The sequence below is a fragment of the Nansenia antarctica genome, assembly GCF_963989245.1.
Source record: "Nansenia antarctica genome assembly, chromosome: 2".
NCBI lineage: Eukaryota > Metazoa > Chordata > Actinopteri > Argentiniformes > Microstomatidae > Nansenia > Nansenia antarctica.
Window position 1 is genome coordinate 36,132,200 of NC_137675.1, and position 60,948 is coordinate 36,193,147.

A 60,948-nucleotide genomic window follows, 5' to 3' on the forward strand; every position below is an offset into this window, starting at 1 on the left:
GTCAGGCTGGCCAGGGCCGCTCCCACTGACTGGCGCTGCTCCTTCATTCTTTGTAGCATCAGGTAGGTGCTGTTCCACCTTGTGTCCACCTCCTGGATCAGCTTATGCTGGGGGACCCCCAACTGGCCCTGAAAGGCGGACAGTCTCTCCTTCCCTGTGGTACTAGACTTAAAGAAGGCTACAATCCTTTTGGCTCTCAAGCATATGACTTTCAGCTCAGGTGTGAGGTCCAGGCTATTCTTCACAACCAGGTTGAGGCTGTGAGCGAAACACGGCACACGGCGTACTCCCAGCAGCTTTGCACACAAAATCATGTTGGAGGCGTTGTCAGTGATGAGGCAGTGAACCTTGTCCTTCAGGCCCCATTCTCCCAGCAGAACACTCTTGGCCTCCTTGATATGCTCAGCTGTGTGCGTCTGAGGGAATTTGGCCACCCCCAGTAGCACGATGGAGAGCTTGCAGTCATCACCAGCGATAAAGTGGCAGGTGACGGCAAGATATGCGTCCATATTCATGGATGTCCACATGTCTGACGTTAAGCTTACTATCTGGGCACGGGACACCTCAGCCTTGGCCTTGGCCTCCTCATATCTGGAGGCCAGCTTCATTTTCAGTGCCTGTCTTGTGGGGAGGATGTAGGTAGGGTCGAGTTTCTGGACAAACCCTATAAATCCAGCATCCTCCACCACTGAAAATGGCTGGGAGTCCTTAATGATCATGTCCAGTAGGCACTCATCCAGCTCTGCTTGCCGACCTTTAAAATAAAACCACATAAATACAGGTAGTTATGTTATTGCAGATCTTAAATACATTATTATGTTTCAATGTACCTCCATTCCAAGCTCTATGAGTCATTCCGGCACACGTATAGCCTACATTTCACATACCTTGCCTTGCACCAGCATCAGCACCAGCCATGTTGGGTGCATCAGGTGTGGTCTCTGGGTGCTTTGCTCTGAGGTGGCGCAGCATGGAGGACGTGTTGGTGCTATATGCCAACTCCTGAGCACAGATCCTGCACTTGACCTTGCTGGGAGTTAGCAAGTCAAAGTGCTCCCACACATATGATCTGGCTCTTTTTCGTCCTGCCTCCATTCTCCCTTACTCCCTCTCTCTCTCTAGCTCTCACTCACCCTCACTCTCTATCACTCGCTCAAACTCTCCCTCACTCTGCACAAGTTCACTCAATCTCTGACACTCTCTCAATATCACTCACACATTCACTCACACAATATCACTCACATTGTCTATGTATGTCTATATGTATGTATATGTGGGCCTGGTGTATGTATGTGTGTATTTTTATTTTTATTTTTTTATGTATGTATGTGTATCTATCTGGTTAGCCTATGTGTTGCAATTATGAATCTACGACTATCTTTGTATGTTCTATATCTATCCAAAGACATATTACTGAACTGGCCTACCGGGCCCAGGCCCAGGGGCCCCAGAGATCAGTTGGCCCTTTGCATTTCTTGTCGCAGGGATGCCGGTAGAAAATGTCCTACTGTAACTGGGACAAATGAGATTCCTTATATGAACGTAAAAAAACTATTTTGAATATACTTTTGAATATACTATTTTGAACAATTTTATAGGGGCCCACGTCTTGCAAAAAAAAGAGAAGCTTGTGTGGGCTACATAGTTTCTATAGCCTACTCAGATTCTAATGCGAATACAGGCTACATTCCCATTAGATTAATGAGTAGGCTATAGAAACTAGACACTAGAGGGCGCCGTTAAAGTTTGTGTACTGGGGACAGGTCACGAGGTCACACTGGTGCAGGTCTTTTACAGATCTTTTATTAAGGCTGAAGATGATAAAAGCCCACAAGGACTACTCCGCGTAATTATCGATTGTGGCCTGCAATCTATGTTTCCAAATGTCTATGTTGCGCTGCGGCTATTTTTGACTCTGCCTGTAACCAATTGCGAATGGGAGCGGTCATTCTCTGTGCTGTCCAGGATTAAAAACGAATTGCGGACTAAAATGACGCAACACCGTCTCAAGGCTCTTTCTCTCATGGCAATTGAGAGCGAACTGACCAAATCACTGGACTTTAATGATATTATCGTGGATGATTTTGCATGAAGCAGAGCCAGGAAAAAATGCATTGCATAAGGTAAGACTATTTTATGATTAATTTAGTCTTATAAAGCCATCCTGTGGTTGCTATATATGACACCATAGTGTTGCCAATTGTTTTTGATGTACTGTTGTTGGCTTCAATTGAGTGTGGCATGCCTGTGTTGTAAATCCTGTGTCGTTGAAATACAGGTGAATTTTTTCTAGTTATTGTGCTGTTGGCTTTGAGTGCTCCTCCGCTGTAAAACCTGTTGAGATGCAGGTAAACGTAGGCTATGTCTTATATGCTGTTGGCATTGTGTTTACTTGCGCTCTAAAAAAAAAAAGTGTTTGCGCTGGGGAGGGGGGGGGGGGGGGGGGCCTTTCTACACGTCCAGGCCCAGGCGCCCATTTTTTCATGATCCGTCTATGTATCTATCTATCAATATCTACCAATCTCCTGTCTATTTCTATCTCTGTCTCTCTGTCTCTGTCAATAAATTCTGTCTAGCTTCCGTATGTCTCCACTCTGTCTACAACCCTCGAATATGAGTGAGTTTCACGTCATTTTATGCAGTACCAAACTTGGAACACTGCCACGTTTGCGGAACGATTGACACACGCGTCAGAGGTGCTCGTGTGACGTACGAAGCTTTGTTCGAGTAGTCACGTGGTTTTTGCCAATTTGACACAAGCATCGATACATTTGTATCTACGCACATTGCGTCGGAAGATCGACGCCGTGTCGTGACTACTGCGTCGAGCGTAACATCCCTAGTATTTAGACATTTCTTTATTATTACCCACTAGCAACTAACTGAAACCACATTGTTCAGTCTGCAAGCCGAGCCACCTTTGTTTGTTAGCATGCTAGCATTGTTGTAGCTCGGTAGTCTGTCTACGTTGTAAGTACGGTTAGTATGTCTACGTTGTAAAAGTTGTGTGTAAGACTCATGTTCAGTGTGTAATACTGGAATACTGTAACATATCAAGTGTAATAGATAACAGAAATGTTAAAAGTTTTAAAACATGTGTTGCTTCCTTTGTTATGAACGAGCTAGCCGCTAGTTGGCTAACGCCAAACACACTACTCTGATGATTTTCAATACATCTAATATTTTTCTTCTCTTCCTCTTTTTTCTATTAATACCTTCTCCCTTCGGTCCACTTCCCCACTGACCATCATCTACTACCTGGACCTGGAGGAACTACGGAGTTGGATAAACATACTTAGTTACCAGCACTTTAGGTAATTATCATTGTCATGTATTAGGCTAGCTATTTTATGAACATGGTATGGTATTATTTTATGAATATGGAGTGCCAGTAACTGTAGGCAATATTTTAATGTACTTTCTTCCTTCTGTTGCAGCTTTGATGCCCCCCACCCCACCAGACACAGCAGCTCAAGAACTCAGAGCCGAGTGCTCATTGAAGTACACCACACACTCTGGCAATATGTTGTTGAATAACAAGAACAGTTGGGCATAGATACAGAATTTTTAACTGTGTCATGATTTATTAGCTACTGATAGTCAATTCACAGACCTTGCATGCTTACCTGTGTATAGTCTGTTGTATGTTCTCAGTTGTTGCCCTCAGTTCCAACTATACTTGTACTTGTTGCATGGCAAATACAACTTGAAACTGAACTATAAGGCTGGACATTGACTACTGAGCACTACACTATTTCCAGCACAAGACATCAGCATATTACTCTTAGTTATTCTTATTCTGATTGATGATTTGTTTGGATCATTAAAAGAATAACAGTTACAACTACCTTAATGCCTCCATAATAATAAGCTGGCTAATTAGCTACAGTAATAACATTGCTAGGTGATAATGTTAGCAATAGCTAGCTATGTACTGTAAAGTTATCTTTGAAAAGTCTATCTGACCCAGTGACTAACACTAATGTTTGCACACTGATTGTACTTTGCACAGCTTGTCGCACTATTGTTCTGCTGTAGTGCGACTACCATCACTTATACACTTTATTACTTATCATTACTTACTTTACTTATTTACTTATTATTGTGACTATGTACCTTGTTGAAGAACCAAAGCGAAAGATTTTTATTCTTGTGTACTGTAAAATAAATTCTGATTCTGATTGAAGACTTTTTTGTATCATTAAAAGACAGTTACAATAACAGTTACAACAATCATAAATAATAATAATAAGCTGGGTAATTAGCTTAGGTAATACCTAGGGGTGTAACGAGACGTCATTATCTGTATCTGTATGTGTTTAATCCCAAAAATATGTGACAGGGTTTCATTAAAAGGTCCCCATCTCGGCAATTGTAAAAGCTTGCCATCGAGCCAAACAAGTCTTGTTGTGAAAAAATGTGTTTTCCGTTTTTTGACATAGGACGAAAATTGAAGCAATGAAGAACCCACTCAATATCATATCCAACAGTTTTACATTCACTAAATACCTACAGTTAGTTATCAAAGTCGGGTGGGGGATATTAGTGTGGCAGTGTGTGTAGCCACATGCCCACCCCAGCTGTATGTTAAGGAGCCATGTGTGTGGAGCTGTTTGTTGACAAGTTTACAAGATGGATGCTGAAGGCTCGCTAATGCTATCAACAGAATTTCATATCGACAGTAGGCAATTAATGAACTCCTTAATATTGGACTATACATAATGAAAACTCCGAACGGGAACTCCGAATCTGACGATGACGAAGAAGACAACGGAATTTCAGACTGATCTCCACATCAGTTCATGGAGCAGTCGTCTGCAGACAGACCTTCTGCTGTGTTCTTGGGTAAGTTTTAGTGAGTTACATGTGTTGTTTACTAGGATTTTGTGTTGTTTACTTAGGATAGCCAAACAGTTATTTGTTGTTTTGTGAGTAAGGTAGATTTACGCATTTGTTAGCATCAGTTATCAAACCACTGAAACTGTGCTCACCACAATCATACCACCCCTCTCCAAAACTAATGAGATGGTGGGAGGAAGAAATTCGTTGTCAAAGATAAAACATAATGAATAAATACATTTGTTGCAGACCGACTAAACATGCAACATACTGTAATATGTTTCATGCACCATTTTAGTGTGTTTGTGTGTACCAGCTAGCCAAACAAGTGTTAGCTTGTTAGCTAGCTAGGTAGCTTTGTCAGAGATATAATAGATTATAGAAAAAGTAAATGCTTTTGTAATGACATTTAGTAATGTTGTGTGGAATCAAAAATAATGATTAATTCATTGATATCTAGATTTGCTGTAGAATAATACTGTGAATTGAAATGATTTCACTAGCCTACTTCTTACAATACAAGTACAGTACACTGAGAGTCTATGGAAAACCTACACTAGAGAAGTGTCCACACTTCTGACCTGACATTTGTGTTACAGAATGACGAGGTGAGAGGTTCTGAGAGATGACACCTTGATGTGAGTCACCAGCACTTCAGGTATTTGTCAATGTCATTGTATAAGCAATTCTATTTTATGAAGATAGTAGTAGGCTATTTCGTAAAAGTGGTGTTGGTAACAGTGGACAATCATGTTAAATGTACTTCTTTTTGTCTTCTTTTTTTATTACAGCTTTGATGCCCAGATGGGATGGGAAGGAACTACACCGAAGTCCCACTATGAATGAATGAATGAATGGTCTTTATTGTCATTGCTACAGTACAGGTACCAAACAACGACATTTAGGAGGGGTGGCTCCCCTGGTGTTAGGAAAGGAAAAAAAAAAAAAAACACTTTAAAAAAAAAATCACAAGAAGGGAAGGAGCTGGTTTACATAAATAAAGGCTATGTACACTATCCACTATACTATACTAGATGCTTTATGGACTATAATGATAAATACATACACACGGACACAACATTATTATTTTTTACCATTCTATTATTGTATTGCTCAATTGTATCTTGCCTAATTTTTTACATTGCCATGAATTGTACTCTTGTACTTGTAATGGGATGTAATCAACTTTTGGCACACATGGCAATAAAAAAATCATGAATCTTTAATTATGATTATTAGTATTAGTATTTTGCAAGTTAAACATGTCAACATGTTTGTTACCTGAGGGTTAACTGACAACCCCACTGACAGATGACAGGTAGATAATGACAGGTAGTGTAATGGGGGAGTGGTTGTCTTGAGGGTGTGGTTATCTTGAGGGAGTGATTAGGGTGGAGTTAGCCAGCTATTGTTCCCACCCATTACTTCTCCCCCACCGCCCTACCCGTACCCTCCGATCCTCATCCATTGTTCCCCTCACTGTCCCACCCTCAAAACTCAAAGGCTTCGGTCACCGTGCCTTTTCACGAGCTGCACCCCGCCTCTGGAACTCTCTCCCTCAACCACTCAGAGACTCACCCTCACTCCTCACTTTTAAATCCCACCTCAAAACCTACCTGTTCTCCCATGCCTACAGCCTCCCCTACCCCTAGCCATCTCCCCCATCCCGGCCACCCCCCCCCCCTGGACACGCATACAACCTCCCCTACCCCTACCCATTTCCCCTAACCCTGCCACCCCCCTGATATGCATACAGCCTCCCCTACCCCTAACCACCCCCCCCCCTCCCCGTTCGCTGATTCTGTGTTCCATGTGTCCATGTTGCTTGTTGTTTTTGTGTTTTTCCGTATCTCCTGTATTGTCAGCGTCTTTGAGCCTCGGAAAAGCGCTATATAAATGTAATGAATTATTATTATTATTATTATTATTATTACCTCTGTGAAAAACGTCTCTGAAGACTTTGAGGCTGGATATGTCAGTACGGTGGTTCAGGGGGTATCAACTAGGGCTGCAACGATTCGTCGACTAGTCACGACTAATCGACTATGAAAATTCGTCGACGTGAAATGCTGTTGTCGACTAATCGCATACAAAAATTACATTAAAAAAACGGGATTTTTTTTTTTTTTTAAACGGGAGCCATGCAAGAATCAGCTGGGTAAGTTTTAGCTAACGTTGTTAGCCAACTGGCTAACGTTATATTGTTTATAGGGTCGTAATGTTTATGTTAGCTTTACTGTTACATGTTGGAAAACAACGTCTCATGGACAGGGCTGTACATGCTATGAGCGTTTGTGCTATTAATTTATTTGCCCTGTGGCACGCATGTGACAGACAGAGGCGCTTGTATGTAACGTTACGTAGCAGGGGTTTTCCATGTTGAAGCCAGGAGAACGCGAGATGAAATGAAGTGAGGGGTGGTCGCTATTAAAATACCAGGTAGTCATGGTGGATGATCATGAATGATGCTTGATAAGTGAATGCTATTTCAATTATGTTGAGTCCACCAGCGAGCTGTCTGTAAGATAAACAGCGCCAAGCGTAGCCTACTAACGTGAGCTGTCTGTAGTCTAGCCAGCAATGCTAGCTAGCCAGTCAACTAGCTCTGTGAGCAGCTGTAGCTTGGCGTAACGTTAGGTTAGATAGCTAGTTAAGCCGGATTTATGCTTCTGCGTCGCCATTTACGCGCAGCGAAAAGCCACACGACTGTGATATTCTGACGTGTAGCAAGAATATAATGTATAAATGATGAGACACACACTGGATATCAATTGGACTCTTTAGTTATTCGATGTGCACGCATTACAGCATATGCATTGACTGCTTCCGGACTGCGCATGACCGGGTCTTGACTCTTGACAGTGTATCGAGTCTACCACCGGGTGGCAGTAGGTGGTCTAAACATTACATCACTCCTTTTTTTTTAATAAATAATAAAGTGCATAACATTCAAACAGTCCATTAACTTGGAACATTGTTAACTCGGAAGAACATGTTAACAGTCCTTTGGTACTCCTGCTCTTTAATCGAAGTCACGCAGGTATGCGGGAGGTTGTCTGTTCTCCCTAACTGGATACCTCGGCGGAGGTGCGGGTGGAGGCGTAGCTGGGCCTACTTCCTCACTGACCTCTGAACTTAAGTCCATTAGAGTATTTGGGTTGTCTCGGACAATCTTCTTAAAGAATGAACTGTTCCTAGTGGTGGTGTAACCACTTCTTCCAGCTGTTATCATGGAACCTTTGACATCGATTACTGTGAGCGGCTCTGCGTTGTAAGGCGTAGTAAGCTTGTTCTGTTTTGGTTGACGACACAGGACGGTGTCTCCTGGCTTGATGTCAGAAGGCGTAGCGTGTCGTCGAGCATCTGAGAGAGCTTTCATCTTTGCCTTGGCCTCTCTGTCGATTCTGCGTATCTCTTCGTCAGCAGGGATGGTGATTGTGTCTGCTGAGGGTAGCTTGGTGGTCATCTTCCGTTGGAATAGTAACTCGGCAGGTGACGTGTTCGTCGTGCTGTGGGGAGTGGACCTGTACTCACGCAGGAAGACGTGCAGCTGTTGTTTCCATGGCATCCTCTGCATCTGGGCGATTCTGAGTACTTTCCCGACGGTGCGCATGAATCTCTCAGCTGTGGCATTAGCTTGTGGCCATAGAGGTGTTATCTTCCTGTGCTTGAACCCTAGGTAGTTGGCAAACTCAGCGAACTGGTTGCTGTTGAAAGGAGGTCCGTTGTCAGTCTTAACAGTTCTTGGGATTCCAAACATGGAGAAGACTTTGTCCATGACTGGTATGACTGTGTTTGCTGAGGTAGATCGAATTGGCTCAACAATTGGGTATCGTGTGTAGTCATCGACTATAACTAACAGATATTCTCCCGATGGGAGTGGGCCATAAAAGTCAGCACTAACACTGTGCCATGGTGCGTCTGGCAGCTCAGACATTTTGAGTGGTTCGGTCCGGGTAACTGGAGTGTTCACTTGACATGGGAGGCAGGTCTTGGTGATGGTCTCTACCTGTTGGTCTATGGTAGGGAACCATACCTTTTCTCTGAGTAGGGCCTTTGTCTTAGCTACGCCCTGGTGGCTTTCATGAGCAATCTGCAGCGCCCTCTGCTGTAGAGCTGCAGGTATGACAATCCTGGTGCCTCGCAGTATGATGTCGTTACCTGTGGACACTGTGAGTTCATCACTGACGAGCTTGTATGGTTTCAGTGCAGCAGCACCTGGTGAGCGGTCTGTGATTAAACGCCATGAGTTATTTCTGATGTGTGCACTGACCTGTTGCAGGAGTGTGTCTTTCAATGTCTCTCGCTGTATCTCTTGTAGTGTCATCGCCTTGGGTGTTGCTTGAAGTGCTACGAAGTTAACGTACTCCTCTGCAACCTTGGATGCTCTTGTGTTCTGTGACGACTGTACCGGGAGAGGGTGTCTAGACATGTAGTCAGCTGGATTGTCAGCTCCTTTTCTATATTCCACTCTGAAGTTGTACGGCTGTAGTCTGAGGCCCCATCTCTCGATCCGTGCAGGTTGTTTTGATCTCGGGTTATTCCATATCATCTCCAATGGTTTGTGGTCGGTTACCATGGTGAATGGATGTCCATACAGATACAGGTGAAAATGTTCGCAGCTCCAGATGATGGCTAGGGCCTCACGTTCTGTTTGCGAGTATCTCGTTTCTACATCACTGAGTGCGCGGCTGGCGTAGGCTATGATGCGCTTCTCTCCCCCTCCTCCTTTCTGACAGAGGATGGCGCCTAGCCCCACCGGACTTCCATCAACAATGAGCTCCGTCTCCTTCCTGGGATCGAAATATGACATTGTTGTGTCGCTCGTCAGGCTGTCCTTGAGCGTCTGGAGTGCCGTAGCTTGATCACTGCCCCACTGCCACGGAGCGTCCTTCTTCGTGAGCCCACGGAGCGGTGCAGTGATGGTTGAGTAGTCCTTTATGAACCTGGCGCAGTAGTTGGCCATGCCCAGAAGACTTCTGATCTCACCTGGATCTTTGGGGTCGCTGGCGTCGTGAATGGCTGACACCTTCTTTGGATCTGCAGAAATCCCGTCGGCAGAAAAAATGAACCCAAAAAATTCAAGGCGCTGCTTGTTGAATTCGCATTTGTTGCGATTGAGTGTCAAACCACTGTCTTTCAGTCTTTTAAACACTGCTCTCAGAGTGTCGTCGTGTGCTTCCTGAGAGACGCCATAGATGATGATGTCATCGCTGAGGTTCTTCACGCCCGGTATACCTTGCAGCGTCTGGCAGATGGCGTTCTGGAACACTTCAGCGGCGGATGATATACCGAAGTTCAGGCGTTTGTATCTTCTTAGCCCGAGGTGTGTTGTGAACGTTGTGATGTAACGACTCTCTGGATGCAGCTCGAGCTGGTGGTAGCCTGCTGTGAGGTCCAACTTCGAGAATACCTTGGCACCGTTCAGCTCGTGTATTACATCGTCCATTGTTGGGGTGATATGTCGTTCTCGCTGAATTGCTGTGTTCGCCTGACGCATATCAACGCAGATTCGGACTTTATCAGGGTCTTTTGGCTTCGGTGGTGTGACGATCGGGGAAACCCAGGGTGTTGGTCCAGATATAGTTTCAATGATACCGTCGTTCTCCAGCTTCTGAAGCTCCGCCTCGACCTTCTGACGGACATGGAAAGGGACCCGTCTGTGCGGCTGGCACGTCGGTTGGATGTCGGGGTCTATATGCAGTTTCACCTGGAAGTCTTTCAGCTTTCCGATTCCGGTGAAAAGCTCTGGGTAGCTCTGCACGAGCTCATCTGCGACAGTACGCCCACTGGGTGGCATCACTGGCGGCGTGTTCACCATATTGATGATCTGGATCAGCCCTAGTTCACTGGCAGTTGCGTAGCTGAGCAGAGATTGTCCGGCGTCGCCTCTGAGAACGTAGAACACACTCTCTGTCCGCTTGTTAGTAGCCTGTACTTTGCATGCAAATTTACCAATGATAGGTAGAGCGTTGTTGGACCCATATGGAAATATTTTGATCATGGCTGTGCTGAGCATGGGCTTTGGGTCAAGTGTGTTTAACACATCTTCATTAATTATGTTGACAGCTGCTCCTGAATCAATCAGTATTTTAACACTGACACCATTCAGCTTGATGTTGGTCTGGGGTTGCTGTATACTTGTGCTGTTGATTACATACACATACCTTTCGTCTCCACTTGATGAGTCTCTTGATTTGGTCTCGGAGCATGCTGTCACCTGGTTCACTTTCTTAGTGCTCCGCTGCTTGTAGTGAGCTGTGTCTTCCTCTTGGCTTTGATGTGCAAATTTCTGACCACGGCAGTGTTTGGCATAGTGGTTAGGCTTTCCACAGGCCCTGCAGTCCTTCCCTCTGGCTGGACAGTCACCCTCGTGTGGATAATTTCCTCCACAGTTTCTACATTTCAAGCTCTTCTCTTTGTGCCTGTATGCTGCATGTTGCTGTTTGGCGCCCTTGAGATGCAGTGCATTGATTGCGGTGACAGCCTTCTCTTCTATGCTTTCTGCCTGTTGTTCAGAGATCTCTAACATTCTTCCTAGGTCTAACATATTAGTCAAAGTCATGTTTGGCTCTCTGAGCGCTCTCCTGCGCAGCCGTGATGAGGTACAGCTCTGTATTATTTGCGCGACTATTTCTCTGTCTGCATCTGCAAATTCACAATCTTTAGCTAGCATCCTCAGTCTGGTATGAAATGTGTCTAAAGACTCACCGGGAAGCTGTATGGCTTGTCTGAACTTGTACACAAGGTAGTGTGTGTTCTTTTTCGGTGAGAAATATCCGTGGAGCTTCGTCTTTGTGTTTTCATAGTCATCACTGTCGTCAGCCAGCGTGTCGTAGATATCATGGACTCTCTCTCCAGCTAAGTGAAGCAGCAGTGCCCTTTTCCTTATTTCTTGAGTAATGTTTGTGGCTACGGTGTAATTTTCAAATCGGTTGATCCATTTGTTCCATCGCGTTCCAAGCGAACTGGGATCGGTTTCTGTGTCGAATGGCTGTATGGCCATGTGGCCCGAAAATGCAGACTGCATGATACTAGCGTTAGCCTGGGTAGCTTAGCTTAGCTTCTTGCTAGCTAACTACTCACTTCGACTTTTCCGGACGGATTCTTCTTCTTCCTCCTTCAAAAATCGACACTGGTGGCGTTTCCACTTTGAATCCTCGTCGCCATTGTGATATTCTGACGTGTAGCAAGAATATAATGTATAAATGATGAGACACACACTGGATATCAATTGGACTCTTTAGTTATTCGATGTGCACGCATTACAGCATATGCATTGACTGCTTCCGGACTGCGCATGACCGGGTCTTGACCCTTGACAGTGTATCGAGTCTACCACCGGGTGGCAGTAGGTGGTCTAAACATTACAACGACTAATCGCGACTAATCGAAAAAATAATCGACAGATTAGTCGACTACCAAAATAATCGTTAGTTGCAGCCCTAGTATCAACATTCAAATATCCATGACTGCTTCAACTTGTTTCAGATTTCAATGTATGACACATCATTTTAAAGCTTACAATCTACCCTTTCATAATCTGGAAAAAACAGAAAAATTATTTTGCCCTACTTGCGGACTTTTTAACCATGCCCTGTCACATATCTGTTTAATATCTGTATTCGGATAGACCGGAAGTGGGTGTGGTTTATACCGGAAATGGGCGTGACATGTCGTAACATTTCGTATTTTCGCATCTAATAATTCATGGCAATGCAATGTTTGTGTCTTCATAGCTTCAAATTGATTTCATATTGACATATAATTATTAAATATATTTCCACATCCTCATACTGTACTTTTCATCTCTCTATATCTTTTAAATTTACATTTATTATATAACTTAACTAAGTTTTAACAACTGTCTGAACCTCATCACTACCCTTACTGGGGTTAACAATCAGAATCATTTTTTTTTTAAATAAATCAAGGGAGTAGGTTTGGTCTCAACATTGGTAGGGACCAGAGCTTCATTTCTTGCATTTTGGTGAATTGATATGCACCAATTTGGGCCCTTAATGCATCACTTTATGGTGGAAATGTTATTATTTATGTAAAGGAAAACACAATATTCAGGCACCAGATGACCATTCAAAATATAATGTAATATAATGCAATATACAGGGCTTAAAGTGAGAAAAATCCTGTGCCTGAAACTTTTTCTTGGGGAGGGGGTCACAGTTTGAGATATTGGGAGAGCGGGTACAGAAGACAGCTTCTTGTCTCAATGTTAAAATGCATTAATACTTTAAATGAATGTGCAACAATACTATGTGCAATATGACAACCCTTGTGTACATAAGGTTCAGATATAGGAAAAGTTAGGATATTTATAGCATAGCATAGAGTACAGCACAGTGTTTTATTGTATAGTATAGTAGTATACAGTAGTAGATAGTGTACATAGCCTTTATTTATGTAAACCAGCTCTTTTCCCTTTTTTATTTTACCCTCGGCCCTCGTGTTTTTAGTCTTGTTCCAAGCACCAGGGGAGCCCCCCATGCTAAATTTCGTTGTATGGTACCTGTACTGTATTAATGACAATAAAGACCATTCATTCATTCATTCATAATACTGTTTTATACTCAATACAAAATAAAATAATATATTTAGATGTCTTTAAAAGGCCAAACTGATTGCATCACTTATTAAGCCACTATCACTATAACAATACAGAATAAAATATATACATGTCTTTAAAAGAACAAACTGATTACTTATTAAGCCACTATCACTTATATTCTCCTTCTTGGCACCACGTCCCATAAGGCTTCCCGTCACTACTCAGGGTTTTTCCTGGCTCAAAATGAGGCGGAGGTGGTACCAGTGGTGTTTGACATCGGGGGGGACCCATGAAGCAGGGCTGTCTGGGGGTCCTTAAACGAGCATCAAACACTTAATTTCTTGCATTCTGGTGAACTGATTTGCACCAATTTGTGCCCTTTCTCCATCAATTTATGGTGGAAATGTCATTATACAGGTGCTGGTCATATAATTAGAATATCATCAAAAAGTTGATTTATTTCAGTAATTCCATTCAAAAAGTGAAACTTGTATAATGTATACATTCATTCCACACAGACTGATATATTTCAAGTGTTTATTGCTTTTAATTTTGATGATTATTACTGACAACTAATGAAAACCCCAAATTCAGTATCTCAGAAAATTAGAATATTACTTAAGACCAATACAAAACAAGTTTTTTTTTAAATGTTGGCCAACTGAAAAGTATGAACATGGAAAGTATAAGCATGTACAGCACTCAATACTTAGTTGGGGCTCCTTATGCCTGAATTACTGCAGCAATGCGGCGTGGCATGGAGTCCATCAGTCTGTGGCACTGCTCAGGTGTTATGAGAGCCCATGGTTGCTCTGATAGTGGCCTTCAGCTCTTCTGCATTGTTGGGTCTGGCGCATCTTCCTCTTCACAATACCCCATAGATTTTCTATGGGGCTAAGGTCAGGCGAGTTTGCTGGCCAATTAAGAACAGGGATACCATGGTCCTTAAACCAGGTACTGGTATCTTTGGCACTGTGTGCAGGTGCCAAGTCCTGTTGGAAAATGAAATCTGCATCTCCATAAAGTTGGTCAGCAGCAGGAAGCATGAAGTGCTCTAAAACTTCCTGGTAGACGGATGCGTTGACCCTGGACCTCAGAAAACACAGTGGACCAACACCAGCAGATGACATGGCACCCCAAACCATCACTGGAAACTTTACACTGGATTTCAAGCAACGTGGATTCTGTGCCTCTCCTCTCTTCCTCCAGACTCTGGGACCTTGATTTCCAAAGGAAATGCAAAATGTACTTTCATCAGAGAACATAACTTTGGACCACTCAGCAGCAGTCCAGTCCTTTTTGTCTTTAGCCCAGGCGAGACGCTTCTGACGCTGTCTCTTGTTCAAGAGTGGCTTGACACAAGGAATGCGACAGCTGAAACCCATGTCTTGCATACGGCTGTGTGTGGTGGTTCTTGAAGCACTGACTCCAGCTGCAGTCCACTCTTTGTGAATCTCGACCCACATTTTTGAATCGGCTTTGTTTCACAATCCTCTCCAGGGTGCGGTTATCCCTATTGCTTGTACACTGTTTTCTACCACATCTTTTCCTTCCCTTCGCCTCTATTAATTTGCTTGGACACTGTCGTGTTTCGTAATATAAACGCGTGAGACAACTGTTAACTAAATATATCTCGTACTTTATTAACCATACAGTTCCAGCATTCAATCCAATCTGCCGCTTTCCCACTGCGCATGCTCTCCCCTCTATCCCCAACTCATTCCCATTGGTCTACAGCATAAGCGTCACACCATATATTTATTATCATTATGTTCTAACTAACATAATACCACATCTCCCCTTTCTAGAGACAAAGGGTAGACTGCCTTTGCCTCGTCAGACCTTAGAGGATTATTCTGCCTCTTTTGTTGTAAAGGTCTGTCCCTGTGTAAATCCTGTACTACAAACTATAGCGGTTTGTGATCCATAAATCTCAAAACTAACAGGGCTACTAAAAGTGCTCAAACTAGACCCCATCCAACGTAACATGGAATAACTTTTCTTTAAATACAACAGTAACATTACCCATATACTCTTTTTTTTTTTTTTTGGGGTAAACACCTTATAAAAACACTTGTCCACATTTCTCAGTTACATGTCAAACACCCTAGGTTTAACCACTGCTCTCCCCCCCTTGTTCTGAGCGTGGGAGTCTCTGCAGGTGGGGCCTGTGTTCCGACTGCAGGTGACATGGGAGCCTGCCCAGGGGTCGGGTCTGGGGCCGGCTCCGGGGCTTGTTGCTGCGGCGGGGAGCCCCTGTCTTGTGTAGGTGTGTGTAGGGGTATCAGATGCTGTCGGTTGCGTCTCACCACCCCCTGGGGCAGGCCCACCAGGTAGGACCTCGGAGTAGAGTGGTTTCGGAGCACAGTTCCCGACGTCTTAGCATCCGTGACTCATACCTGCTCTCCCGATGACAGGTCACAGAGGGGTCTTGCACGGTGTCGCCGGTTGTAGTTTACCGCATCCGACCTCCCTTTCACCTCCTCTTTCTGCGCGAACGGGTCGCTGTCCGGCAGTGTAGGGACCAGTCGAGAGGGCAGCACTGGCACCGTGGTGCGCAGACGTCGGCCCATGAGGAGCTGGGCTGGGCTGTACCCACTCTGAAGGGGTGTGGCTCGGTAGGCGAGTAGAGCCAGGTAGGGGTCGCTCGCTTTTTTCAGGAGGTTCTTCATAGTCTGGACTGCCCTTTCTGCTTCACCATTACTCTGTGGAAACCTTGGGCTGCTGGTGATGTGTCTGAACCTGTACGCAGCAGCAAAGGAGGTGAAGGCTTGACCAGAAAACTGAGGCCCATTATCCGACCTCCGGGATGCCATGGCGGGCAAACATGGACTTCAGATGTACAATAATGTCTGTGGACCTGGTGTGAGACAATTGGGCAATCTCAACATACCTGGAGAAGTAATCGACGACGAGTAGGTATGTGTCTTTTCCCAGGACGAACAGGTCGGCCCCCAACTTCTGCCATGGTCTTTCAGGGCACTCTGACGGCATGAGAGGTTCTCGGGGATTCTGTCGCTCCTGAATGCATGCCCTGCAATTGAGCACCATTTCATTTACCTGTTGGCTGAGTCCAGGCCACCACACAGACTGGCGGGCGCGCTCCTTGCACTTCACAACACCTTGGTGTCCTTCGTGTAGTCTGGCCAGCACGTCGTTCCTCATTACTGAAGGTATCACCAGTCGTGTGCCTTTCAGCAGTAGACCGTCTTCCACTGTGAGCGTAGCTTGCTCTCGCCAGTAGCTCTTCAGCACAGGTTCCTGGCTTGCGTGGTCAGGCCATCCCTCTGTGCACAGCATCATAACACGTGAGCAGACACTGTCAGCATTTAGCTCCTTCCTCAGGTTTTCCATATATGAGGCACCAACGGGTAGATTGTCCATTACACAGTCCACATATATATATATTGGTGCTCTCCATTAGCTCCTCTTCTGATGTAGACCTGGATCTTGTCACTGGGGAGCGCGACAGCGTGTCTGCTGTCCAGAGTGATTTTCCTGGCACATGCACGATAGAGTATGAGTAGCGCATCAACCGCATCCTGAAACGCTGGATTCTTGGCGGCAGAAGATCCAGGGCTTGGCCTCCCAGTAAGCTGAGAAGGGGTTTATGGTCGGTCTCCAGGCAGAAGTGTTTTCCTATGAGGAAATCCTGGAACCGTTCACAGGCCCATGTGAGGCCCAGGGCCTCCTTCTCGATCTGTGCGTATCGTTGTTCTGTGGGAGTGAGGGACCGAGACGCGTAAGCCACAGGCTTCCATTCAACCCCCCACCTCTGGAGCAGAACACCTCCCAAGCCGAACGAGGACGCGTCGGCTGACACTTTGGTGTCTCTCTTTTGATCATAGACCGCCAGCACTGGAGGAGAGGACAGGGCTTCCTTCAGTGTTCTGAATGCTGTCACCTGGGCCACGTCCCAGGCCCAGCTGTTTCTTTTCGAGAGAAGGTCACGGAGCGGCTTGTCTTTTTCTGCTAACTGGGGAATGAATTTTCCCAGTTGATTGACCATTCCAAGAAAGCTTCGCAGCTCGCTGACGTTTGCGGGCTCCTTCATCTCCATGATGGCCTCCGTCTTCCTCGGGTCTGGGCGGACCCCTGTAGCCGTGACGATCTGGCCCAGGAAGACCACCTCACTCTTTGAGAGTTCACATTTGTCCATATTCAGGGTGATGTGGGCCCTTTCCACCCTTTGCAGTACTGCGTGGAGTCGAGCATCGTGCTCTTCCTGATCCCGCCCCCACACCAGCAGGTCATCGATGTGGCATATCACACCTTCCAGCCCCTCGGTTACCTCCGCCATCATGCACTGAAAATGTTCAGGTGCTGAGGCAATTCCGAAAGGAAGGCGGTTGAAATGAAACCTTCCGAATGGGGTGATAAACGTAGTGTACTTGGCTGATTCTGCTGCAAGTGGAACCTGCCAAAACCCCATGTTTGCGTCCAGTTTACTGAACACCTTTGCTCCGGCAAGCATCCCGAGGCTCTGCTCTATCGACGGCAGAATGTACTTCTCCCTGCATACAAACTTGTTCAAGCCGGTCAGATCCACACATAGACGCACTGATTTACCGTCCTTTTTGGGGACGACCACCATGGCGGCGCACCAGTCGGTTGGCTCTTCCACGCGGCTGATGACACCCAGGTTCTCCATGCGCTGGAGCTCATCTCTGACTTTCCCCATCATAGGCAGCGGAATCCTCCTGGGGGTTTTCAAGGAAAATGGCACAGCACCCGGTTTGAGTTTTATGGTGTATGCTTGTTGTACCTCACCCAGGCCACTGCACAGCTTGGGGTAGGTCGTCTTGAGGGTCTCCATGTCGACGCTGTTGACACGGAGGAGTAAGCCCAGGGCTACGATGGCTGGCCTCCCAAGCAAAGGCGTGCTCAGGTTATTCACCACATAGACCTTCTCCGTGGTCTGCTTGCCTCCTCTCCCCAGCTGCAGCTTGGTGAACCCTGCCACGTCCAGCGGCATTCGTCCTGGACCAAACAAAGGTTTCTCTGCTTTGTGGAGAATGGGTGGCTGTGTGTTAGAAAACATGTTAGCAAAAACAGCCTGTGACGCAACAGTGACATCGGCTCCAGTATCGAGCTTGAAGGTGACCTGTTTTCCCATCACTTCTATTTCTACGATCCATGGATCAGCCTCTGACGTCACAGAACCAAGGAACCAGCCCTCCTCCTCTTCTTCAATACCGTGCACAGCTTTACCTGCAAGGCACACACGCTTGTAGTGACCCATTTTTCCACAGGAATGACACTTCACCTCGTTGGCAGGACACTCCAGCTTGGGGTGTGGCGCGCCACCACATTTGTAGCACTGGGAGCTGCTCTGGCTGCTGTGTGCCTTTGCTCCAAAGCTCTTATACATGTTAGGTTTGGGCTTTTCCTTTGGCCTCCCTTTAACCACTCTGTCTACAGAGCTGACGTCCATCTGCACTGCACTACTGCTGCTGTCACTCCTCAGTGTGCTTTGCTGCTTTTTGATCTCCTCTGATTGTCTCGCCATGTTGATAGCTTTTTCTAAGTCCAAGTCTTTTTCCATTTGCATGCGTTCTGAGAGCCGCAAGTCTGCCAGCCCTACCACTAACCTATCCCTGATCAGTTCATCATGCAATTGTCCATAATTGCAGTGCTCTGCCAATGCATACAAGGCAGTGACAAATGCATCCACGGTCTCATTTGCTTCCTGTTTGCGCATGTTAAATCGCGCACGTTCATACACAATGTTCTTTTTCACTACAAAGAAAGATTGAAAGCCATCCCTCACTTTACTGTACAGATGCAGGTCTTCCTCGCTGAGTTTCAAACCCCTCAAAACATCGTCGGCCTCATCTCCCATACAATAAATCAAAGTGTTCACCTGATTATCATCAGAGCTGGCGGCAAGATTGCTTACCTGTCGGAACCTCTCAAATCTCCGTATCCACTTTGTCCACTCGAGCGGCTTAGAACAATCAAAAGGCTCCGGCGGCTGAATCAGGGTTTCCGTTAACCGGTAATTACCGGTCTTTGTCCGGTAAAATTTGTTGAAGTCCGACAAATTTAAACCTCTTCGGTCATAATGTACGGTGAAAATAATTCCCTCTAAGCACAATTTGAATACAATTCGCTAAAGTTCACATTCTGATTCCTTCTATATTAAAAAAGACGAATATATAGGCTATATATTTCTTTTATTATGATATGATTTGACGCCGGCATGATGATGACTGCTAATGTGTAGGCTAGCCTATGCGAAACAGCGGCAGGGTTGCCAGATGGGATTGACAATACAGCCAAACTAACCAGTCTATTACAGCTAAACCCAGTAGCCCATTCGGCGATAACCCGGCCCATCTGGCAACCCTGCGCAGCGGGCCACCATAATAATAACTTGTATTTGTATAGGCTAGCGCTTTTAACCTGCAAACGTTGCAGCTCAAAGTGCACCATAGCGAGCGAGAGGTAAACATGGCAAGACAAAGTAAGCTTAACAATTACTTCATGAAACCAAGCTACAATGAGTCTGAGGAGAAGTCTGACTCTGAAGAGATGGAGGCGGCTCGAGGGTTCCGAGTTAAATGGAAAGAACATTTCCCCTGGCTGCGTTTAGATGGGGAAGGAAAAATGTTCTGCTCACCGTGCAAAAAATCGGGGAGGAATAACGGATTCATGAGAGGAGCAACGAATATGAGAATGTCTCACTGATCACAGTCGGTGCAGTGAGCACATATCGGCGGTCAGTTTGAGGCAACAGCAAACCGCTATGAAAGGCCACTGTGAGAAGGCTAATGAAACGGCTAACAATAAGCTGCACTCTCAGCTACAAGTTGCATTTCACATGGCAAAAAATGGCATCGCATGTCATCAGTATGTAGGACTGACTGAGCTACTGAAAGCAGTTAAGGCTCCAGATTGTGTCTTGAGTGAAGGCATTTACCGCCACAGCGACTCCGTTGACATTGTGGCGCGCGTTCAGCGCTGGACATGGCATAGCGCGCATGCGAATCATGAAAGCCTATATTATATTTATTATATAGCTCGCATCTAATCGTATCGGATGAGAAATAGACATTAAACGGAATATAATAGGCTAGGCTACACAACAGTAATCACCGCGACAAACAGCTATATTATATTTGAATATGATGACCGGAATATCTCACGTTTGTCCGGTAAATTGAAATCTTCCCGGACACGTTGACCGGCACACATTTTTTCTAACGGAAACCCTGGGCTGAATGTTGAACGTCGCATTTGTAGCAGCCATTCTGCTAGCTTCCTCTTCCTCTTGCGGCACGTTGCCGTTAGCCAGCTGCTCGTCTTCTTGTCCGCTAGCCAGCTCGCCTTCAGCATGTAACGTGGAATCGCTCATACAGCCTGTCGATTAGGCACATCACTGGTAGATCTTCTCTGTACTGATTTAGTTCAACAGCACTTCTGACACCATGTCGTGTTTCGTAATATAAACGCGTGAGACAACTGTTAACTAAATATATCTCGTACTTTATTAACCATACAGTTCCACCATTCAATCCAATCTGCCGCTTTCCCACTGCGCATGCTCTCCCCTCTATCCCCAACTCATTCCCATTGGTCTACAGCAGAAGCGTCACACCATATATTTATTATCATTATGTTCTAACTAACATAATACCACAGACGCAGAGCTCTGTGAACAGCCAGCCTCTTTAGCAATGACCTTTTGTGTCTTGCCCTCCTTGTGCAAGGTGTCAATGGTCGTCTTTTGGACAACTGTCAGGTCAGCAGTCTTCCCCATGATTGTGTAGCCTACAGAACTGGACTGAGGGACCATTTAAAGGTGTTTGCAGGTGTTTTTAGTTAATTAGCTGATTAGAGTGTGCAAACCCGGATTATCCATATATTGCATCGGGTGAATGCCCTGGGGCACCAGCCAATGGGGGGGGCACCACATTATTCGGACAATGAATAGACCTTTAAAATATTTTGGGCACATTTTTAAAATATAGGCTATATTTACTGGAAGACATCCACACAGATACAAAACTAACGGTTATATTTAGGCTATCATATAAATAATAAGATAAATAATTGCGAGTGCCCCACCCCCAGTCACAGACAAGTGCCCCCCCCCCCAATCACAGACAGGTGCGCGATGACGCAGTGACGCCAAACTATCAACTAAGAAATCAAAATGGACAGGCGACAACTGAGTGGCTCTGCCAAGCGAAAAATTAAGCAATCCTGTCTTGTTCAGCGCATTGATGCATACAGGGCCCTGAATGGACTATTTGGCGTTTTGTTTGATTCCGACATGGACCGCGATTCTGTGCGTAAACGCGCTACTGCGCTCTCCTCCACATATCCAGATGACCTGGACAAAAACTTTGGAGATGAACTTATTCAGTTCAAGGATTTTGTGCGGGAGGAGACAACCCGTTCACCAGAGGAGATGCTTCAAATCCTGAGAATACATGGACTACAGACGACGTTCCAATGTGTGTTTGTCGCACTGAGGCTCTTCCTTACCGGTAAGGCTTACTTATGATTATTTGGGGCTAATATGACGCTGTGGCTGATTTGGGCCTGTGTGATGCACAGGGCTATAGCCTACATCTGATACAGCATCACGAAGGTGAGCAGAGCGGCAAAGAGACAGGCGCTGTTTATTTCCATTTTTGGACTTGGTTGGTATTGAGCTTGTTTTATTGTAGTATACAGTATGTGCATTTTCCCCCTTTGTTATGGTTTTGCATGTAGTCTCAGGCCATTTATGATGGAAATAATTAGCCTATATTTAGAAAGTCGTGTTGCATTGGGATGTGAGTTGCATTCAGATTTGAGCATCAGTGTCAAGGCTATACTACGGCATTAGGCCCAACTGGGATGAGCCTGTACTGTAGTAATATGCTCTTGTAAATCTATGGTTTTTGTAACCATAGTAAATATCAAATTTTCACTTGCAAAGTAAAAAAATTAAATAAATAAAAAGTGTGTGTGTTGGGGGGGGGGGGGGGGGGCACACATCAAGTCTGGTCACCCTAGGGCACCCTAGGGGGTTAATCCGGGCCTGAGAGTGTGGCACCAGGGGTCTTCAATATTGAACCTTTTCACAATATTCTAATTTTCTGAGATACTACATTTGGGGTTTTCATTAGTTGTCAGTAATAATCATCAAAATTAAAAGCAATAAACACTTGAAATATATCAGTCTATGTGGAATGAATGTATACATTATACAAGTTTCACTTTTTGAATGGAATTACTGAAATAAATCAACTTTTTGATGATATTCTAATTATATGACCAGCACCTGTATATGTAAAGGAAAAAACAATATTCAGGCACCAGATGACCATTCAAAATATAATGTAATATAATGCAATATAAGGCTCTCAGGCATTCTGTACTTTCAAATATGTATTCTCCTTGAGCAGTCAACATCAACTATCAGCTGTTTCGCTAGCAAACACGAAAGCTAACTTATTTGCGAAACAGCGCCCCCGCCACCACGTCGGCGCAATGCCGCAATTGCAGTTAGAAATGACTTATGTTTTTCTTTTTTTTCTCAAAATTCCCCCGCGCCGGAAATCTGGCACCGTGCCGGAGAACTTTAAGCCCTGAATATAAGGCTCTCAGGCATTCTGTACTTTCAAATATGTATTCTCCTTGAGCAGTCAACATACTATCAGCTATTTCGCTAGCAAAAACGAAAGCAAACTTATTTGCGAAACAGCATCGGCGCAATGCCGCAATTGCAGTTAAAAATGACAGAAATCCACCGAGTGCAACGCTTATAGAAAAAACGACTGTCAGAGTTTTGTCGAGAGCTGGAGGTGGCTAGAAATAATTCTCTATGCAGGAAAAACCCTGGCCATTCATCTTCTTAATGTTTATAACATCACATGCTGATAGAACATCGACATGCTCGAAACACATAACTACACATAAGATGATCACCCAGCCCCAAACACGAACACGTCCCCCAATGAAAGTATTTACAAAAGTCTCCCTTACCGGTAGCCTCCGGCAAACGAGAATAGTGAATCCAATCCAGAAATGATACATAATTAACGATCATTAAACTGTTGTTTATTATATCGAGTGGTACTTAAAAAAGTTTCGTGTTATGAAAAAAAAAACGAGTCTGCGAGTGGTTTTGGTTTAGCCCTAGGGTTGGGTACCGAAAATCGGTACCGGTAGGTACCGGTTACTTTACATTCGGTATGTACCCGTACCGAATCGCAAAGGAGATTTCGGTACCTCATTTCGGTACTTTTCAAAAAAAAAAAAAATCCCCTGGTGTCCGGTGTCATGCAACAGTCAACCACACGTGACTTGAGTCGTGACGTGACATCGCCTGTTACATTTCCAATCAGTGCGTGTCGTGGTAGTGAGGTGAGCAGTTGTGTTGAGAACTTAAGAAGAGTGAGTTTATAGTAAGTGTAGTAATATAGTTAGTGATTGTATTATTGTATTATTATTATTATCATCATCATAATCATAATAATATTATTGAATTTCGCTAGCTAGCCTAGCTACGAGGTCACCGAGAATGCCGAAGGCCCTAATGAAGCAGCGTTCTAAAGTGTGGCTGCATTTCACCCGACTCGACGAAAACAACGCGAAGTGCTCAAAATGCTTAAAATCATTCGCACTTTATCGCTATTATGGCGATGTGCTGTGCCTATGGTGTTCCTCAGTCCAGCGGCAGTCAAATGCCGGTAGATCCGTGTCTTGCTCTCTCAGCACCGCTTCCTGGTTGACGACTCCCGTTGACAGCGGGGGGAGAGAAACGTTTTACCAGGGAATTCGCTCCGCGCTGTGTCGTTCAGTTTCAGGTAAAGTGACGTGAAAACAATATTTGTTTACTTTATGTTTATAAATCTGTGCCATTAGACAATTATGTCAAAACAAAAAAAAAGTCAAAATGACAATAAAAAAGTCAAGAGGTGTCGTATTTTGCCAGAGAAGGCAAATATGCTGATCTTTTTGCAAAATAATTGCTGAGGTGGGAGTTTTATTTTTATTTATTTTTTATTTGAGTGTATATTTAACTGTAATATTATATATATATATATATATATATATATATATATATATATATATGTATATTGTGCCTCAGTCAGCAGGAGTTTTATTTTCATTTATTTTAATTTGAATGTATATTTAACTAATATATATTGTGCCTCAGCAATAAAAAAGTGAAAAGCTGTTTAATGTTGTCGACCGTGTTATTATAATATATATATATGTCATTTTTAAAAATCAAAAGTACCGAATTAAGTACCGTTTTGGTACCGGTACCGTTTTTAAAGTATCGGTTAGGTACCGGATAAAACCCAAACGATACCCAACCCTATTTAGCCCTAGGCTGCGTTCGTAAATTCGCTCTGGAAATCTGATCAGCAGTCATGGAATGCCTCTTGTCCAATCAAATTACTTGGTCCCTTTATTACGTTGAGCCCAGTGTGCCATCTGGCACTCTCAGAGAGAATTTACGAACGCAGCCATCATGTCAATTGTGTTTTTTTTTTCTCCGAATAATATCGAGCAACTTCGGATAGAATCTGTATCTGTTTAAATCTCATTATTCGTGCTATCCGAATACCGTATTCGTATTCGGGTACATCCCTAGTAATACCTTGCTAGGTAATAATGTTATAGCTGTATAACTATAGCTGTCTGACCCAGTGACTAACGCTGTATTGACAGCTGATAGCTGTCAATCTAGAGGGGGAGTGGTTGGGGGTGGGGTTAACCAGCTATTGTTACCGTCCATTACCTGCCTGTGTGTAGGTGTGAAAAAGTACAAAATCTTTAAAGGCCGTTTTTTCAGGATTTAGTTTTCAGGGTTAAGTTTCAAATACTCATGTCGTCTTCAATTTTTCACGATTTCTATGTATGACGCATCATTTGAAAGCTTACAATCTGTAGTTTAAGCATATGTAAAAAAACAGAAAAATGACTTTGCCTACTTGATGATCATTCCACCACATATGTGTGCACTGTAGGCCGCGGGGCTAGACCATTGGACCACCCCAGGCCTGAAACCTTTAATAAGCGTGTCTCTGAAATAGCGTCTATGACACTGCGTTATAGTGTAATTGAGGTTGATTACCTGATGGACAGTTTTGTACAATAAACATGACTGAACTGTATGTTATGCAATAAAAATAAATGAACGTGGAAATAAACGTGTTCAAAGTAAGAAAAGTGTTCTTGTGTGTGTGTTAGGGCTTTCACACCGGCAGTTCCGAACGCCGGTTCGCGTTCGCGTTCGGAAACCTCCGAACGTTGGCGCTGTCTGGCGAACGAGCCCGCGTTCATACCAGTGTATCGTTCGCCAGACAGCGCCAACGTTCGGAGGTTTCCGAACGCGAACCGGCGTTCGGAACTGCCGGTGTGAAAGCCCTATGTGTGTGAGAAAGAGACAGTGGTGAAGGAGAGCGGTAAAATAACATTATTGTTTCACGATAAAACATGTTTTTACAGTAACATCACTCCACATTGCTGAACATGCTGTATTTGGCACAAAGGACATGAGCTCCCGGGTAACCTCAGCTTTTCTTTATTGTCATTGGCCGAGAGCACCTGCACCTGTTGCCAGTGAATGATTGTGGGCGTCGGTCTCCTTCCTGTTTGTTTTCATTGTGATTGGACAGAACAGAACAAGTTCCTCCCGCTACCTGCGGCCCCTCACAGTACAAAGACGTTGTTGGCCCGGTCCAGAGTCATCCCCCTAGCCCGTAAGCAATGGCCTCAGAAAGCCGTCACCATGGGGACAGGGGCGGGGTCTGAGCCACACGGCTCTGGAACAAGGTCAGCTGATCCAAGAGTGGGAGGGGCAAGTCTCTGATGACCAATGGGAGGTCTTCGTGCAGCAGAGGATAGACGACCACACTGAGAGCGGGGCGTTCCGTCAAGAAACTAGAGAGACAGAGATAGATAAAGAGAGAGAGAGAGAAAGAGAGAGAAAAGGCAGATAACAGAGGGAGAGAAATATTGTTGTCATAGATATTATTTACAGAAGCCTATTATAATTCAATGAAGCAGTATGTTGTTCAATACTTTATAACAAGTCAGGAGGAGAGCCACCTATGGATCATCTTAGAAAGACGTGTACAGTGATGGATATGGAGAGAGAGAGAGAGATACATAGTCGGATAAAAAGAGAGATAGACAGATAGTTGGAGAGAGAGAGAGAGAAATTGTTGGATAGAGAGAGAAGGAGAGGGAGAGAGAGCGTTAGATAGTTAGATAGAAAGAGATAGATATACAGTGCCTTGCAAAAGTATTCACACCTCCTTGGCTTTTTACCTATTTTGTTACATTACAACCTGTAATTTAAATGTTTTTTTAATCTGAATTTTATTTGATGAATCTGCACAAAATAGTCTTAGTTTTGAAATGAAATAAGAAATATATATTAAAAAAAAGAATAAAAAAAAATAAAGAACAGAAAATTGGCATGTGCATATGTATTCACCCCCTTTGTTATGAAGCCCCTAATGTTCTATTAAACATTTTGACCGGTAACATGGCAGCATAGACAAACTCGGCGTCCACTCTCCTTAAAACTTTTCAAATTCTATGGCTGTGTGAAAGCAGATTGCTATAATTTTTTCATGCAAAGCAAATAGGCTAACCTACATATGTTTTTCTTCACTCGAAGAAACACATGTCTTAAGTAAATGCGAAAAACGAGACAAACTGAGGCTTCTAAGAAAGACATGACAGCTCAGCTACACAAAGAACTGGACGAGGAGAATGCATCCTTGGCTAAAGTCATAGAAGAGTCAATGGCAAGATATTTTAAAGAAGCTGATGATAAATCTGAAGCCCGTTTCAATAGACTTGAGAAACGATTAGACACTATGCATTTAACTCTGTCACGGCATACGGAAGATATCAGAAATATTCACTAAAAACACACAGGAGCGCATTTCAAATGTTGAAAAGTAATCTGCCTTGTGTATGAAAAGCCTACAAACATGTGAGGCTAAACTAGTCGAGATGGAAGACAGATCACGCAGGGACAACCTAATTATTTTCAATCTTAAAGAGGGAGCTGAAGGCTCAAATGCCCTTTCTTACCTGAATGAGAATATCCTGACATGGTTCCCTATCTTCAAATCTGCACCGCCAGAGCTGATGAGAAGCCACCGTCTTGGGCGTCCACCAAACCTAGGCTCGGGCAAAGTACGCCCGCTAATCATCAAGTGCCTCCGCTACACAGACAGGGACCGCTTGCTAGGCGAGGCACGGAAGAAGCTACCGGAGGTCGATGGCATCCAGCTGAAGTTCGCTGCGGATTACAGCGAGACTACAACAAAACGTCGGAAGCCCTGCTATAAAGTGATGTATGAGGCCCGCACCAAAGGGTTTATGGCTTTTCTTCTTTACCCAGCTACAATCAAGCTCTCCAAGGGAAACAACACCTATACTTTCAGGGAGCTGGGTGAGGCTGAACAGTTTATCCTAGAACAGTGAATACGATGCCTGGACTGAGCTAGATACTATTTCTTCTTCTACAGGTTTATTCTCTCTCATTCTTCTTCTTCTCCTCCTCTGTGCTAACTACGCTATACACTCCAAATTGATGGACAAGAACATTTTGAATAATGAGTTGAAACTTTTTTACTTTACTTTTCTCTTTCTGTATAAATGCTATTTATGTTAATGAAGGAAACTTTTGATTTATTTCACTTAGGCTATTCTCTCATTGGCTGTTATGTTCTGATTTAAAGGTTCACTTAGATGAATCACAGGGCTCTTAGCCTACTGTAGGGCTTGTTCCATGGTCAGCGTAACATTTATTTTTGAATGGAGAGTGGAGGAGCTATGCCTGTTTCATGTCTACCGGACAATACAGGCTATAGTTAGGTAACGTTAGTATGATATCGTTCCTTCAGATATCATTAAGGTGTGGGTTAAGGTCTACTAGTAATAGTGGGTTAGGCGCGCGTCTGGTTTGGGAAGACGCATCAGCAGGGGTGGGTTGGGTATGGGTTTGTTTATTATGTTTTAGTGATTTTTCTTTTTTTTGTATTGTCTTGTCTATAGCTTGGTCGCCTTCTCAATGTACCCTTTACAATGTATCTACTTATGTTATAAAACATGCCTATGATCCCTCCTAATGTATCACAACAGATTGGAGGAGTGGTCAAGTTTCCCAGTTGGAACTGTTAAGGCATAAATCAGCCAATTAAACGTAGCAAAGTACTTGGGCATCTTCAGCATTTGGGAGTTCATATTGCTTTCCTTCAGGAAACTCACCTTAAATCACCTGATCATACCAAGCTTCGGGGGAGATGGGTGGGACAAGTGTATCATTCATCATTTCAAAGCAGATCCAGAGGTGTGGCAATTCTAATTTATAAGTCTGTTAATTTCATTTGTTCTGGTGTCTTCTCTGACCCCAATGTTAGATCTGTGCTTGTAACTGGGAAACTGTATGGCACCCCGGTGATCATGCTTAATATTTATGGCCCCAACTGGGATAATAATGGATTTTTTAGATCAGTGTTTTCCTCGATACCTGACTTGTCCACACATCTTATCGTAGGGGGGGATTTTAATTGTTGGCTTAATCCATCATTAGATCGCTCATCTACAAAAACTACAACACCTTCAAATTCCTCTAAAACCATCAAATCCTTCATGGATGAGTTCTCACTCTCAGATCCTTGGCGTTTTCATAATCCAACTGATAGGGCATACTCTTTTTTTTCTCATGTCCACCATACGTTTACACGTATTGATTATTTCCTGATTGATAATCGCCTCATTCAATCTGTATTATCCTGTACATATGATACTATTGTTATATCAGATCATGCCCCAGTTTTAATGGATTTACAAATTAAGGGATGTGACAACACCCGCCCACCTTGGCGTCTGAACACTGGCCTATTGTCAAACGAAGACTTTGTTGTCTTTCTCTCCAAGCAGATAGATTTTTTTTATGGACACTAATAAGACGCCAGGGATCTCGGCTTCTTTACTGTGGGAAACATTGAAGGCATATCTGAGGGGAGAGACCATTTCTTATAGTGCGCATGAAACAAAAACTAGGGGGAAGAGATTGCTAAATCTTACTACACAGATCACACAGATTGACAAAGTGTACTCTGTCACTCCATCGCCAGACTTATATAGGGAACGCCTCTTGTTACAAGCAAAATATGATCTTCTTTCCACCACCCAAACTGAAGAACTGTTATTGAAATCTAGAAGTAGTTACTATGAATACGGAGACAAAACAAACAAACTACTAGCTCACCAATTAAGACAGGTATCTGCATCACATTTGATCCCACAAATCCAAACTCCGACAGGTAACTACAGATCCGCAACAAATTAATGATCAATTTAAGCAATTTTATACCTCCCTTTATACTGCTGAGCAACCTAATGATCCCTCGACCTTTAACACTTTCTTTGACCCACTTGACATTCCCAAAGTTGATTCTGACTTGGCTAAGAAACTAGATGAGCCTATCACTATAGAGGAACTTGGGAGAGCCGCTCATGCCATGCAGGCAGGTAAATGCCCAGGCCCTGATGGCTATCCTATTGAATTCTATAGCAAATTCTTTGATAAACTGGCCCCAACCCTTATTGATATGTATAATGAGTCATTTCAACATCTCAAATTGCCACATACACTTACTCAGGGCTCAATTTCTTTAATCCTGAAAAAAAACAAGGACCCTCTTTTATGTGGGAGCTACCGCCCTATAAGTTTATTGTCAGTAGACCTGAAACTTCTCTCTAAATTATTAGCCATGCGTCTAGAACCTGTTTTACCCTCTATCATCTCCCCTGACCAGACTGGTTTTATACAAAACAGATACTAATTTTCCAATATTAGGCGTCTTCTAAATGTCATGTATAACTCCTCCACTTCATCAATGTCAGAAGCTGTGATCTCGCTCGACGCCGAGAAGGCCTTCGACCGGGTCGAGTGGGGCTACCTTTTCCACACTGGAGAAGTTTGGCTTGGGTAGAACTTTTATTAGCTGGGTGAAATTACTTTATACATCCCCCACAGCCTCAGTCAGAACCAACCACACCTATTCTGAATACTTTCCCCTTTTTCGCTCCACTCGTCAAGGCTGCAACTTGAGCCCATTACTATTCGCAATTGCAATCGAACCATTGGCCATTGCTCTCAGATCGAACCCTCGCATAACTGGGATTAGTAGATTTGGTGTTGAACAGAAGACTTCTATGTATGCAGATGATTTGCTCTAATATGTTTCTAATTTATCAACCTCCACTCCAGCTACCCTTGACACACTTAACTCATTTGGTAAAATATCTGGCTATAAACTTAATCTGGACAAAAGCGAGCTGTTCCCTATAAATGCAGAAGCCCGTAACTATCCTTTGCACACTTTGCCCACTCGGTTTCACATACCGTGCCATTTATTTTTCGAATAAATTTGAGGACCTTTAAATCAGACTTTTCCCCTCTATTGGCCAAACTACAAGAAGATTTTGAACGATGGTCATTATTACCTCTGTCTGTATCTGCACGAGTTAATTCGGTCAAAATGAACTCCCTACCAAAACTCTCATACCTTTTTCAATGTTTACCTATTTTTCTTACACAATAATTTTTTCGTAAAATTCACAGCCTGGTGTCAAAATTCATCTGGAATGGTAAAGTTCCTGGGCTAGGTAGAAAGTTATTGCAGAGACCTAAACCTCAAGGAGGCCTGGCTCTGCCCAATTTTAGGTTTTACTATTGGGCAACCAACTTTAGAGTTTTACCATTTTGGGCTCGGTTTGAGAACTCCCCTTTATTACCTGGGTGGCTGAAGCGGGAAACCTCCTCTTCTAGCCCTGCGTCACGGACAGCTCTTGCACATGCACCTTTAAACTTCTCCTCTATACACAAAAAATACTATTGTTAAATCAACACTCAGGATCTGGAATCAGTTTAGGAGACATTTTGGTTTAAAATCATTTTCTTTACTAGCGCCAATTGCGGCTAATCCTGTCTTTCCCCCCTCCTTGATGGATAGAGGTTTTCTATCCTGGTCCATTCTTGGTATTACAACATTCAGGGACTTATATATAGAAAACACATTTGCATCATTTGAACAACTGTCTGAGAAATATTCACTCCAGAGACTACATTTCTTTAGATACTTGCAAATACGTAGCTTTATCCATAATATAAATCCCCAATCTCCCAGATGCCACCCCTATTGACTCCTTTTTGAAACCTGTACCTAATACAAAGGGCATTATATCTGTTATGTACAACTTTATTTTTACATTGCGCCCTTCCTCATTGCAAGATATTAAAAGGAGATGGGAGGACCTAGGTGGAGAAATGATAGAAGACCTGTGGGAGAAAATTCTACGTAGGGTCCACTCTTCATCAATTTGGGCTGATTCAGTGCAAAGTTGTCCATCGCACACATTTTACCAAGGTTAGACTAGCTAAGATTTATGATGGTGTCGAGCCCACCTGTGACAGATGCCATCAGGCCCCTGCCACACACGGTCACGTGTTTTGGTCCTGCCCCTCCCTACATAATTTTGGGTCTGACATTTTCCAAACCATTTCAAAATATATTGAAACTCCGATCTGGCCAACGGCCCTAACAGCTTGTTTTGGTGTGCTCCCTGCCAATTTCTCACTACCATCATATAAAGCTGGCCTGGTCGCCTTTACAACGCTTCTGGCCAGACGTTTGATTTTACTGCAGTGGAAATCCACCAATCCTCCATCTCACTGTGTGTGGCTTAGGGACATTGTATACTTTATTACAATGGAGAAAATAAGATGTGTCAGGGGGGGATCAACACTTAGATTTGATAAAACATGGGGTTCTTTCCTTAACTATATTAGGGCCCTACACCTGCCAGATGCTCCATAAGGAGTAGGCCATCTGGTAGACCTACCCAATATTACTCAATTGGGACAGCTGGGCTAGGTTGAATGTGTGTGATTGACTAGTGGAGCCATAGATACGGGCCCCATATATTTCTGACTTCTGACCATTATACATTAGGCTACTGCTTATTTGTTTTAGGGTATACAGACAATTTATTTGAATATCTGGACCTCCAAGCTATGTGCTGTGTGTTTGTTATGTGTGGTTTCTCTTTTTTATTTTTTACTTTATTTTATTATTTTTTAAAGTGTTTTTGTCCTTTTTTGTTGTTGTTGTTGTATGCGTCTGTGGGTATATATGGATGTTGTATCACTTGATTACCTCTTAGGCTGTTCATGTATTTGTATGACCCACTACTTTATGTTATGAAAAATCATCAATAAACAAATATCCAAAAAAAGAAACATTTTATTTATGATTATGTCCATTTGTCCAATTACTTTTGAGCTCCTGAAAATAGGGGACTGTGTATAAAAATGGTTGCAATTCCTAAACGTTTCATACAATATTTTTGTTCAACCCCTTGAATTAAAGATGAAAGTCTGCACTTCAATTACATCTCAATTGTTGGATAGAGAGAGAGAGAGAGAGATAGATAGTTGGATAGAGAGAGAGAGAGAGATAGTTGGATAGAGAGATAGATAGATAGTTGGAGAGAGAGATAGATAGTTGGATAGAGAGAGAGAGAGATAGTTGGATAGAGAGATAGATAGATAGTTGGAGAGAGAGATAGATAGTTGGATAGAGAGAGAGAGAGATAGTTGGATAGAGAGAGAGATAGATAGTTGGATAGAGAGAGAGATAGTAAGAGAGAGAGAGATAGTTTGATAGAGAGATAGTTAGAGAGAGATAGATAGTTGGATAGAGATAGATGGATAGAGAGTTAGATAGATAGTTGGATAGAGAGAGATAGATAGATAGTTGGATAGAGAGAGAGATAGTAAGAGAGAGAGAGAGAGAGAGAGAGAGAGAGATAGTTTGATAGAGAGATAGTTAGAGTTAGATAGATAGTTGGATAGAGAGAAGGATAGATAGTTGGATAAAGAGAGAGAGAGAGATGGATAGAGAGAGATAGTTGGATAGAGAGAGATAGATAGAGAGATATAGAGATAGTTGGATAGAGAGAGAGAGAGAGATAGATAGATAGTTGGATAGAGAGAGAGATATAGAGATAGTTGGAGAGAGAGAGAGATAGATAGTTGGATAGAGATAGATAGTTGGATAGAGAGAAAGATAGATAGTTGGATAGTTGGATAGAGAGAGAGAGATAGATAGATAATTAGTTGTTAAGTTGTTGGCAGTCTGTGGAGGGGATTCTGAGCCAGGACATGCAGACACTAGTGGCATACTTCCGGAAATGGAGATTGAAGCTTAGCGAGGCAAAGACGGTGTCGGCTGCCTTCCACCTTAACAACAGGGAGGCCAAACGTGAGCTTAGAGTACACCTAGATGGAACTCCCCTGCCATGGTCTGCTGAGCCAGTTTATCTCGGCGTGACATTGGACAGGACGCTCACGTTTCGCCGGCACCTCGAGTCACTGTGCAAGAAGCTAACAGCTCGTGTGGCGTTGATGAGGCGACTGGTTGGCTCGGGCTGGGGCGCCGGCGCAAGGACCTTGCGCACGGCAGCCCTAGCCCTCGTTTATTCAACTAGTGAATACTGCGCCCCAGTATGGTGTCGCAGTGCCCACACCCGCCTCATCGACTCGCCTATAAACGAAGCCTTGCGCATTGTGACAGGATGCCTGCGTCCTACCCCCGTGGACAACCTTCCCATCCTAGCAGGCATCCAGCCCGCAGGCCTCCGCCGCATGGGAGCCACAGCACGTCTCGCCTGCCGGGCCGTGGAGCTTAATAACCATCTGCTCCATGATAGGCTCACTATAACAGCGGAGCTCTCCCGGCGTCTCAAGTCGAGACACCCATTTGTGCCTGCCGCACAGGATCTCAGGCAGCAATACAGAGATCTTAACATCAGTGCGGCAGGATGGGCAGATTATATGTGGCGCGCGGAGTGGGAGGCAAACACCTCCAAACTCCGAGACCACATGCCAGTCGCCGGCCCTGAGCCCCTCCGAATGGACTTGCCAAGGCTATCCTGGGTGAGGCTCAATCATCTCCGGACCGGCGTCGGGCGTTTCCGCTCATCAATGCACAGATGGGGCTTGGCCCCAAATGCGTCGTGCGAGTGTGGCGCAGAGGACCAAACCGCAGACCATGTTATCCTGGATTGCCCGGTGTACCACCCACCCAAGGGATGCATGGTCTGTCGGTATTAGATGACGAGACGATGACGTGGCTTCTGGAGGGGTGTCCAAAAATATAGCCCGGGTGAGCCACTCAACCAGGTCTCTGGGTGGTAAAAGGGTAGCCCCTCGGCCCAGAGCCTGGTGGAGTGGAGAGGAAAACAACAACCCATACACCGAAGAAGAATAGTTAGTTGGATAGAGAGATAGATAGTTGGATAGAGATAGATGGATAGATATTTGGACAGAGAGAGATAGATAGATAGTTGGATAGAGATAGATGGATAGATATTTGGACAGAGAGAGATAGATAGATAGTTGGATAGAGAGAGATAGATAGTTTGGATAGAAATAGATAGTTGGATAGAGAGATAGATACAGTAGATAGTTGGATAGTTGGATAGAGAGATAGATAGTTGGATAGAGAGATAGATAGATAGTTGGATAGAGAGATAGATAGTTGGATAATTGGATAGAGAGAGAGATAGATTGATGGATAGAGAGAGAGATAGATAGATGGATAGAGAGAGATAGATAGTTGGATAGAGAGAGAGATAGATAGTTGGACAGAGAGAGAGAGAGAGAGAGATAGATAGTTGGATAGAGAGATAGATAGATAGTTGCATAGAGACAGATAGATAGATAGTTTGGATAGAGAGAGATAGATAGTTGGATAGAGAGAGAGAGATAGATAGTTGGATAGAGAGATAGATAGATAGTTGGATAGAGAGATAGATAGTTGGATAGAGAGATAGATAGATAGTTGGATAGTTGGATAGGTGGATAGTTGGATTGAGAGATAGATAGTTGGATAGTTGGATAGAGAGATAGATAGATAGATAGTTGGATAGAGAGAGAGATAGATAGTTGGATAGTTGGATAGAGAGAGATAGATAGATAGTTGCATAGTGATAGATGGATAGATAGTTGGACAGAGAGAGATAGATAGTTTGGATAGAGAGATAGATAGTTGGATAGAGAGATAGATAGATAGTTGGATAGAGAGATAGATAGATAGTTTGATAGAGAGATAGATAGTTGGATAGAGAGATAGATAGATAGTTTGATAGAGAGATGGAGAGAGAGAGATAGTTGGATAGAGAGATAGAGAGAGAGATATATGGATAGAGAGAGATAGATGGATAGAGAGAGAGAGAGAGAGATAGAGGTAGTAGACTGACCGGTCCAGCAGTGTTTTCTGGAGCGTGCGACCTGCCACCAGAGTCCCAGCCATAAACATGTGACACATGACGACGTCAGGGCATCGCTCCATGAAGGTCACCACGGCGTCCGGAGCGAAGGTCCCGTTGCGGGAGACGATGCAGAGGCGCTGCAGCCGCGAGCAGGACGACAGAGCCTCGAAGAACGCAGCGTTGGCAGAGACGTAGGGCTGCTCCAACCTACACACACACACACAATACATTTTAGATGCTTTATTTATGTCCACATACAATAGTACAATTCTAAAGGACATAAATACTAACAGTGCATTTTGATATCATAGAAACAATCTGTTACAGTAATGCTGAGCCAACAACCAGTTCTGCCACACACAGGATGTTATTCGCACCAGATGATACCAGTGGGTTGACAGATACAGTATCAATACAATAAGACAGACAGTATCCCGCTCATGGGTACAGGAAGCACCGCCTTCTCCATATTGAGCGGCTACCAATAATAGCGGATATTGAGCAGTATTTTGCTAACTGTTTGGCCCTTCTCTTAGGAAGACCAGCCATATGAAGGCCTCTAACAACAGACTTATGAACATGGCCCAGGCTGCCAAATATAAAAACTAAAAGTTGACATCTGTAGCCCAGTTGTGATATGGCCTGCTCCAGCTGTTGGTATTTTAAGATTTTGGTTAAAAAGGCTTCCTCTAGGCTATGGTCAAAGGTGCAGCCAACTTCTAAAATAAGCACCTCTCTGTGGTTTTCGTTGACAATTACAACAACAGGGGTGTTTGCTGAAATATTGGAGAACACTCCTACTGACTCTTCGTCGCTACACAAACTGAACATGTGGGGCTTTACAGTGGAGTGCTTGTACAGCGTTGCGGCAGGCCTGAATATGGAAAAGACACCCTCTGAAATCAGATCCACAATTCGATCATGCCTACATATGTAGAGCCCTTTATACGCATGACAACCATTTAAGATGTGGGGCATGGTTTCAGTTATCTGCTGGTGACTGTGATGTATGCAGTGTGGGCTATGACTGTCAGGAAGCCAGATGGAAAGGTTTAGCTTCGTTGGTAAAACCTGCAGCCTAGCTTTTAGAGTGAAGGTGACAATACACTCGTCAAGAGTTACGCTTTTGAACACTGCGTGAGAGACAGAGTGATCAGCGGCAGGGAGACATGCCAGCTTCCCTTGCAATTTCAGTTCAGTCCAATGCTGTCGTTGTCTTTGTCGTAGCGCCATCATAAGGTGTCCCCGGGTATTGACTGGTGGGAGAAGGTGATCTGTCCCACACTAGAACAGCCGTGCCTTTTTTACCTACTAAAAGAGCCTCTTTACAATGCCCAAGCTGCTATTTACACACAACGACCACTAGTTGGCCGCTTGTAAATTAGCCTGCTTCCTACACAGAAAAACAGAAAAATAGATTCATACTAGGGCTGGGTTCAAAAAATCGATTTCCCGATTCTGAATCGATCTTCATTGAATGAGCGATTATCGATTCATAAATCCCGAGATCGATCTTTCATGCATTTTCCTGCTTGCAGCTTCAACCCGCAATGAGATCTCGTGGCCAGATCTCGCGCTACAAGAATTTATCATATCTCATATCTCACGCAACGAGAGGTCTCAACAATGTAAAATCTAAAAACATGGCGATGGCAGGGACACTCAAGTCACCACCAGGCTTAAAGGCAGATGTCTGGGTGCATTTTGGATGTAATAATTATGACGATAGAGATGAGCAGGACAAAAGCAAAGCCATATGCAAGCTGTGCGCGCCGCAGTGGAGGTTAAATTTAGTGGAAACACCACAAATCTACGGAACCACTTATTGAGGCATCACCCTGATGTGAAACATGGAAAAGCGGATCCGAAACAAGCCTCGCTGATAAAGACGTTTGGTTGCAAATTACAATCAAATTCTCCGCGTGCCCAACAAATTACAGAGGCTGTAGCAAATTTTATTGAGTGATAGTCCCAGACATGTCCGCGCAGGTGAAACGTGACATCGCAACTTCACTTCAGCCAGCAGAGAGAGTTGCCATAACGTGTGACAGCTGGACATCCAGAGCAATGGACTCGTACCTGACAATCACTTGCCACTTTATCAGCAAGGCTTGTTTCGGATCCGCTTTTCCATGTTTCACGTCAGGGTGATGCCTCAATAAGTGGTTCCGTAGATTTGTGGTGTTTCCACGAACTTATTGTTACTGTATACTACAGTATTTTAGTAATCATTGATTTTCCAATTATGTTTATTCCTGAATAAAAAATCTTCCAATCTCCAAAAAGTGAGAAAGCAGTAATGAAGGGCTTTAGTTTCATGGACATTATGGTTTACAATGTGTTTTTTTGTTCCCCAATATACCCTCATCTATTGCACTATTTTCGTTTGAGTTTTGCACATTTTTATTTAGTATATATATATATATATTATGCAAATAAGCTATTTTAGGCTCTCCTTGAAATAATTTTCCATACCACCTCTTGATTTTCCAGGTACCATGTTTTGTGATGATATCTAGACCGTTAAAACTTTCCGCCCCCGCCCGTCCACCACACCGTCCCACTCCCACCCCCAGAGGACACCTGACTACTTACTTGATTTAAAAGATGTGCCGTCTAGATGTGCAGTAGGGCTGCAACAACGAATCGATGAAATCGATAAAAATCGATAATGAAATTCGTTGGCGACGAATTCCATTATCGATTCGTCGGGTCTTGTTCCATAACAAACCTACTTCCTGTTGACGCATGCCACGCTGTCTAACGGAGCCGGTGTAGGCATCGCGAATCATAGCGAATCATAGCGTTACCTATGGCCGGAAACGGCAGAACCTATGACCGGAACCGGAAAAGTGGGATAATCTGGTAGGGTGGGAAAATCCGGTACCTACACCGGCGCGGCGGCTACATTTAAATCATGTAGGAGGCGGAGAAAACGACTCGACCGAAATCGTCCAAGGTATGGGAGCACTTCACATTAAAAGCTACAAAAAAATGGTGCAACCTATGCAAAACCGATCTTGCATGGCACGGGAGCACAACGGTGATGCGAGAACACCTTAAAAGAAAGCATGTGACAGTGGTGGATGAAGACGGCTCCACTTGTGAGTTCTGGCGAAGCTAAATGACTAATGTAATGCGATAGCCAGTGAGTGTTTGCTCGCATTCATGAATTCAATATTGCATGACAAGTGTATTTAGCTAGCTGGCTAACGTCAGTGGTAGAGCAGAGGTGATAAGCTAAAGGCTAGCTAGTGGTAGACTACCAAGCTATGACCGGAACCGGAAAAGTGGGATAATCTGGTAGGGTGGGAAAATCCGGTACCTACACCGGCGCGGCGGCTACATTTAAATCATGTAGGAGGCGGAGAAAACGACTCGACCGAAATCGTCCAAGGTATGGGAGCACTTCACATTAAAAGCTACAAAAAAATGGTGCAACCTATGCAAAACCGATCTTGCATGGCACGGGAGCACAACGGTGATGCGAGAACACCTTAAAAGAAAGCATGTGACAGTGGTGGATGAAGACGGCTCCACTTGTGAGTTCTGGCGAAGCTAAATGACTAATGTAATGCGATAGCCAGTGAGTGTTTGCTCGCATTCATGAATTCAATATTGCATGACAAGTGTATTTAGCTAGCTGGCTAACGTCAGTGGTAGAGCAGAGGTGATAAGCTAAAGGCTAGCTAGTGGTAGACTACCAAGCTACCCGTGAATTAGAGTGAGGCACTGACTGTCGCCTAGCCTATTGTATGGAGTGAGAGGACACATTGCATTGTTTTGGAGCATATCTGTTATATAAAAACATTAGTGTCTTGTCTGTAGCCTATATTGCACTTTGGGTTACTGACCTTTACATTAAGCAAAGTTATTACCTAAAACAATGCATGTATTGAGCTAGAGTTCAACTACTTTATTGAAATAATCTACCGCCATAGTCCATGGCCTGTTGTTAAACCTATTTGATGTAGCAAAGCCTTTTTTATTTATATTATTTATTATTAATACTTATTCATTTTGCACATGTATATGTATAGGCCTGGCTGCAAAAGATTTGTTTTTTTTGGGGTATCCAAAATCGAAAAAATAATCGGCAGATTAATCGATTATCAAAATAATCGTTAGTTGCAGCCCTAATGTGCAGTCTAGTCTAGATGTGCGATCAGCTCTTAAATGCTTAGAGATAGTTAGCTGTCTAACCAGTGTTTTGATAGCTCAGTGTAGATGTATTCAACTAGAACTAATTTCCAGCCTAGAACACCACTGGGCTGAAAAACTTGGTTCCCTAAAACGTATAGGTGATGGTGGTGATTCCAATTCATCAGAGCAGTCATACGTCATCTCCCTGTCATTAGAACGATCACGCGCCCTTTTGGGTGGCAGAATTGTTAGAAGTTTGACTTGCGGTCAATGCAAATGTATGGTCTTTGCTACTTTTATACGTTAAAATAAGAAAACAGTATTGCTTTTTAGCAATTAGGAGCCCAAATCAGATGGCCAGTCAGGCAAACAATTAGATAGTGTCGTTGCCGATCAATGATCTACGTCGTTATATATTTTAAAAATCATGAAATAGAGGTTGATGTGTGTCCTTTCAGTCTGCCTCCATCTATGTGGCTGAACGACCCGACGGCCTGAGATGTCATATAACCCTAACCTGCATACAACTACCTTATTGAATCTCCAGATAATGTATTTCTGACATCTATCACCTGCTGTAGTTAAGATACTTTATTTTTCTGTTTTGGTAGTCTGTCCAATGTGACACTTGCCCTCCTCCACCGGCCCTAGTTTTGGATCTAGCTTGCTGTTCATTATTTTGATAATAAATCATAGCTAGCTAGCTATAACATCTTCATATATATATATATATATATATATATATATATATATATATATACAGTGTATATATATATATATATATATATATATATATATATATATATATATATATCAGTGGAGACTCCTCCATAGAGGTGGAGGAGGCCGGGCCTCCCCAATAATTAGAGAGAAGAGACAGATTTAAAAAAGCAATAATTATATTTATTTTATTTATTTATTTAACAAAAAACATATTTTAAATGTTTTTATATTAATATTATTTCCGTTTTGTTCATAAATCAGAATTTTTCCATGGCTAAAACCCAATATTGCAATTGTAAAGCACCTACAGGCCAGAATCCCTATCCGTTTGTATTGAGGGAGGCCAGGCCTCCCCCAGGAAAGTGGTTTCTCATAGAAGTCAATGTAATGCAATTTTTTTCATGGCAATATGTGATTGGCCAAATCACTGAAAATGGGTGGGCAACGGAGGCCTGGCCTCACCATGCATTGAGTCCAGGGCTGAAAGATTTACATTTTGTTCGTCCAATCACATGAAGCCATTTTGAGAATTCGCCAGTCACTTCAGTCAAAGAAACACTCGCCATAGTGGCTACGAGTGTCCTATCAACTTGTAGGACACGTCTAGAACACCCATGGCTATTATCCCTGAAAATAATAGCTCATTTGGCCAAATACTTTTGCTTAAAATGACCTCGGAAGTCGGCGAGATTCTGGCGCGATTTATACATCGAATAGGTAGACAACTTTTAGGATTTATTGAACAGTTTTATTTTTAATGTAGTCGATTTCGTCAATTTAATATTCGTAGTCAATTTAATATTCGTATGTGAATAGTGAAGCGAGCAAGCGGAAAAAATGTGGCCTCCTCAATTCTGGAAGTCACCAGCCTCCACTGGTACATATACTATATATACCATACAGGCTAAATACGGATCACTTGGTAAATGCATCATCTATTAAAGTAGCAAAGATCACACATTTGCATTGACCGCCAGTCAAACTTCTACCACTTCCTGAGTAAATCCAACGTTCCTACGCTGAGATGTGACCGTTTTAACTTGCGCCCCCCACTCGCGGATATCAGGAAGTATTAGCGCTATAGCGCTATTGGACGTTACCGTTAGCAACACATTCCAAGCGCTAGCTAGCTAGCAAGCACATCAATGTTTGTTTGCAACAATGAACCATGTGCTTGCCAACCAACATTGATAAAGCCACATTTAGAACAGCCAGACAGTTCCAAGCCAACTACTTAAATTTGAGAATAAACTTCAATAATTAAATGTTTTAGAAAGCCTATAATATTTTCCAGGACAACACAAGATTTCCATGTTAATTTTCAATTTTGTTCAGTTTCCATGCCTTTTCCAGGTCTGGAACAGGGCTCAATAATTTCCATGTTTTCCCTGTTTTCCAGGTAGCGTGGCAACCCTGAGTAAAGCACATTAAAAAGCACTTTTTGTAGTGTCTGATTTAGCAAAATGTTGGTCAATGATGTTCATTTATGTTCCAATAAGAAGTACCGTACATTCATGTAACTGCTTTGGAGTCAATTCTTAATGTAAACATTGATATGTTTAACAATGCTACATGTTATAGGGTTCCTTGAACCATTTATATAGCATTAGTTCTGAGAATCTCTTCATATTCAAGGAAAATTGATATTGTAACTAAATCGAATCGGAATCGAATCGAATCGTGAATGGAATCGGGAGCTGTGAATCGGAATCGAATCGTTTTGGGAAATCAGTGGCGATACCCAGCCCTAATTCATACTAGCTTATCCTGATGTGATTTAGAAAATGTAAGGATACTGGGTGGTAGAACGCACATCTAGGAAGAGTCATGAAAGGAGGGTCCTGAAATTTGATCGAGTGCAAAGACATCTTTTCATGGCTTTTCTAGTGTTAAATAAACATACAAAAAAACTGTTTCCCAAAACTCAAACCAAATGTAACCTTTCAATTTCCTCCAACAAATGATAAAGCCTACTACTACGACTACTACTACTACTGCTCACACCTGAGTTCCCGTAGTTGCGTGCAGTGCTGTAGCGTCTCCAGCAGGGCGGCGTTGAAGTTCATGGTCTTCAAGGACCCCAGGTTGGCCAGTGACAACGACCGGAGGTTCCGGCAGCGCTCGGCCACCTGCACCAGCCCCGTCCCTTTCAGGACCCCCGGCAGCCCGGCCAGGGTCAGCTTTCGCAGTCCCTCCGCCCCCTGCAACGCCGCCACGCCGGCGTCCCCTACGGCCCGCGCCCAGGCGCACGCCCGCGGCTCCATCGCGCACACGCGCGCGCATGGCTCCATGCGGGGCAGGGCCGAGACGAAGCCGGGACCTGTCAGCTCCAGTTCCTCCAGGGAGGGGCAGCCGGCCAGCAGGGCGCCCAGGGCCTCCGTGCCTTCCCTGGGGAGGAGGGAGAGGGAGGAGGAGGCCATCTCCGGCCCCCCCGGCCTGTAGCTCTGGAGCCCCACGCGAGGGGGCTTCCGTAAGCCCAGCAGCAGGGAGGAAGGGGAGGGGAAGTGGGGGGGTGCGTCGGAGGGGGGCGCATCCGACAAGGCGCAGACGGGCAGGGCGAGCGAACGCAGGCGGGAGAGTTTGGCCAGGCTGCAGCACAGGTGCGCGTCGCCGTCCAGCCCGGGCATAGCGTGCCGTCGGTTGTCGTGGTGATGGTAGTGCGTGTGGCTCAGGTTGAGCTGCGCCAGGTTGGGGCAGCCGGTCACCAGCCGGCTCATTGTCCCGGCGTCTAGCTCCTCCTCCCCCCCTCGGCCCCCGCCGCCGCACTCCTGGTAAGAGGCGTGGCCTATCCCGCCGAGGTTCAGACTGACCAATCGCGCGGCGTCCCTGACCCCCCCGCCGAGCAGGGACTGGATGATCTGAGTCCTTAGAGGGCCGGGGCACCGGCTGAAGTTCAGGTGCGTGGGGGAGTTGCCGTGGAGGGCCCGCCCTAGCAACGGCGCGTCCAGCCAGGAGCGGGGGAGCTGCAGCGCCTCCAGGTCGCCGTGGCGTCCGAGGCTCTGGGCCAACGAGGCGGCGGCGGGCCAGTGGGCGGGGTTCGGACCGGGAACTGAGACCAGGAAGACTCGCAGGTGTTCCGGAACACGAACGCTGAAGACCGCCAAGTAGAGGAGCAACAGGGTCTGATTCACCTGCAACAAACACACACATTATACACATATATGTACATGTCCTCCATAAGTATTTTACACATATACATGTCTTCCATAAGTATTATACACATATACATGTCTTCCATAAGTATTATACACATAGTACATGTCTTACATAAGTATTATACACATATACATGCCCTCCATAAGTATTATACACATATACATGTCTTACATAAGTATTATACACATATACATGTCTTACATAAGTATTATACACATATACATGTCTTACATAAGTATTATACACGTATACATGTCTTACATAAGTATTATACATATATACATGTCCTCTATAAGTATTGGGACAGTGAAGCATTTGTTGTCCTTATGGCCAAACAATTCGGTTTGGTTTCAAACAATGACTATAATATACATATTATAGGGTTAAAGAATAGATTTTATTTGAGGTTATTTGTGTATATTGGTTGAATCATTTAGAAATGACAACCATTTTATTGGACTTAAATTTGAGGATAGGCTTCCCAGTCTACTTGGACATTCCCCCGGATATGATGTCATGTAACAACTGCTTCATGAACAACACGCGCAAAAGGCATTGGTTAGTTCTCATTGGTTAGTTCTTGAACATGCAGCAAAAAAAAAAGGGGAGGAGAAAACAAACACACCCCAAATTACCGGCCGATTTGCATGATTACTATTATCACAGGACCTCCGTAATCAGCCAAATAGGGTAGGTCATTTTGGTGGAATTATTACTGATATTTTTACGGACATGGCCAATTCACACGGGAACACAGACGACACAGACGACCTATTACAACCTTATTACAAATTACCAGACGTCACCAGATAATACGAGTGCAACGAATAGGGAATCACTGTATACTAGGGATGGGAATCTCCATCCCCAGGTCGATGCGATACGCATCTCGATACATAGCCAACGATCCCATACATTAACGATACACATGTTACAGCTACCAATTTGGTATGATACGATTCATCTTCCAACTTCGATGCATCACGATTCAACACATACGATTCATCTTCCAACTTCGATGCATCACGATTCAACACAATCTTATAACAATGCAAATCGGTGGAAATTCAACTTAATTTGATTGTTCCATTTAGAACATAAGCAGTACCAGACTTATCATTAAGAATTATTGTTTGCGAAGTTACAAGATCCTTACACCCCACACATTTTTTCAAAGGATGCGAAGTTCTAATGTAGCCTATGGAGACATTGTAGTTGATCCCAAAGTCTGTTCAAACCCAGGCAGCAAGACCAGCAGGACAACACAACTACATCTTCTATCTAACTGGATAGTACTTCGTTTCCAATCATAGTTAGCTAGATTACTTACTTAGCTAGCTTACTTTTACTTATCAAATGTACATTTTGTGATAGTGTGTGTGCACTGTGTCTGTCTCCTCTCAGCTGTCTTGCATCACGCATAGCCCGCAGCGCAGAGCTATATCATCAGAGCTATCATCATATTTTTCAATACAAAACGGAGGTATGATATGCAGATATATATATATATGGTACATGGCAGTCCCACACGCCCGTCCCGCTCCAGTTCTGCATCCAGTTGAATGCATGTATTCAAGTAGATCGCGCAACCAGGGATTTGCCGACATGTGTGAAAGGGAGCAACACGGGAATCTACCGGCATTTGGCTCATGTGTGAACGGCGAAAATGCCCGGTCGACACAGCTTGGGATTCCATGGAAATTACAGGGGACTACAGTTTGGACACAGACAGACATTTGTGTTATTTTAACTGTTTACAAAAACATATTCAAGTTACAGTTATATAATAAATATGGTCTTAAAGTGCAGACTCTCAGCTTTAGGGTAAGGGTATTCACATCCAAATTGAAGGAAGGGTTTAGGAATTACAGCTCTTTAATATGTAGCTCCCTCTTTTTCAAGGGACCAAAAGTAATTGGACAATTGACTCAAAAGCTGTTTCATGGGCCAGTGTGGGCTATTCCTTCATTATTCCTATATCAATTAAGCAGGTAAAAGGTCTGAGTTGATTGGCATTTGCATTTGGAAGCCGTTGCTGTATACGCACAACATGCAGTCAACGGAGCTCTCAATGCAAGTGAAAAAGGCCATCCTTAGGCTGCAAAAACAAAAACAAAATCCATCAGAGAGATGGCGGGAACATTAATAGTGGCCAAATTAACTGTTTGGTACATTCTGAGAAAAAAATAACGCACTGGTGAGCTCGGCACCACAAAAAGGTCTGGACGTCCATGGAAGACAAGAGTGGTGGATGATCACAGCATCCTTTACATCAGGGTTGTCAAACATACGGCCCGTGGGCCGGATCAGGCCCGTGAACGAGTTTAATCCGGCCCATGAGATGATTTTGAAAAGCATAAAAATTAGATGTGGGGGTGTGACGGCTATCAGTAGCCTGGTTGTCTGTCTATATGTTTGTGGCTGTAGTAGTGTCTGTTCTGGTTGTCTGTGTGTGTGTGTGTGTCTCTTTAAAATCTACACAGGAGATGAGTCCTAGTCCAGGGGATCCACCCCCCTTGATAATTGGGAAATTATCCAGCCAATCATCAGAGGCCACACCAGCCAATCATCAGAGGCCACAAGATTCAAAAGACACTGAGGGACAAGCAGCAGCAACTGTTGTGTTTATCACCGTAATGAGGCACTGATCGTCATCATTTGAATAGTTTATTATTACAGGTAATACTGCCACTTATTTAAAATAGAACTCAGGCCCCGCCCATATGGCAGGGGTTACATTGGAGGCTCCGCTGAGATCACGTGGTTTCCAAACAAACTAAATAGTCAACTCAGTAAAATACAAAAGTTTCAACTCAAGTTTAGAACAACAACCATAAGTAAAGTAAAACACTATGTTTGTAACCAAGTTAAAGAACTGGTGTAGAGGAGAGGCAGTAGATGAGAAGAACGCGCTTATGATTGTTGTCCCAGGCAACACAGAAATAGCAAAAATAGAAGAAGTTCTACAGACTATAAAGTACTTGGGACGTGTGCGCGTGAGAGGTAGGATAGTAAGTGAGACATCAGATGACCTCCTGGTGCTCTGTGAGTGCCGAGGAACAGTAACTGATCCAGCTGTTCCCCCGAAAATACCTCCAGCAGAGGGAGAAAAAGCATGGCCAATCTATATTGTGCCGGAAGTTCAAGTAGAAACTGAGGAGTTCATCACCAAGCTACATGCTCTGCTTCAAGCGGAGGGCAAGTCAATGGGAGATGTAAAGGCTCTATTCACCGACCCAGAGGCAGCCCCCTCCTCCGTAGAGTCCATCCTACGTGCAGTTGGTGACCTGCTAGACAAAACCGTGAAGCCCTCATCAGAAAGTGGAGGATACCGACGTCTGCGCACCTTCTCAGGTACTGTGCCTACCCCAGCCGGGGAAGAAACATTCGACCATTGGATGGAGCAGGCTTACCTGATGGTGGAGGAGAGTGACTGTGCACCCAAAGAGAAACGGAGAAGGATTATGGAAAGCTTAAAGGGGCAGGCATATGAAGTAGTGAAGGCTGTGCGCTCATCCGACACCGACATAACCCCCGGAAAGTGCTTGGAAGCTCTGGAAAGTGCATTTGGACTGGCGGAATCTGGAGATGATCTCTACTTCGCGTTCCGACTGCAGCGCCAACAATCTGGAAAAAAACTGTCTGATTTCTTTAGAAGACTGGAGCGCTCTCTCTCCAAAGTTGTACAATGAGGCGGCCTACCGGCCAGTAACATGGATCGAGCTCGAGTGGAGCAATTGCTTAAAGGAGCAGTAGATGCTGACCTGATGTTGATCCAGCTGCGACTGAGAGAACGGAAGGATAACCCGCCCACGTTCCTTGACCTACTGCGGGGGATCCGCACAGAAGAGGAATATGAAGCCTCCAGAGCTAAACTAAATCCAGCTACGGTGCGCTCAGTCAACGCCCAACCACAAGCTGAAAACAAACTGTCAGAGATCCAAAGCCTAAGATCAGAGGTGGCAGGGTCCCGGCTCGTTGGCACTAGCTGCTGGACGCAGCTGTCAGGCTACTTGTAAAGTGGAGACAAAGCAGCCACTGCCCGATGAGATCCTGATGGTGGAATCCTCCTCCATGAGCCCTCTCCCTGCAGGGGTGCTCCTACAGTCCATGGTGATTCCAAGTCATGCGGTTGATGTGAACCGGTTCACAGTGCTTATCCAGAATGAGTCCCTCAAGGATGCAACCATACCTGTCGGAACCATCCTAGGCCGCCTGTGCCGCACCGATGTAGTCACAGCGGTGTCAAAACAACCGTCAGCCTCAGAGGACTTTGACACAAGTCTGATCGATTTCGGAGACTCACCTGTTCCTGAAGAGTGGAAAGCACGACTCCGACAAAAGCTGTCTGAGAGAGGCGACGCATTCTCCCTACACGAACTGGATGTGGGACTGGCAAAAGGAGTGGAGCATCGCATCCGCATGTCAGACCAGAGACCCTTCCGTGAACGATCCAGGCGCATCGCACCTGCAGACATCGATGACGTGAGACAACATATCCAGAAGCTATTGGCTGGGGGCATCATCAAAGAATCCAGAAGCCCATATGCTTCACCAATAGTCGTTGTCAGAAAGAAAAATGGAGCGATCCGGATGTGTATCGACTACCGTACACTGAACAGCCGAACTGTCCCTGACCAGTACACCACGCCCCGGATCGACGAGGCTCTGGATTCTCTGTCTGGCAGCAAATGGTTCTCTGTCCTAGACTTGAGGAGTGGCTACTACCAATTAGCTATGAACGAAGAGGACAAGGAAAAAACTGCGTTCATCTGTCCTCTCGGATTCTATGAGTTTGAAAGAATGCCCCAAGGCATCACAGGAGCGCCTGCAACCTTCCAAAGGTTGATGGAGAAAGCAGTCGGAGACATGAACCTCCTCCAAGTACTGGTCTATCTCGACGACCTGATCGTTTTTGGCAAGTCATTGGAAGAACACGAGGAGAGACTACTGAAAGTCCTCGACCGACTCCGAGAAGTTGGCCTCAAGATCTCGATCGACAAATGCCACTTCTGTCAGACAAAGGTCAAATATGTCGGCCACATCGTCTCGGCTGATGGTGTTGCTGCCGATCCGGGAAAGATCGAGGCTGTCACCGCCTGGCCTAGGCCCACCAACCTGAAGACATTGCAGTCGTTCCTGGGTTTCTGTGGATATTATCGTAGATTCCTCCACAACTACTCACCCATTGTCCGTCCCCTTACGGAGTTAACGAAGGGGTACGCCCCCACCCAGCGTGGGAAAAGACCTGGAAAGGGAAAAAGTGAGGTGTACCTGGATGAGCGAGAACCCTTCGGAGAGAGATGGGACCAGTCGTGCACTGAGGCCTTTGAGAAAATCAAACACTGCCTCACCAACGCCCCAGTCCTGGCGTTCGCAGACCCCAGCAAACCTTACACCCTGCATGTGGATGCTAGTCTGGCCGGCCTCGGCGCAGTGCTCTATCAGGACTACCCAGAAGGCCTGAGGCCAGTGGCATTCGCCAGCCGAAAGTTGAGCTCTTCAGAACGGAACTACCCCATCCACCAGCTAGAGTTCTTGTCACTGAAGTGGGCCCTCGTCGAAAAGTTCCACGACTATCTATATGGAGCCCGTTTCACGGTACGTACAGACAACAATCCTCTGACGTATGTCCTTACCACTGCAAAGCTCAACGCAACTGGACATCGCTGGCTGTCAGACTTGTCAGTGTACAACTTTGACATCATCTACAGACCTGGCCGGAATAACATCGATGCAGACCTACTGTCAAGGCTGGAGCCCAGAGAAGAGGATTCCGACTGGAAGAGTATACCCCAGTCTGGTGTCAAGTCCATCTGCCAGCAGGTCGGTGTCCTGGGATCCTCCCAAGCCTCACCAAGGTTTGCGGAACAACTTGGAGCGTCCCCTGAGTGTGTGCCCGACGTATACGCTTTCCCCACAAGCGTGCACATGAACACTCTTGGACAGCTGTCCAGACAAGAGCTCATCGTGGCTCAGGGCCAAGATCCTGTGATTGGAGCGACGATTCATGCAGTGAAGCATGGTGATTGGCTTAAGGATGTAGTGCCTTCTCCTGACATCCAGTCCATGAAGAAGGAAATGGGAAAGTTCGTCATGAAGGATGGGCTGCTGTACCGCTTGAGCCAAAGCCATTCAGGAGAGAACATCCAGCAGCTTGTGCTACCAGCTGAGTTCAGGCCAGTGGTTTTGAAGTCCATGCATGATGACTTAGGTCATTTGGGAGCAGAAAGGACGACTGACATGATAAGAAGCCGTTTCTACTGGCCAAAGATGGCTGCCAACGTCGAGCAGTATGTGAAGAACTGCGGAGAGTGCATTCTAAGGAAAAGGCCAAGCCACAAAGCTGCCCCGTTGCACCAAATAGTCAGTGCTGGGCCACTGGACCTTGTCTGTATCGATTTCCTGTCCATGGAGCCGGATTCAAAGGGAATCAGCAATGTGTTAGTATAACGGACCACTTTACGAGATATGCACAGGCCTTCCCGACCAAAAACCAAAAGGCCCTCACAGTCGCCAAGATATTAGTGGAGAAGTATTTTGTGCATTATGGACTACCAACTCGAATCCATTCCGACCAAGGACGAGACTTCGAGTCTAAAGTGATCAAAGAACTGCTGAGGATAATGGGCATAAGGAAATCCCGAACGACCCCCTACCACCCACAGGGTGATCCACAGCCGGAAAGATTCAACCGGACATTGCTGTCCATGCTGGGCACGCTAAGCCAAGAAAAGAAACGACACTGGAGCCAACATGTTGTACATCTCGTACATGCGTACAATAGCACCAAATGTGACTCCACAGGATACTCTCCCTACTTTCTAATGTTCGGGAGAGAAGCCAAACTCCTTGTGGATGTATGCTTCGGGACACAGCCCGATGATGGAGAACGTCAGCACTCGTCATATGTCACAAAGCTCAAGCAAGATCTTCAGAAGGCCTACCAGATGGCTACGGAGGCCTCGAACAAAACACATCTTCGCAACAAGAAGGCATACGACAAGAGAGTCAGGTTTCAGAATATAGAGCCTGGCGACAGAGTGCTTATCAAAAATCTAGGCCTCAAAGGGAAACACAAGCTGGAGAATCGATGGTGTGAGACTCCATATATCGTCACAGAGAAGATGCCAAACCTGCCTGTCTACAAGGTGAAACCTGAGAGTGGGAACGGAAGGTCAAAACCCTACATCGAGATCATCTCCTGCCCATAGGAGAGCTGGTGCGGATGCCAGTAGCAGTCAATGATGACCCCGTGCCCTCAAGGCCTAGAACTCGAACAGAGACTCAGAACAAGAAAAAGAGAGTGACTACGGACAAGGAAAAGAGAGTGACAACCGACCACAAAGTACAACACGAATGTGAATCCTCGGACTCTTCCGATCTGGAGTGCAGCTGGCCAAACGGGCCATCCTATCGAACATACCTAGAGAAGGTCCTGGAGAGAAGAGAAAGGTCCACTCTAAGTCCAAGACAGAGTGAAGCACATATGGAAGCAAGTGACAATCATGCAGATTCAGCAAGCAACAGTCAGTCAGAGTCAGAAAGTGACAGTCGTTCAGAGCCAGATCACTGCACCCAAGAAGACCGGAACCCAGAGACTGCACCAGAAACTGACTCAGAAGCGGAACCAGTTTCCAGTGAGGAAGATGATAGAAGAATGTCCACTAGATCACAGGCAAAACGTTCCCCTAAACAAGCTAGGCCAAAAAGATTAGTAAATCCAATAATGAGACTTACCTATGATGAGCCTGGTAGAGCAAGGGACAAACCTCTTACCATTTTCCACCGAGGTGTGGTTATTAAGATTAGAAAGACCTAGAGTAGGCAAAGTCAGCTCACGCTACACCCTTTTATGTTTTTGAATTAAAGTTTGTTTATTGAGTCTGCTGAGGACATCAGACATTTAGCAGGGGGAGAGTGTAGCCCAGCTACTAAAGTGAGCTATGAGCATTTCAATAAATAAGTCCATTTAATAAATAAGCATCATTTCATGGTTATGTACACGGTTATTAACATTGTTATAAGTTTATAATGTGTACTTGTTTACAAGCTCTAATGTGAGTTCGCTCATTGGTTATATGTCATTCATTCATTTCTTTATTTCATGGGTCCATCGGGAAGAGCTAGCCAACTGTAATGTATGCTGAGAGAGAGGGGGCGGGACTTTGTACTAATAGCGTTAGGTTGCACTAAGTAACGTGTCAGAATGTTTGAGGACATCGTCGAGTGAAGTAAGACTTGTATATGCTGTGTGTAACAATTCGGGAATCAACGAACAGTTATTCCTTTGGATGTTGGTGCACATTGAAGCTACCAGAGGTAAATACATATGTCTGGTGTTTGTTTATAAGCTACATCTACTCGTTGTAGTATGTTATATTTGACTGTAGAGCTAATCGCGGCAAGCGGTTAGCTTAGCATAATTACGTTAGCATGTTGCTAGCATTTGCTGAGTGATAAATAGTTTCTAGCTATATCAAAACGAAATAGCTATTGGATTTTGTAGCTCAGTGTATTCTGTTAATTCAGAATTGGAAGTCGAGAGACCAAGCAACAGAAAAGCTCTCCGGTGGACAAGGAGACCGTTTCCAATCGCCTGGAGTAACTCGAGACCGTCCAGTGAATCTTCGCGCCCGTGTCCTTCAATCATTCTCCTGCACTCGTGGGAGAGCGCTGGACCCCATCCCCCCTCATCTCTGCCTCTTTTTACACCATCTTTCAAACCCCTCGTTTACCTACGAGTTCCCCACGAGGTTACGTGAGTACTGAACCACGCACGAGCTTTTGTTTTGGGCTCGTGTGGACGAGTTTAGTGGCCATAACAGTTTCAAGGCCCCCCCGCTCACAAGCAACGTCAGCTGCAACGGTAACACTGGTTAATGGACTGAGTTACAGAGTGCGTGTGTGTGTGAGTGTGGGCCCACCTTTTTATTTTACTGAATGATATATTGTACAATTGTGAATCCTTTGAGTTGACTGAGTTTATTGGAAACATTACATTTATTTCCTTGAAAGGAATTGGAATAGGCTTTGAGCCTATATTTTGTTATGTGATATTGTGATATTGTCTGTTGACATTGTATTGCGAATATTGTCTATTGACTTTGTATAACATTATAATTGACTACCAACACTTTAAATGTAGCATTTAGTAAATAAATATATACCCTTTGGTATTTGCATTTAAAGCCACTGTGTTGTGTCATAAACAGGTAATAGGCAATTCATATGATATATTAAAACATAAATACATTAAAAGGATTAAAAAGGAAGTCCTTAAAATACTTCCACATAGTTAATGGAGGCACTGATCGTCATAATTTGAATAGTTTATTATTACAGGTAATACCGCCACTTATTTAAAATAGAACTCAGGCCCCGCCCATATGGCAGGAGTTACATATACATATACATATACATATATGGCTATTTATATAATAGGCTATTTACTATTATATAAATAGCCATTTCTACTTTCACGCCTCCTCCGCGCTGCATTTCCTCGACCTCTCATTGGCTGTGCTGTCCACACGGGTCGTTGCCCATCTCAGACTAGCAGAATGTAGTTCCGTCGGCCGATAAAATGAAACATGTTTGAAAAGATCTGGAGCCCAGCGACGGCCCTAACGACGGGGTCGGCGGCCCTCCGATTGAGTCTCTGAGCCTGTCACATTAAACGAGCGTCGGAGACGGCGCATCCCCGGGTTTGCAACGACTGGAGGATTTTGTCTCCGACCGCAAAAACTGGTCGGCGACAGCTAAATCGGGGTTAAAATCGTCTAGTGTGTACTCTGCTTTAGGCTGGTCTAGGGATGCACCGAACATTCGGCCACCGAATGTATTCGGCCGAATATCGCAAAATAAAGCACATTCGGTATTCGGCCGAATGTGTGAAAACACCGAATGTTTACCACCGAATAGTGGGCATGTTTTGATGAAGTTCCAGCGCCATCTAGTGGCGAAGATAATACCTATACTGATCCGATCTGGATCTCTCATAAACTGAACACGGACATTTCATTGAGTTAGATTCGTTCATTATTATTTTTGTAGCACTGCATTTTTTCTCTACAGTGTGAACACGAAGTGCAATTTGTTGAAGATATTCAGTGATATAAATATATAGATATATAAATAAACAAAGGACACCTTTTACACCCATTATGAGTGTTTACAGTGAGAGTGTGGGAGAGTTCTTAGATACTCATCTTTTTCGCAGCCATCTTTATTTTATTTATTGTGCTTTGTTGGTATAGACTGATGTCTGCTGGAATGTTCAATAAAAGTTATTTTTTTTCAATCTCAATTTCTTTCTTTGAGAAGCATGAATGAAAAGCAAAATGTATTTAGTTTATGCAATGATAAAATTAAAAACTGCCGATACACATTCGGTATTCGGTATTCGGTATTCGGCCAAGTGTTTCCTTAAATTCGGCTTCGGCCAAGAATTTTCATTTCGGTGCATCCCTAGGCTGGTCACAATAAAAGGCCACTCTAAAATGTGCAGTTTTATCACACATCACAATGCCACAGGTGTCGCAAGTTCCACCAGAGCTGTTGCCTGTGAATTGGATGTTAATTTCTCTACCATAAGCCGTCTCCAAAGTCGTTTCCAATTCCAATTCTCGGAAAAGCCTTTGGAGACAGCTTATGGTAGAGAAATGAACATTAAATTCACAGGCAACAGCTCAGGTGGACATTCCTGCCAATCGCACGCTCCCTCAAAACTTGCTACATCTGTGGCATTGTGCTATGTGATAAAACTGCACATTGTAGAGTGGCCTTTTATTGTGACCAGCCTAAGGCACATCTGTGTAATAATCATGCTGTCTAATCAGCATCTGGATAAGCCACACCTGTCAGGTGGATGGATTATCTCAGCAAAAAAGGGCCTTTTGTGAACATAGAAAAAGTCTTAGGTCTTTGATTACAATTAGTGAAAATTAGGAGCAAAAACAAGTGTTAATATTTATATAACGTTTATATTTTTGTTCAGTGTAATATATGCAAATACCCTCAAATAAAAGCTGACAATCTATACTTTAACCTCATAGTAATTGTTTGATTTAAAATCCAAACAAGTCTGGATTTCCGTCTTTGTCCGGTAAAATCTGTTGAAGTCCGACATATTTAAACCTCTTCGGTCATAATGTCCGGAATACAATTTGCAAAAATTAAATTGTCACATATTCTGATGCCTTCTATATTAAAAAAGACGAATATATAGGCTATATTTTTATTTATTTATGTATTAATGTGTAGGCTAGCCTATACGATGAAGAAACAGCGGTAATAGCCTCCCTAGCGGCAGGGTTGCCAGATGGGATTGACAATTTACAGCCTAACCAGTCTATAACCGCTAAATCCAGTAGCCCATTCGGTGGTAAACCGCCCCATCTGGCAACCCTGCCTCGCGGGCCACCATAGTGAGCGAGAGATGCCAGAACAGTAAAAGGGAGAGCATTTTATCAGATTCCCAAAGATCCCGAAAGACGACATAAATGGATTACTGCAATTAAACGTGCTAGAAGCGAAAAGAGCGCTGTACAGAATACAACACTTCCTAACGTTAATATCTTATCTATTTAACAGGCTTTTATTACGGTTTCTGACCATTTTATTATACTAATAGGCAAGTTTGAGCTATGCATTATGGCATGGATTTTGCAGGGCTAACAAAGGCTAAGCTGAAAGAAGCCTGTTGCTCACTAACATGTTGCGGGACATTTTCTGTTAAGGTAATTATAGATGTCGGGATACTGCAGGTCTGGAAGGTTGTCCGTCCGTTCAATACTGGTGAAAAGCACCCTGGGGGCATTTTAAGGGTCAGTAATGTTTAATCTATCAAGTTTTGGAATATAGTAGGGATGTCCCGATCACTACCGATACCGATACCTGGGCTTCAGGTATCTGTGATACCGATATCAATCCGATATTTGTATTTATTGTTTTACTCCTGAATAATAACAAATACTTCCCCAGTATAGTCCACAACAACAGTTGGCTATTAAAGACTGCCAGCCTTTATTCAAGCAACAAAAACAGTACTCTGCAGTACTCAGTGACCAACTGGTTTAAAGTTAAAACAATTTAAAAAGCAGCATTCAGCATTGTAAAAAAAAAAGAGTTACTGTCTGATTTCTAGTTTTAGTGCCTTCAGGTTTTTATTCTATTTATCTTCTTTTACAAATTAGGGGTGCAACGGTTCAGTTGGCTCACGGTTCGGTATGAACCTCGGTTTTTGGGTCGCAGTTTCGGTTCGGTAAGTTTCTCTTTTTTTTTTTAAATGCTACAAACTGTTACTTTACTTTATTTTGCTTATACTTATGGAACTTTAACATTTAGACACATTCCAGAATATGACTGGTATATTGTATAATATAAATATATATAAACAAAAAACACTTTCAAATGTAAAAAAATTACATTTCAAATGTGACTTGTTGACTGGAAATACAGATCATAAGCTTTCAAATGATGTGTCATACGTCGAAATCTGAAAAAAGATGACGAAGTTAGACCCATTTGAACGCCAGGCACATATCGGGTTAAACTCTCTGTCATCCAGAAAAACGGAAGCAAACGCTGCTAACAGCTAGCGGCTAACAAAGCACAGCGCTACAAATGTCTAAACTGTATTTTAATAACATCACAACATGCTGATAGAACATCAACATGCTAAAAACACATAACTACACATAATTAGATGATCACACAGTCCTTGCTTTTGAACACGTCCTACAATTAAAGTATGTTTACAAGCCATGTATCACTTATCGTTAGCCTCAAACAATAACAATGAACCCATAACACAAAGTATAGCCGTTTCACGCGAGTGGTTTATGGTTTCACCAGCTGGCGTCACAAAAAAAGTGCCTCTTAGGCTTGAGGACTAGTATAAAATAGGAGAGGAAGAAATTAAAGTAAAAATGCCCTTTAGCTATGAGAGCTGTATCCCATATACCCATTATGCACATTTTAAGCGCATATAGGACACAAGTGAAGCATTTCTGCGACACGCGTTTCTGTTCACTGTTTTCAATCCCTCATTCAATACCAAAACCAGAATGAATGACTCCACAACGCAGATTTGTAGCAATCCAGGGCTTCCTCAAACTGTTGCCATCTTCTCAACTCCGCTCGCCATGAACAAACATCCGACTTTGAATGAAACACAGGATAAACCGAAAACCGTCACGGTTCACTAGTGTATTGAACCGTGGAACGCGAACCGAACAGTCCGTAAAAAAACCGAGAACCGTTGCACCCCTAGAAAAAAGCTATTCAAAGTAGCAAAGGTGACTAGGCTGCCCAGTGTGGCACGGATACAGCCCTGCACATATGGCATAGCGCATGCGAATCATGAAGGCCTATATTACTATATAGCTTGCATCTTATCGTATCGGATGAGAAATAGACATTAAATGGCATATATAGGCTACACAACAGCTAATTACCGCAACAAACACCTATATTATATTTTAATATGATGACCGGAATTTCTCCTGTTTGTCCGGGACATTGAAATCTTCCTGGACACGTTGACCGGCACCCTGAAACAAGTATAAAGACAAGAGAAGAAAATACTTCTGTAGTGTCCTGTATATACACACACCAGCGTTAATAGAACACACACATACCTACCTCCCCGGGTGCAAGGCGGGCCGTGAACTCCTGTAGTTGTTGGTAGTGTGGCACACTGCTCTGGCCCATCATCAGCTGGCAGCAGACACTGGCGCCCTCTCTGGTCACGTCCGGTATCTCCAACTGCAGCCCCAACCTCAGGAGGCTGCAACAACAGGGCACCACGCCGTAACTGGGCGTCAACAGTGTCTGTCTCAGCGCCGACAGGCGGCTCAGCGAATCCTTGCACTCCGAGCTCAGCTGGGCCGAGTCGAACCCGGGGGCCACATCGAAAGCGAGAGAGCGGAGAAGAGAGAGGGCCGGGAGGAGGCGGGAGAGGCGGAGGGAGGTGAGGCGACACCCCGACAGGTCCAGGTGCACCACGGATCGGCAGCGACTCAGCTGCTCCATGGTGGACCCAGACAGCCAATAGCAGCCGCTCAGGCTGAGGGACTGAACTCGATTGGACAGCTGCTTCAGAACTTGGCACGCACTGATGTCGCTGGCCTGTGGATGAGTGTTCAGAATCAGGAAACAGGAAACAACGAATGACAAATTATCAGGAACCCTGAATGACACTTAAAACGGTTAAGGTTTTAAGGTTAGGTTTCAGGTTACGATTTGGGTTAAGAGTAGGGGATAGGGTAGGGTCGTCCCAAGGATCCCACTTAGCATCTACCATAGACTCACCCTCTCAATACATTTAACCCGGCAGAAAATTCTCCTCAGGACATTAAGATCATGTTCTCACATGAAAATCCGAATCATGACCCGGAGCAAGTGGATGAGATTGCAACATTGTTGCATAAATTATTTATCTGATTTGTGTTCTCACAGCCCTTTATGTAAACGAAGTAACACATTTGTAATCGAAGCAACATACGTCATTGAAGCAATCAAAGCAAGCAATCAAAGCAACAGACGTGGTAGTTGATTGGTCAGAAAATGTTTGAGGGAATTCAACAGAGACACGAATGATGGACAAACAACAACGTATGGCATTTGCCCTACTAGCACTTCTTTTTGGTTTTTGGTGCCAGATAATGGCAAATCAAGATCAATATGAGCATGAGCGGGAAATAGATCTTCACGCTTCCGCTTTTATCCAGATCAACATGCGCTGTTGTTTTCCTATGGACAGCCTCAAGCAGCGTTCTCACCAAAAGTGAAGTGATGCGTCGGTTGTTTTCTCCGGGAGTGACTTCGAATGCACATTCTCACAGCTCCAAACGACGCAGAGCAAAGCTACTTTTATCCAAAACTCTGATTCAAGCAAATGTTCTAGTGAGAACACACCCTAAAGGCCCTTGCACACCAATGCGTTTTTTACGTCCGTTAAAAAAATAAATTAGAACTCATGTTGTGTCAATCACGCTTGCACACCGAATCCGTAATATAACTCATTAGGGGAAGGAAGGAGGAGGGACAGCACACGCTTCCCGTCCGACAAAAGCTTGGATCGAGGGCTGACTTTCAATAGATCGCAGCGAGTGAGCTGCTCTGCTACGTACGAAACCCTGACCCAGAATCAGGTCGTCTACGAGTGATTTAGCACCAGGTCCTCCACAAACATGCGGTGCGTATCAGGAGAGGGGCGACACTCATCCGGCCGCACCCCAACCCCGTCACGAACGGCTCTACTCACCGGCCCCGAAGGACCGGCTATCCTGGGCCAACCGAAGGTCCGCGGCGCTACGGTATCGTTCCGTTTAGGGGGGATTCTGACTTAGAGGCATTCAGTCATAATCCCACAGATGGTAGCTTCGCACCATCTAACAACACCGTAATATTCGTCCGTCAAAAAAAAATCAGGAACAGGTTCGATTTTCTGCGTTTTTCGCGTCCGTCAAAAGCCTTTTGAGAGTTGTTATTGACCACTCCGCCATGGTATAGACTGGGACACATCGTCAAATTACAACTGCAGGACAGTTGGATTAATGTTTACGGAAGTACAAGTCTCAAGTATTATCTCGGCGGTTAGTCGAGTGAAAGAAAACAACATACAGATGATAATTCACACAATATAATACCACGAAAGCGTACGGCACTAAACAATAACATTCATTTGGGCAGCATCATACTCAAACTCAGGCAGAAGGGCAGGGTCCGGCCAGGTTCACACTGTCACAGACTGCCAGTGCATCATACAGGTACATAATTCAGCATGGTTATAGAGGTTTCTTTTTCTATTCTACTATTCTATTCTACTTCTGCTGTCTGCGTCTCCCTGGGTATTCCTAGACCAGATGGCAAACAGTAAAGAAATGCCACAATTTCCCAGGACTTAAGAAACGAGATGCCCAACAAAGGATTTGACAAACCCTGGCCTATTTTGCGCAACAAGTAGACTCTGATGCAGCGGAGACAGGGTTGCCAGATGGGCTGGTTTTTGGTGGATTTAGCCGTTTTTAGACTGTGGTTAGGTTGGAAATTCTCAATCCCATCTGGCAACCCTGAGCGGCGAGTCTACAAATGGTATGATTACAGATATCACACTGCAGGAGATGCACACCTCGCTTTGTTAAAAGAAATAAAGATTTATTGTACTTTTCTATTGATAATACATTCTACTGTTGTGGTCTACCATTTGGTTTTAGTTATATTGCTCTCAGTTGTTTGTACCTTTTGCTAAATCAAGCATTTAGAATGTAGAGTGCATAACGTAAAAAAACGCAACGGACTCCGCAACGGACCGGTGTGCAAGGTCTCTGTGCGTAACGAAAACGCACGCATTGGTGTGGAAAGACCTTAAGAGTGACTGAAAAACACAATAATGCCCCAGGCTACAGTCATAGCTCAGAGTGTGTGTGTGTGTGTGTGTGTGTGTGTGTGTGTGTGTGTGTGTGTAGTCTTTGAATTACCATGTACTCCTCGGACAGGCAGACGGTGTTGAGGAGGGTCTTGTCATGGCAGAGGTTGTGGAGTTTGCGGCAGACGCGCGCCACGTTGAGGAGGAGGTCGGACACAGGAATGTAACACAGGATGCTCAGAAGAATCTCATCAGAAAAATCGGAAATCCCAATAGAGACGGATGGCATCCCATCCTCTCCACACACAGCCTAAAGACCAGAGATATAGGGCCGGTTTCACAGACAAGGCTTAAGCCTAGTCCTGGACTAAATCACACTTTCAATGTAAAATCTCCATTGAAGATGCTTTTTAGTCCAGGACTAGGCTTAAGCCTTGTCTGTGAAACCGGCCCATAGAGTACAAACATACAAGCACGCACACAGTTAAATACACATAAAAATAGCCTCTCAAACCAAACGACCATGGCTGTCAATCATATTGAGATGATGGGTAGGATGCACTTGGATGTGCGAGACCCAATGATGTTTGGTGACTGTCTGAGCGAGACCCAAGATTCTATATCATATTATGATATAGAATCTTGGGTCTCGCTCAGACAGTCACCAAACATCCTAATATAATATCATGGACAAGATATTCATCTAGCTCTGGAGATCCACATGTCCATCATTCAATGCCAGCTGTGGTATGTTGTTAGTGTTAGCGATCCAACAGGACAATGAACACCTCCTCCCCACTAGCACACAAACTAGTCTTCATTTTTC

At 44.2% G+C, this 60,948-nt stretch overlaps 1 protein-coding gene across 2 annotated transcripts; it reads right to left on the minus strand.

The window, feature by feature from the left end:
* Positions 1 to 26,087: 26,087 nt before the first annotated feature.
* fbxl18 (F-box and leucine-rich repeat protein 18) lies at positions 26,088 to 60,421 on the minus strand. 2 transcript variants are annotated; one of them, XM_080524139.1, is made up of 5 exons: positions 60,235 to 60,421; positions 57,395 to 57,880; positions 42,596 to 43,722; positions 35,714 to 35,932; positions 26,088 to 26,299 (listed from the first exon to the last, which is right to left on the minus strand). In XM_080524139.1, exons 1-5 carry the CDS (start codon positions 60,409 to 60,411, stop codon positions 26,143 to 26,145), a joined length of 2,166 nt encoding a protein of 721 aa, XP_080380265.1. In that variant the 5' UTR covers positions 60,412 to 60,421; the 3' UTR covers positions 26,088 to 26,142. The 2 variants fall into 2 exon arrangements, 1 of the variants encoding a protein (XP_080380265.1); XR_013937286.1 differs by having other exon boundaries at positions 26,224 to 26,299; positions 57,391 to 57,880.
* Positions 60,422 to 60,948: the final 527 nt, after the last annotated feature.

Coding starts and splice junctions, on each gene's coding strand:
- fbxl18 (XM_080524139.1), bottom strand. CDS start 60,411: ATGCCATCCGTCTCTATTGGGATTTCCGATTTTTCTGATGAGATTCTT. Junction 43,723..57,394: donor CCCGCCTTGCACCCGGGGAG/GTAGGTATGTGT, acceptor TGTTTGTTGCAG/GTGAATCAGACCCTGTTGCT. Junction 26,300..35,713: donor CAGAAAACACTGCTGGACCG/GTCAGTCTACTA, acceptor CTGTCTCTCTAG/TTTCTTGACGGAACGCCCCG.